The 72,089-nt window shown below is 44.1% G+C and overlaps 1 protein-coding gene across 1 annotated transcript; it reads left to right on the top strand.

Annotated features, from left to right (window-relative positions):
* The first annotated feature begins 8,104 nt into the window (after positions 1-8,104).
* LOC126214890 (uncharacterized) lies at positions 8,105-57,350 on the top strand. The gene is made up of 3 exons (XM_049941534.1): positions 8,105-8,200; positions 41,174-41,349; positions 56,852-57,350. Exons 1-3 carry the CDS (start codon positions 8,105-8,107, stop codon positions 57,348-57,350), a joined length of 771 nt encoding a protein of 256 aa, XP_049797491.1.
* The last annotated feature ends 14,739 nt before the right edge of the window (positions 57,351-72,089 follow it).

The raw sequence follows: 72,089 nt of genomic DNA on the forward strand, positions 1-72,089 counted from the left end.
ATTTCGTGAGATATTTGGCCCGGTCACTATCAATGGACCACCAAAAATGTACGGCCAAACTTTCAGGAAACATGCCTCACACACAAAGAAAGAAAATATGTTATGTGGACATGTGTCCGGAAACGCTTACTTTCCATGTTAGAGCTCATTTTATTACTTCTCTTCAATTCACATTAATCATGGAATGGAAACACACAGCAACAGAACGTACCAGCGTGACTTCAAACACTTTGTTACAGGAAATGTTCAAAATGTCCTCCGTTAGCGAGGATACATGCATCCACCCTCCGTCGCATGGAATCCCTGATGCGCTGATGCAGCCCTGGAGAATGGCGTATTGTATCACAGCCGTCCAAAATACGAGCACGAAGAGTCTCTACATTTGGTACCGGGGTTGCGTAGACAAGAGCTTTCAAATGCCCCCATAAACGAAAGTCAAGAGGGTTGAGGTCAGGGGAGCGTGGAGGCCATGGAATTGGTCCGCCTCTACCAATCCATCGGTCACCGAATCTATTGTTGAGAAGCGTACGAACACTTCGACTGAAATGTGCAGGAACTCCATCGTGCATGAACCACATGATGTGTCGTACTTGTAAAGGCACATGTTCTAGCAGCACAGGTAGAGTATCCCGTATGAAATCATGACAACGTGCTCCATTGAGCGTAGGTGGAAGAACATGGGGCCCAATCGAGACATCACCAACAATGCCTGCCCAAACGTTCACAGAAAATCTGTGTTGATGACGTGATTGCACAACTGCGTGCGGATTCTCTTCAGTCCACACATGTTTATTGTGAAAATTTACAATTTGATCACGTTGGAATGAAGCCTCATCTGTAAAGAGAACATTTGCACTGAAATGAGGATTGACACATTGTTGGATGAACCATTCGCAGAAGTGTACCCGTGGAGGCCAATCAGCTGCTGATAGTGTCTGCACACGCTGTACGTGGTACGGAAACAACTGGTTCTCCTGTAGCACTCTCCATACAGTGACGTGGTCAACGTTACCTTGTACAGCAGCAACTTCTCTGACGCTGACATTATCGTCAACTGCACGAAGAATTGCCTCGTCCATTGCAGGTGTCTTCGTCGTTCTAGGTCTTCCCCAGTCGCGAGTCATAGGCTGGAATGTTTCGTGCTCCCTAAGACGCCGATCAATTGCTTCGAACGTCTTCCTGTCGGGACACCTTCGTTCTGGAAATCTGTCTCGATACAAACGTACCGCGCCACGGCTATTGCCCCGTGCTAATCCATACATCAAATGGGCATCTGCCAATTCGGCATTTGTAAACATTGCACTGACTGCAAAACCACGTTCGTGATGAACACTAACCTGTTGATGCTACGTACTGATGTGCTTGATGCTAGTACTGTACAGCAATGAGTCGCATGTCAACACAAGCACCGAAGTCAACATTACCTTCCTTCAATTGGGCCAACTGGCGGTGAATCGAGGAAGTACAGTACATACTGACGAAACCAAAATGAGCTCTAACATGGAAATTAAGCGTTTCCGGACATATGTCCACATAACATCTTTTCTTTATTTGTGTGTGAGGAATGTTTCCTGAAAGTTTGGCCGTACCTTTTTGTAACACCCTATATGTATAAGCACTGAAGAGCCAACAAAACTGGTACACCTGCCTAATATCGTGTAGGTCCCCGCGAGTACGCAGAAGTGCCACAACAGGACGTGGCATGGACTCAACTAATTTCTGAAGTAGTGGTGGAGGGAACTGACACCATGAATCGTCCACGGCTGGCCTTCAGTCCGTAAGAGTATCAGAGGGTGGAAGTCTCTCCTGAACAGCACGCTGCAAGGCATACCAGATATGGTCAATGGTATTCATGTCTGCGGAGTTTGGTGGTCAGCAGAAGCGTTTTAACTCAGAAGAGTGTTCTTGGAGCCACTCTGTAGCAATTCTGGGCGTGTGGGGTGTCGCATCGTCCTGCTGGAATTGCCCAAGTCCGTCGGAATGCACAATGGACATGAATGGATGTAGATGATCAGAGAGGATGCTTACGTACGTGTCACTTGTCAGAGTAGTATCTAGGCGTATCAGGAGTCGCATATCACTCCAACTGCACACGCCCCATACCATTACAGAGTCTGCACCACCTTGAACCGTTCCTTGCTGACATGCAGGTTCCATACACGTGCACCTCCATCCGCTCGATACAATTTGAAACGAGACTAATCCGACCAGGCAACATGTTTCCAGTCATCAACGGTCCAATGTCGGTGTTGATGGACCGAGGCGAAGCGTAGAGCTTTGTGTCGTGGAATCATCAAGGGTACACGAGTGGGCCTTCGGCTCGGAAGCCCATATCGATGACGGTTTGTCGAATGTTTCGCACGCTGACACTTGTTGATGGCCCAGCATTGAAATCTGCAGCAGTTTGCGGAGGGGTTACACTTCTGTCACGTTGAACGATTCTCTCCAGTCGTCGTTGGTCCTGTTCTTGCAGCATCTTTTTCCGGCTGTAGCGATGCCGGAGATTTGATGCTTTACCGGATTCCCGATATTCATTGTACACTCGTGAAATGTCGTACAGGAAAATCCCCACTTCATCGCTACCTCGGAGATGCTGTGGCCCATCGCTCGTGCGCGGACTATAACACCACGTTAAAACTCACTTAAATCTTGATAAACTGCCATTGTAGCAGCAGTAACTGATCTAACAACTGCGCCAGACACCTGTTGACTTACATAGGCGTTGCCGACCGCAGCGCCGTATTCTGCCTGTTTACATAATATATTTATATTTGAATACGCATGCCTGTACCAGTTTCTTTGGCGCTTCAGTGTAGCTTGGAAAACAGTTTATACTGTTTTACACTTACCTTGCATGATACTAAAAAGTTATTTTTATGCTGGTAGCTTTGCAAAAATACCTTACCCATCTATCCCTGTAGCTTATACTTAGTTTCCCCAACTTGCACAATTATACTTTGTCCAGTGCATTTCCTACGGCGATAAATCATACTACACTGCCTCCAATTTGTTGAGTCTTGCCTCAATTAACCTGCACCTGCCTGAGCAGGAAACACATTCTTTCTGTCACTGCGCTTCGCTAATTCCGTAATATGTACTTGTCGGTAGTGCCACTTCTGCTACGGCTCAACTAGATTACGCAGTGTTTTCATGCCGGATTAAATGCAGCGCTGAAGCGTCCCGATAGTCTAATATGAGCGCGTCTCTTGCCAAACAGTCGGCCTACATTTAGACCGGACGTGGCGTGTCGTGGCAGCTACGAATACACACACACACACACACACACACACACACACACACACACACACACAAGAGCGTGCGTCTCAGAGAGAGGCGTGGGATAGATGGCGGACACCGTGCCGGAACTGGCTGCTGCAAAAATACTCTCTCCCTCCCCGGTAAAGCTACTACGGTACGTCCAAGATGAAAGCGGCCCCGCGTCAGTAACACGGACATGTAGGCGTACAACGTTATTAGGGTTGTGAAGCTACCGTAGTCTACAGTGCACGGTCATAAGTAAGAGTAGACGACGGTAGTTCTAGTAGTAGCTTTGGTCGGTTAAGGTCGTACCCACTCTGTACGTTAGGTATGTTGCATACCTATTGGACTTTATCACATAACAGTCGCTTTCTTTACGTAAGGTATCAGTGCCATACTAGGTTATGCTACAAATCGGAAGCGGTGAACCATATAGAAACCCAGTGAGGATGTACATTGATCAGCCACAACATTATGACAACTTACCTACACTACTAATCATTAAAAACTGCTACACCAAGAAGAAATGCAAATGATAAACGGATATTCATTGAACAAATATATTATACTAGAACTGACATGTGGTTACATTTTCACGCAGTTTGAGTGAATAGATCCTGAGAAATCAGTACCCAGAACAACCACCTCTGGCCGTAATAATGGCCTTGATACGCCTGGGCATTGAGCCCAACAGAGCATGGATGGCGTGTACAGGTACAGCTGCCCATGCAGCTTCAACACGATACCACAGTTCATCACGAGTAGCGACTGGCGTATTGTGACGAGCCAGTTGCTCGGCCACCATTGACCAGACGTTTTCAAGTGGTGAGAGGTCTGGAGAATGTGCTGGCCAGGGCAGCAGTCGAACATTATCTGTATACAGAAAGGCCCGTACAGGACCTGCAACATGCGGTCGTGCATTATCCTGCTGAAATGTAGGGTTTCGATCTAATGAAGGGTAGAGCCACGGGTCGTAACACATCTGAAATGTAACGTCCACTGTTCAAAGTGCCGTCAGTGCGAACAAGAGGTGACAGAGATGTCTAACCATTGGCACCCCATACCATCACGCCGGTGATACGCCAGTATGGCGATGACGAATACACGCGATGTCGCCAAACACGGATGTGACCATCATGATGCTGTAAACAGACCCTGGATTCATTCGAAAAAATGACGCTTTGCCATTCGTGCACCCAGGTTCGTCGTTGAGTACACCATCGCAGGCGCTCCTGTCTGTGATGCAGCGTCAAGGGTAACCGCAGCCACGGTGTCCGAGCTAATAGTCCATGCTGCTGCTAACGTCGTCGAACTGTTCGTGCAAATGGTTGTTGTCTTGCAAAGGTCCCCATCTGTTGACTCAGGGATCGAGACGTGGCTGCACGATCCGTTACAACCATGCGGATAAGATGCCTGTCATCTCGATTGCTAATGATACGAGGCCGTTGGGATCCAGCACGGCGTTCCGTATTACCCTCCTGAACCCACTGATTCCATATTCTGCTAACAGTCACTGGATCTCGACCAACGCGAGCAGCAATGTCGCGATACGATAAACCGCAATCGCGATAGGCTACAATCAGACCTTTATCCAAGTCGGAAACGTGATTGTATGCATTTCTTCTCCTTACACGAGGCATCACAACAACGTTTCGCCAGGCAACGCCGGTCAACTGCTGTTTGTGTATGAGAAATAGGTTGGAAACTTTCCGTATGTCAGCACGTTGTAGGTGTCGCCACTGGCGCCAACCTTGTGTGAATGCTCTGAAAAGCTAATCATTTGCATATCACAACATCTTCTTCCTGTCGGTTAAATTTCGCGTCTGTAGCACGTCATCTTCGTGGTGTAGCAATTTTAATGGCCAGTAGTGTAATAGCCGATATGCCCAACCACCTCTGGCATGGATATTGGTGGCGACGCGTCGTGGCATGCAAGCGTCTGCACACAGAAGTTACCTACTTCCCGTAAATTCCGTGGCGTGGGGAGGGGGGGGGGGGGGCTATGAGCTGTGACACCACGTTGAATCACCTCCAAGATGTTTCCGATCGGGTTCAGATCTGGCGAGTTGAGGGACCGACATATCAATTGGAACTCGCCACTGTATTTCTCGATCCACTCCATCACACTCCTGTCCTTGTGACATGGTGCATTATCTTGCTGAAGAATGCCACTGCCGTCGGGAAACAGGGAAACATGATCGTCTTGAAGGTATGTACGTGGTGTGCAACCAGAGTGCGATACTCCTTGCTCTTGGTGGTGCCTTGCACCAACTCCTCTGGTCTAATGGATGCCCACGTGGATGTTCCCCAGAGCACAATGGAGCCGCCGCCAACTTGTCTCCGTCCCGGTGTTCAGGTGTCAAGGAGCTATTCCCGTGAAATCCGTCGGATTCGGGCCCTCCCATCGGCATGACGAAGAAGGTACCGGGGACGCATCGGACCGTGCAACGCTCTGTCACTGTGCGAACGGTCACGCGCCCATTTCAGTCATACTTGCCGATGTTGTTAACATTGAAACGTGCACGGACGTCGGCTGTGGAGACCGATCGTTGGTAGTGTTCGGTGCACTGTGTGTTTAGACACACTTGTACTCTGCCCAGCATTAAAGTCTGGATGTCAGTTCCAGCAGAGTTCGCCGCCTGTCCTGTTTTACCAGTCTGCCCAGCCTACTAGGTCCGAGATATGCAATGCGGGGTGGCTGCCCAACCCGACGACGCCTGGACGTGGTTTTACCTTGGTTTCACTCTGTGAAGACACTCACCACAGCACTCCTCTAACACCCTACAAGTCGTGCAGTTTCCAAAATTCTCGTGCCGAGCCTCCGAGCTATCGGAATCTGTCCTCGGCGAAACTCAGATTGCGCGCCTTCCCCTTTGTATCTACATCTACATATGTACTCCGCTAGCCACCAAGCAGCGTGTGGCGGAGGGCACTATTCGCACCAGTCATATTTCCCCCCTCAGTTCCGCTCGCGCATCGCGCGAGGGAAAAACGACTGTCTGAACGCCTCAGTACGAGCTCTAATTTCCCTTATCTTTGAATGATGATCATTGCGCGATATGAAAGTTGGTGGTAATAATATATGCTCTACATACTCGGTGAAGATCGGATTTTGGAATTTAGTGAGCAGCCCCTTCCGTTTAGCGCGTCGTTTATCTGCAAGTGTGTCTCACTTCAAACTTTCTATTAGATTTGTAACGCTTTCGCGATGGCTAAATGTACCAGTCACGAATCTTGCCGTTCTTCTTTGGACCTTCTCAATCTCTTGAATCAGACCCAAGTGGTAAGGGTCCCACACAGACGAACAATACTCTAAGACTGGACGAACTAAAGTATTGTAAGCAATTTCCTTTTTTGAAGGACTGCATCGCTTCAGGATTCTACCAATAAACTGCAGTCTAGAATTCGCCTTACCCGTTACTTGTGTAATCTGTTCGTTCCTTTTGAGATCATTTCGAATAGTCACACCCAGATACTTGACGGATGTTACCGCTTCCAAACACTGGGCATTTATTTTGTACTCCTACATTAATGGCTATTTTCGCTTTGTTACACGCAGTAGCTTATACTTACTAATTTTGAGAGATAACTGCCACTCATTACACCTCGCATTTATTTACTACTTTCCTGTAGCCTACAGCACCATCGGCAAACAGTCTAATACCGCTGTCAATACCATCAACAAGATCGTTTATGTAAATCGTAAAAAGCAGAGGACCTAATAAGCTGCCCTGGGGCACACCTCATGTTACGCTTGTTTCTGTTGCAGTCCCCCCGTTCAGGACGACATACTGCTCCCTGTCTGTTAGAAAACTTTCTGTCCAACCGCATATGTCATCGGACAGACCGTAAGCGCGCACTTTTTGGAGCAAGGGACAGTGCGGAACTGAGTCGAACGCCTTTCGAAAGTCGAGGAATATGGCGTCAACCTGGGAGCCGGTATCTAGAGCCTGTTGTATATCATGCAGAAAGAGAGCCAGCTGTAAGACCGCTGTTTCCTAAAACGGTGCTGGTTTCTGCAGATGAGCTTCTCTGACGATTACAGACCGAATAAAAATGACGAGTTTTCTAAAGTGTGACCAATCTTTGGTATAATCAATCAAAAGTATCTTCTATTTGCAATATTTTCATATTATTTGTCTATTGGCGAGGAAATGGTCCCTTATTTTGGGAGACATTCCTGCAAGATGTTCGTCAATGGAAAAATGTCGGATTAGGCTTCAAATTGTGGTGTTTGTGCAATTCAAATGGCTAGCTTTGGATGAACAAGTAGTTATGAATTTGCTTTCAGTTGTTGAAGACCCGTCTCGTCATTCTATATATTTTGATAATTTCTTTTCCTTTTTTTTATTTTAAAACAAAAGGGATTTTTTTGCCATTGGTACAATTCGGAAGAACAGCACTGCAAAGCGCTCAAAAAAAAAAAAAGGCAGGGATGTGTTTGTCTTTCTCTTTGACGATAAGACTGAAATCATGATAGCAAAGCGGAATGGCAATTCCGCTGCGACAGTAGTTACCAACAACGGCACCATCCAACCTTTAGCGAATGCAAAAAGATGCAGTCGGAAAGGAAAGAGAAGTATTTCTCTGCTCCAACCCAGGGTAACAGCTCAGTACAATCAACATATGGATGGCGTTGATTTACACGATAATGCTATTTCCAATTACGGAATTCGAATAAGAGGCAAGAAATGGTGGTGGCCTCTCTTCACCAACGTCACATACAGTGTAATTGTGAATTCACGGAAAATATACAGTCTTGCAAATGAAGAAAATATGTCACAACTTGAATTTCCATCATACTTATACATGACCCTTCTGAAATCAGAAGCTACTGCAGCCGAGAATGAAGGAAACAGAGAAACTCCAACCTCTCAGGAAACAGGAAAATGCACTTATGGGCGTCCCTCCAAATGCTCTCTTCCGAAAGAAAAATGCTGATGTAGGCCACATAATAATAGAGAAGAAAAACAAAGCAAGAAGAAGATGCAGAGTGTGTAAAAGTACAACAATTTACAAATGCAAAAAATATAATGTATGTATCCATTCAAACACTTGTCAAACATTTTACAAGATAACGGAATAAGACTCCTTATAGTTGCAAATTTGCGGAAACGCAACATTTTGCTGTACTTTAATTAGGACCTGTTGTAAGTAGGCTGTTTAGGTTTTTGTATTGGTAACGCCACGTAGCGCTCTGTATGAAAATCACTGGCTGTGCTGTGTGCAGTCTGTGGCTGGTTTACATTGTTGTTGGCTATTGTAGTGTTGGGCTGTTGTCTGTTAACAGCGCGTAGCGTTGCGCAGTTGGAGGTGAGCCGCCAGCAGTGGTGGATGTGGGGAGTGAGATGGCGGATTTTTGAGAATGGATAATCTGGAGGTGTGTCCATCAGAAACAGTACATTTGTAAGAATGGATGTCATGAACTGCTATATATATTATTGCTTTTGAACACTATTAAGGTAAATACATTGTTCGTTCTCTATCAAAATCTTTCATTTGCTAACTATGCCTATCAGTAGTTAGTGCCTTCCGTAGTTTGAATCTTTTATTTAGCTGGCAGTAGTGGCGCTCGCTGTATTGCAGTAGTTCGAGTAACGAAGATTTTTGTGAGGTAAGTGATTTGTGAAAGGTATAGGTTAATGTTAGTCAGGGCCATTCTTTTGTAGGGAGTCTTGAAAGTCAGATTGCGTAGCGCTAAAAAATATTGTGTCAGTTTAAGCACAGTCATGTATAATTTTTCTAAGGGGACGTATGATCTTGACTGTGTAATGAAAGATTTTAATAGAGAACAAACAATGTATTTACCTCAATAGTCATAATATATATAGCAGTTCATGACATCCATTCTTACAAATGTACTGTTTCTGATGGACACACCTCTAGATTATCCATTCTCAAAAATCCGCCATCTCACTTCCCCACATCTACCACTGCTGGCGGCTCACCTCCAACTGCGCAACGCTACGCGCTGTTAACAGCCAACAGCCCAACACTACAATAGCCAACAACAATGCAAACCAGCCACAGACTGCATACAGCACAGCCAGTGATTTTCATACAGAGCGCTACGTGGCGTTACCAATATAAAAACCTAAACAGCCTACTTACACTGTGTGTTTCTTTTTTGTATGTTTATGTCTATATTAGTGTACAATTAGATCAAATATTATTTTCAAAAGAATTTTTGTTATTATTAATGCTTGGTCCCTAATGGGTTTTGCACCATCCTTAACGTTGTACTGAATAACAGATTAATTTTTGAGGTTGTTGGATTGAAGGAAAGCATCGAAACAATTCAGTGGCAGGCTGCCAGATTTATTACCAGTAGGTTCCTACAACATGTAACAGTTATGTAGATGTTTCGGGAACTCAAATGGGAATCCATGGAGGGAAGACGAAGTTCTTTTGTAGAAACAAAGCTGAGAAAAATTAGCATTTGAAGATGACAGCCGAACGACTCTACTGCCGCCAAGAATATAAGATACGAGAAATTAGGGCAGATACGGAGACACAAAGGCAGTCGTTTTTCCCTCTTCACTATTCGCAAGTGGAACAGGAAAGGAAATGAGTAGTAGTGGTACAGGGTACCCTCCGCCACACACCATGCCGTGGCTTGCGGAGTATCTGTGTAGAGGTAGATGTAGTTTAACTATCCACATCGACACCAACGCTCCGCAACCGTCTTAGCAGTTAGCTATTTTGCCTCTGAAGATCTTTCCAGCAGTCTGAGAGGAAACGTTAGGAGAAAGTTTTATACGTCGACCACGGTCTAAGAGCCCGGAAGTTTTAAGTGCTGTCGGTACCATTCGTGAAAATTTACATTGTATAGCCAGTCACTCAGTAAGTTAGCACACTGCCTTTTATATAGCGAGAAAAAGATTAAATCTATTTGAAAGATATTGTTAATTCTTCAGTTACAGAATTTAATGGCGCGTAAAATCGTATATATACTATTTGTATAACGTGTGGACGGTGAAGTTATGCTTCGTCGGTGAAATAGGAGGAGATCTTTTGTCATGGAACATGTGATACTCAGTTTCTTAAACTTCTTAACAGTTTTCACCGTCTTCAAAATGGAAATTTGTGTTAGGTGCCAATAGCTTTCGTTTCAAATTATTACTAGCTTGGAACTCGTTTTTCTTAATACTACTTCTCAGTATGATTTCACTTACTAATTAATGGTGTGCGGTAGTGTAATAATGTGACACATAAACTGTTAAATACAGTACTGTCAATCTTTTCTAGACTACAAGACTTTTAAATAGAATATTTGTTTGTCGGAGATGACCATGCTGAACCTTGGAACAGTTTTTCATATTTGGATGAACCTCAACGCTCCAGAGTAATATTTGTAGTTTCAGGAAAAGGCTGCAGCGCACGTAATGCGAATGCTACCATTTTAAAATAGAATAAGAAAATATATTAAACTTCTATTGCGCGGCTGGCTAGAACTGAAATTCCTGAAAAGTATTCTAAGATGCAACTGTCTCACTTCGACAAAAGCGATGAATCAAGTTTATTTTTATATTATTTGACGCCTTTGGTTTTATATCGCCTTGTAGACTGTTGTGAATATTTTACGATACCTCATTATGGCCTGCGGAACGGAACTGTTTGTATAATACAGAAATTTTTATTGGAATCTCATGGTGGAGAATCACGACTTTTTTTCAAATATTTACGAGCTGTGGGGCGCCACTTTTCAAATATACTGGGCTGTAGTTTATTCCTAGAGTGATCACTTACAGCCGGCCGCTGTGATCGAGCGGTTCTAGGATCTTCAGTCTGGACCCGCGCGAACGCTACGGTCGCAGGATCGAATCCTGCCGCGGGCATGGATGTGTGTGATGTCCTTAGGTTAGTTAGGTTTAAGTAGTTCTAAGTTCTAGGGGACTGATGACCTCAGATGTTAAGTCCCATAGTGCTCAGAGCCATTTGAACCTTTTGAACGTTTAACGCGAGTTGTCTATCTTTACACCAGTTTGAAAGCTCACCAAGATCCGTCTGAATATTTGTGGATCTTTCGTCAGGTAGTACTTCATTACTGGTAACTGCAGCTTCTACAAAAAGCCTTACCTTACTATTGACTGCAGGGTCGTTAATGTATTACATGAACAGCAGGGGTCCCAGCACATTTCCCTGGGGCAGACCCGAAGTTACTTCTACATCTGTCGGTTACTCCCCAACCAAGATAAGATGCTACATCCTCTCTACCAAAAAATCCTCAATCCAATCTCAGATTCCGGGTGATACCCCATACGAACTTGCTTTCGATAATAAGCGTAAACATGGCACTGAGTCCACTGGCCTTTCGAAATCCAGATGTCTTGCATCTACATGTCTGCCTTGATACACAGCTTTCGGGATGTCACGTGAGGGGAGTGCGAATTTATCTCAAGATCGACGTTCGCGGAATATGTTGTGGTTGACATGGACATAGTAAGCAGTCAGTCTCCATCTGACTGGCAATTAATTACATGTGGTGTTCCTCAAGGTTCCATTTTGCATTTTGGGTCCATTGCTTTTTCTTGTGTATATTAATGACCTCTCATCTGTTACATTACCAGATGCTAAGTGTGCTTTGTTTGTAGATGATGCAAACATTGAAATAAGTAGCAAGTCAAGTACAGATTTAGAAATAGCTGCTAATCCAATTTTCACTGACATTAATAAGTGGTTTAAAGCTAATTCTTTGTCATTATACTTTGAGAATACCCACTATATGCTGTTCACAATCTGTAAGGGATTGCCTTCCAGCATGAGTATAACGTATGAAGACATGCAGATCGAAGAGGTTGACAGTGTTAAATTTCTGGGATTACAACTCGATAATAAATTCAGTTGGAAAGAATTGCTTAAGCGCCTAAACAAGTCTCTATTTGCCGTGAGAATGATATCAGATGTAGGAGATACAAATATAAAAAAACTTACATACTTTGCTTACTTTCATTCTATTATGTCGCATGGGATCATATTCTAGGGCAACTCATCAAACCGAGCAAAAGTTTTTACTGTGCAAAAGCGTGTGATAAGAATCATTTGTGGTGTACATCAAGAACGTCTTATAGAAACCTGTTCAAGGAACTTCGTATTCTAACCACTGCTTCTCAGTATATTTATTCCTTAATGAAATTTGTTGCAAGTAATACATCTCTATTTCCAACCAATAGTTCAGTATACAGTATCAATACTAGGAATAAGAAGAATTTACATAAAGGCCTAAAATCACTTACTTTGGTCCAAAAAGGGGTCCAATATTCAGGATCATACATTTTTAATCAATTGCCAGCAGCCATTAAAAAGTTGGTTTCAGACAAAGCACGGTTTAAACAGAGACTTTTTGATAGGCAACTCCTTCTACTCCATAGATGAATATCGTATCAGAGACTGTCAAGTCAGCTTAAGTAAAAATGTTTGTTAGAATTAAGTTTTAACAACACTTGGTCACAACAGTCAAGATTAGGTATTCTGTGTATGATAACTTTATTAATAGTGCATAACAGTGTTTCATTCTGACAGTGTGTTAATTCTGTAAAGTTTAGCTGTCCCAGTTTACTGCACTGTATTAACTTATTTTCGACTATCTCCTGACAAATGGTCAGGGTAGTAAGTATTATATTCAAATGTTTTATTTTTTTATGTTATACTTTCTGACATGTTCCACACCCACGAGAATCATCTTATTTTTTAGGTCTATCGAACGAAAACTGAATCTAATCTAGTCATTCTGTTAGAGATGCTTGATTATGTGAGACCCGAGTTTCTCCTGGCGTATACAACTTTCAAATAACTTCCGGGAATTCAGCCAGGTAACACTTTCAGCAACCGCCGATATTTCGGCGGGAGAACACCCCGCCATTTTCAAGGCAAACTGCAACGGACAGGCGGCGTACATGCAAATTTAATACCTCGGTTCTCCGACAGAAGCAGGAAAGATAACACACACACACACTGAACACTAGTGCCACCAAAGATGACCAAAGTCAGAGCTATCGATAGTGAGACTATGAATTCGCAGGTGAGGCAGCATTGACTCTGTTCCTCTGTTTTTTGACAAGGGAGAGAGCCGGATTCCAAACAGAGTTTAAACTCTGTTTGGAATCCGGCTGAATTCCCGGAAGTTATTTGAATGCTTGATTATGTTTGAGCTCAAAATATGTCCCAACGTCCTTCGACAAATTTCTGTGAAGGACATTGTACGGTAGTTGACGTTGTCCTCGACGGCGAGTGTTCATCAGAGGCAACGGTATCATCAGGAGTGTCCCAGGGAATTGGGATATGACCGCTGTTGTTCTATATACATAAATGATCTGACGGACAATGTGGGCACCAGTCTGCAGCTGTTTGCTGATGATGCAGTGATGTACGGGAAGATGTCGAAGTTGAGTGGCTGCAGGAGGATACAAGACAACTTAGACAAAATTTCTAGTTGGTGTAACGAATGACAGCTAGGCTCTAAATGTAGGAAAATGTAAGTTATGCGGATGAGTAGGAAAAACAAACTCGTAATGTTCGGATACAGCATTAGTTGTCTGCTGCTTGGTACGGTCACGTCGTTTAAATACCTGGAGGTAACGTTGCAAACCGATATGAAATGGCAAACTATTTTATATTCTACGCATCCGCAGCTGTTGAAAGGTATGATGTTGGGAAGAATTTCGCTAACAGCTGGTAAAATTGTTGTTTGTTAAAACACGACCGGTTTCGCGGCCTAAAGCCGCATCATCAGGTGCATCGTCTTCGTTATCTTTCGCTCGCCACAGTATTGACAATATTCACCGAACAGTAACTTTTGACTAGAAACCATAGGTATGGGTGTGATATTTTAATGTTGTGAGTATATTTATACATTCCTTTATTAATTTTAATATGAACAAAATGTGGTGGCACACTATTTTGCTTTTTACTTTCTAGGCTGCACCTGATGATGCGGCTGTAGGCCGTGAAACCGGTTCTCTTTCAATAAACAGCAATTTTACCAGTTGTTAGTGGAATTCTTCCTAACATCGCGATATGAAATGGAATGACCATTAAATGAAACAACAAGTTCACTGTTACCAGTCACCGTTGACTGGTGACTGGTAACAGTGACTGGTAACAGTGAACTTGTTGTTTCATTTAATGTCAGTAACAGTCACGGTAAAGCCTAACCTAAAAATGCTCGCATTTAAACTTGAATGACCATGTCGTGTTGGTAGTAGGGAAGACTTCGTTTTATTGGGAGAATTTTAGGAAAGTGAGGCTTATCTCTAAAGGACACTATTGTGACCGATTCTTGAGTACTGTTAGAGTGTTTGGGATGCCCAGCAGATCGGATTAAAAGAAGACATCGATGCAATTCATTGGCGTGGTGCTAGATTTGTTACCTGTAGGTTCGATCAGCACCCAGGTACTACGGACAAGCTTTGTGAACTCAAATGGAGGAAAGACAAAGCTTTTTTTTTAGCGAGAAACTATTGCGAATTTGACGCTGACCGCAGATCGATACTACTGCCGCCGAAATACATTTCGCGTGAGGACCATGAAGATAAGGTGCGAGAAATTAGGGCTCCTACAGAGGCATGTACCATGTGTACCGGTATGAAATAGGCGTTCTTTTGTGAAAATGAAACAGTAATTTTGAATTGAAAAGTAAAAACATTTTATTCAAAGTACTGACCATTGCTTTCTATACATTTTGACCACCTTTCTGGCAATCTGTGGACACCACGCCAATAGAAATGTTCGTGTTTTGAAGCAAACCAATCATATACCCCATTTTCGACTTCTTCGTAGGAATCGAAGTGTTCCTCAGCCAATGCGTGTCCCATTGATGAAAACAAATGGTAGTCAGAAGGCGCCAAGTCTGGTGAATACGGCGGGTGGGGTAGCAGCTCCAAGCCAAGTGTTTTGATTGTATCCAGAACCAGTTTTGCTTTGTGTGCAGGTGCATTGTTATGTAAAAAATTACTTTGCCATGTCTTCTGGCCCATTTTGGTCTTTTTTCGACCAATGCATAGTTCAAATTGACTATTTGTTGTCAGTAGAGATTAGTATTCACAGTTTCACTGGGTTTTAGAAGCTCATGACACACCACACCTTTCTGATCCCACCAAACACAGAGCATTGTCTTCTTGCCGAATCGATCTGGTTTTGCAGTCGATGTTGATGGTTGTCCCGGATTAACCCATGATTTTTCCCGTTTAGGACTCTTAAAATAAATCTATTTTTCATCGCCAGTAACAATTCGATGCAAAATTGATTTTCTTTCACGTCTTTGAAGCAAAATTTGAAAAATGGTTTTTCGGTTTTCCATCTGTCTTTCATTAAATTCATATGGCACCCGTTTTCCACACTTTTGAATCTTTCCCATAGCTTTCAAACGGTCAGAAATTGTTTGTTGTGCAACATTTAGCATTGCTGCCATTTGCTTCTGACTCAAAGTATCATCTCCACCCATTATTGCTTGCAATTCGGCGTCTTCGAACTTTTTTGGTGGTCTTCCACGTTCTTCATTTCTTACATTAAAATCATTATTTCTGAACCGTTGAAACCATCTTTTGCGTGTTGCTTCTGATAGAGCATGATCACCATATGCCTCAACAAGCATTCAATGCGACTCTGCAGCACTTTTTTTCAAATGAAAACAAAAAAATTAATGCTTTCCGCAAATCATCATTTTCTGGTACAAAATTCGACATTGTTAACACTATGAAAACATATGATGATGTTTGTTCCATGACTTGATGTATACTAAATATCTTTGACAGATGTCATAAAAGCCAAACAAACAAAAAAAATTGAGGCTCGTTCACAACAAATGTTCCCTATCGACACATTTGTATCTTAACGCTCATTTCATACCGGTACACCTGGTAGATAGTCGTTTTCCCCTTCCCCTGTTTGCGGGTATAACAGGAAGGGAAATGACTACAGGGTACCCTCTGCCACGCACCGTACGGTGGCTTGCGGGGTATCTATGTAGGTGTAGGCGCATATCACTTTTGCTACCTTTCTTGTAGACGGGTGTGACGCGGTATGTCGACTCGCTGTGGAAAAGTTTGACTGTACTTTCCACACCGAGTTCCCGCTGTCTGAATTTCGTTGAGATCCGGCCTCTCTCGACCACTTGTCCTGTGTGTTGTGCTGTTCCGTGGGTCACTTTCCCACTGCAAGGCGGTGTTTACTGCGCGTGGAACGGACTCCCCACATTCCAGGTGGACGCCCCCTCCCACCCCCCAAGGCCGCGGCATGCATTCCACGGACAAAACACACTTGGGCAGACCGCTAGCGGCGGATGTCTAGAGTCCAGTTAGCGGACAAAGGGCCCGCCTGCCCGTCTCCTGCTCTGCTTTTCGTCCCCACTACATAGTGCCCCACTGCGAAACAGCGCGGTCTCCAAAAACATCTTTTACGTGAAACCCGATTCTGCTCTCTAGGGAGGATTTTCCGATAACAGTGATTTCTGTGACTATTACTTTTCAGAAAGTGGTCTTCTTTATGTGTGATGTATTACAGTCTTAAATCACATGGGATTACAGCTTGATAATAAATTCAACTGGGAGGAGCACACCACAGAACTGCTGAAGCGTCTTAACAAATCTCTATTTGCGATGCGAATTGTATCCGTCATAGGGGATATAAAAATGAAAAAGCTGGAATACTCTGCTTACTTTCATTCCATAATGTCATATGGGATTTTTTGGGGTAATTCATCAAGCCAAGCTAAAGTTTTCCGGGCACAAAAACGTGCAGTAAGAGTTATATGTGGTTTGAACTCAAGAACATCCTGCAGAGGCCTGTTTACGGAACTGGGGATACTAACTACTGCTTCCTAATATATTTATTCCTTAATGAAATTTGTCATTAAAAATATATCACTTTTTCAAACCAACCGCTCAATTCATGGAATCAAGACTAGAAATAAGAATAATCTTCACAAGGATTTAAAGTCACTTAGTCTTGTACAAAAAGGTGCCCATTATTCAGGAACTCACATTTTCAATAACTTGCCAGCAGCCATAAAAAGCTTAACAACCAATGAAATTCAGTTTAAGGGGAGCCTAAAGGATTTATTGGTGGCATATATATGTTGTTGTTGTTGTGGTCTTCAGTCCTGGGACTGGTTTGATGCAGCTCTCCATGCTACTCTATCCTGTGCAAGCTTCTTCATCTCCCAGTACCTACTGCAACATACATCCTTCTGAATCTGCTTAGTGTATTCATCTCTTGGTCTCCCTCTACGATTTTTACCCTCCACGCTGCCCTCCAATGCTAAATTTGTGAGCCCTTGATGCCTCAAAACATGTCCTACCAACCGATCCCTTCTTCTAGTCAAGTTGTGCCACAAACTTTTCTCCCCAATCCTATTCAATACCTCCTCATTAGTTACGTGATCTACCCATCTAATCTTCAGCATTCTTCTGTAGCACCACATTTCAAAAGCTTCTATTCTCTTCTTATCCAAACTAATTATCGTCCATGTTTCACTTCCATACGTGGCTACACTCCATACAAATACTTTCAGAAACGACTTCCTGACACTTAAATCTATACTCGACGTTAACAAATTTCTCTTCTTCAGAAACGATTTCTTTGCCATTGCCAGTCTACATTTTATATCCCCTCTACTTCGACCATCATCAGTTATTTTACTCCTTTACTACTTTAAGTGTCTCATTTCCTAATCTAATCCCCTCAGCATCACCCGATTTATATATATATATATATATATATATATATATATATATATATATATATATATAAGTACAATATAACTTCTGCACAATTCCAGTAATGTGTTAATTGTAAATATATGTGTGTGTGTACAATCTAACTTCTGCACCATTTCAGTGCAGTAATGTGGTGCTACAGAAGAATGCTGAAGATAAGGTGGGTAGATCACGTAACTAATGAGGAGGTATTGAATAGGATTGGGGAGAAGAGAAGTTTCTGGCACAACTTGACTAGAAGAAGGGATCGGTTGGTAGGACATGTTTTGAGGCATCAAGGGATCACAAATTTAGCATTGGAGGGCAGCGTGGAGGGTAAAAGTCGTAGAGGGAGACCAAGAGATGAATACACCAAGCAGATTCAGAAGGATGTAGGTTGCAGTAGGTACTGGGAGATGAAGGAGCTTGCACAGGATAGAGTAGCATGGAGAGCTGCATCAAACCAGTCTCAGGACTGAAGACCACAACAACAACAACAATGTGTTCATTGTAAATAAGTATTATAGTAGTTGTATTACATCTTTATTACCTTATAAATAAATAAGAAATCTTTATTTTAAATTCAGTGCATTAGTATTTGTAAAATGACTATTTCGTATAGTGTGCATTAAAAAATGAAGATCCTTCCACCTGGGACCTGTGGAATGGTACATTAGCTTATTTGTTTCAGTTGTAAATATTTGTCATGTATTGTTGTTTTTATGACATGTTCTACATCCTGGAGGACCTCCTCACTATGGATCAATTGGAATGAAAGTAAATCTAATCTAATCTAAACACTCCATCAACCTTAAAACGTTCCTGCTGTTACTAATCGCCGTAACTGTAACAACGTGATTAATCACAAGTAACAACTAACAGACACTGTCACCTATCTCTATTACTAACGCAACCAGCTGTCTGCAACCAAGGCCCAGTTGCAGGTTGCCTATCCAAGAGCATCCAGGAGTGACAAAAATTATATTTCCAGTGTTATGCATTACTGTTGACGGAGTTTAAAAAATGCAAAATGCAGCCATAACCGACTAAGAGGTATAATCTTATGTTAAAAGTGTAACACAACAACTCAAGGAGTACATTTTGATTCAGCTGTGGGTTATTGATGAAGCATTGTATATCGGTACAATTTTGTCATATGATAACATGGTTGGAGACTGTGGCTGTTATTTGAAGACAAATCTTGATGGTGTTGAGACAGCAACCACCCACAAATTTATTTCAAGTTCCTTTATTCAAAAGGTACCGTTACTGGTTTCGAATCATTACAATTCATCGTCAGAAGGCTTTCATGCTTTCATTAGAACATGTGGTGCGTTTTTTATTGATTAGTTGTCGTGAAATGTCGGTTTGGAGTACTTCTTTGCATCGACAATTGTATATTGGGTTAACTAAACGAAATTTTTAAGCCTTCTTTCACAAACTTCATTATCTCTTTGTGCCCCGAGATTAGGGTTATAAGCCCATACTCTGATACATAACTGAGCACAAAGATGAGAAAGAAGCAAAGATTAACGTGTCAACTTTTTAAACCTATTGATTCTTGACTTGAACCGTAAATGTCATCCCTCTTGACAATTTTGATAAAATTACGTATGGTTTTACAGAATTCATTAGGACATCATTTACAATAACTATGACTAAATATGTTTACAAAATTAGTCAGGATAGCATTTGCAATAACTTTGCCTTAAAATATTTAACTTTAAATGCGTACATTTTAGGTTAGGCTTTACCGTGACTGTTACTGACATGAAATGAAACAACAATTTTACTGTTACCAGTCACCGTTTTATTTATTTTCACGACGCGTTTCAAAGGTTTAAACCTCCATCATCGGGTGGATTTACATTAGTTAGTACGACATTTGTGTGTGTGTTGTGTTACGATTTTTGGAGGAACTTGTGGCACTGCCTCCAGTGGGCACAGGTTCCTTTCGCTGTCGTAACACAGACGGTATACATGTGATATGTTACGACAGCGAACACTGGAGGCAGTGCCACAAGTTCCTCCAAAAATCGTAACACAACACACACACAAATGTCGTACTAACTAATGTAAATCCACCCGATGATGGAGGTTTAAACCTTTGAAACGCGTCGTGGAAATAAATAAAACGGCGACTGGTAACAGTAAAATTGTTGTTTCATTTTATGCCTTAACAGACATTGGAGTAGAGTTATTAACAGGAATGGATGATCCACTGTCTCCTTTCATCTCAATACAATAAAAACAATAGCCACAAACAATGAATCTGACTTCACCATTGACAAAAGTCTCAATAAAAAACTGAAGAAGGAAGCCAGATCCCTACTGTACCCAGTGAACAACTTAGACCGAAAATGAATCGCTGCAGTTTACCGTTTATAGGTGAATAGAAAAAGCAACATTTTAAAAGCAAAAAGTTTCTCTGTGCTGTTCTATATACCATAAAAATGGCATCCGTCCATCCTTGAGGGATGATGGTGTAGCATGCTTGGCGTCTGCTGTGGCTAAAAAGTCCCACTCGAGAGTGGCAGTCCCTACTGCAGTTTGGACATGTGAAATTTGAGGGACTTCGAACAGAAGCCGCTCTGTCTCTTCGCTTTGTCCTCTTCCTGATTTGTTCCTGTGTGCGTTCGTCCTCTGAGAGCTTGACGCCGTTGCGCACAGTTACTCGACACGGTCATCTGCAATGCTTTCCCAGCGGCTTGGATTGATTCTGGTCTTGGTCAGGTCTCTCTTGCAGACATCCTTGAAACGATGATGCGGTCGTCCCACTGGCCTCACACCTTCCTGAAGTTCGCCGTACAGCAGCTCTTTCGGTATCCGCTCAGGATCCATGCACCTGACATGTCCCAACCATCTTAGACGTCGATGACTCAGGAGTGCAAAGATGCTGGTTGTGCTTGCACGATGAAAGACTTCGGTGTTGGGTACTCTATCTCTCCAAGAGATCTGAAGGATCTTCCGGAGACAGCGGAGATGGAAGCTGTTGAGTCGAGATTCATGCCTAGAAAGAGTTGTCCATGTCTCACAGCTATAGAGAAGGGTGCTTATAACACAAGCGTTGTAGACTTTTAATTTAGTTTTTGTGGTAAGCAGTCCGTTGTTCCATACTCTGTTTTTCAGTCTAGCCATGACAGATGATGCCTTTGCGATTCTGTTAGTAAGTTCAGTGTCCATGGACAAGTTGCTACATATTGTGGATCCCAAGTAGGTAAAGTCATCAACTATCTGAAGAGGATTGCCATCAATGCTAATGGATGGAAGGTTGGTAGTGCTCTGCGCCATGATCTTAGTCTTTTGAAGGCTGATGAGTAGACCAAACTTTTCACAGGCATTTGATAATTTGTTGATTATATACTGCAGCTCATCTTCTGTGTTCGCTACTAGAGCTGCATCGTCCGCATATAACAACTCACGGATAACGACTGTATTTACTTTGGTCTTGGCCTTGAGGCGAGCAATGTTGAAAAGATGTCCATCAGACCTCGTATGTAGATACACTCCCTCCTCACAGTCTTCAAAGGCAAATCTGAGCAGAAGGGAAAAGAAAATCCCAAACAATGTAGGAGCTAACACACACCCCTGTTTCACACCGCTATTAACAGGGAATGCTTCTGATGTTTTACCGTTGAAGCAAATTGTTGCTTGTGTTTTCTCATGGAAAGAGACAATTATCTGCAGTAGTTTAGGTGGGCATCCAATCTTCTGCAACAGTTTGAAAAGCCCATTTCTGCTCACTAAATCTATATACCATAGACAGTAGGTATATGTCTCTCCAGTTAAAAAGATAAACAACCAGAGATCATGAAATGTAGAACTTATAAGACTGAGTCAAGAGCACAGATGCTGGAGATTAAGGAAGCCAGATTCATCCTTGCCGAGCTCTGCACAAATACATCATAGATATAGAAATCCTATGTATGGAGGGAAAGGGAGAAAAACTCACTCAGCGATTTTACAAATTAAGAAACATGTGAGTATCCTCACTTTTCTTGCTGAATCAAAAAATTCATTTCAAATATTCAGTCCTTCTAGACAATATTGCAGCCCCTAAATAGAAGGAAAAGTCTGGTGCATTCTTTCACATAACAAAATTCCGTTCATGTGCATTACTCTACGTGAAAGTATGTTTAGTCACACTCATTGCAAATGTTGACCTAACCCTTTCTGACCTGAAATTTTTTTCTGGAGGAAGGAAATTTTTTGTTTATGTGGTAATGCTCTTAGGTGATTTTTTAATGATTTTAGATGCGAGATCTATAAAAAAATATGTACTCGTTTTCAAAACATACTTTTTACTCTTAGCTTCATTTTATGAAATATTCTCTATTGTAATAAATAATTAAATGATCATCCAATAATTACCATACAAAATAACAATAACAATATTCAATTATACAGTGGAACAGAGAGAACCAACCACATCCGAGTATTCTGGTGCAAACTGCTACGATGACTTGCTGATATTTTCATAGTTATGCCCAACAGTTGGCAGCACTTGCGCTAGATGATGTGGTGGTGGTGGTGGTGTGTTGGGGCTTATGGGCACTCAACATCGAGGTCATCAGCGCCCTGACACACATTAAAAGGAACGAATGTGGACAGACCTAAGAAAACTAAAGCACACACTCAAAGAAAGCAGGAAAAGAAGGAAAGAAAATGCTACGTAAGAAAGTAAAACCTAAGGAAAGGGGAAACATAGCAACAAGAATGTCACAGGAAATTGTTATTGGCTGGCCACTTACATAAAATATGGGCGAGCTTGTCACACAGTGAGCAAATTAAAATCCTCTCCCTAAAATCTTTGTAAAAACATTTGATAGGGCACAGAACTTTAAAACTTTAACCACATTCGTCCGAGTGTTGCCTAAAAGAGATGGCAGGTCCGCTGGCAAGACAGCCGCGACCCGCTGGTCAGAAAATAAAATGCAATCCAATAAAACGTGGCGCACAGTGACCTGGACGCGCTAGATGAAAAGGTTGAACATTCACAAATGTGTACCTCAGGTTGGGAAAAAATACTTCTTCAGTTGCAGCTAAGATACAGTAAAAGCTAATGTACATAATTGTCGCCAGAGGGTCTGAAAGGGTTAATGAATTTTGTAAATCCGTATGTAATTTGGTCAGAATTGTCAACAGAACTCTGTAACAGTGTTAGTGAAGAATCTAAGGTTTAAAAAGTTGTCATGTGTAGCTTTGCTTGTTTCTCATCTTTGGAGATCAGTTATGTGCCAGGAAACGGGCTTACGACCAAAAACCTAGTTCGTACAGTAATAGTAAAGTTTGTGAAACAAGGTTAAAAAAAGTATTTCGTTTGGTCAATACAAGTATTATAACGAGAAACTGAGTGTTTGTCTTCAGGCAGATTGCTACAAATACCCGGACTTTATTTGTCCAATATTTGAGAATGAGGCACTTAGTGAATCCCAACAAATTTCTCGCGTAATTTTACACCTTCACGAAACTATTTCTCGCTGACACCCCTCGCAAAATGATGAAAGGAAAAACTTTATTGCTTACTTGACTTTCGCTGTCCATGGAATAAAACGGCCGCATCAGGCATGACGTTTAATTTTTTACTTCTAACTCAATCCGCAACACATTTTACAGCGTGTGTCACTAAATGTACCTGCAAAGTTATCACTGTAAGGGTGCGTTTACAGCTGTGCGCCTTACGATCTACGAATTCTGAGAAACACTAACAGTCTATACCGACAACTAACAATAGAAGAAAACTACCACATACAAAAGGCTATACTCGAAGGGAAAAATGTAATAAATGAAAACACAACACTCTGCAACAACACACTCTTACCGCTCTGAGAGAAATGACCAAGGACACAGAACAGAAAGCACACACACGCAAAAGAACCACTTCCCCATCACACACAGAGGCATAAATAATGAACAGAAGTCGTCGTAATTCGCGCTACAGTTTTTCATAGCCTTTCTCGCCACATGCGATACGCCTCTCGTGACACGCGCGAACAGCAAGATGGCGTAATATTCCAGATCATAAACAAAGTGCAAAAGTTTTGTTTTTGTGTGTAAAAAGCAACCACATACCATCCAACGAACGTGAGTACACCAATAGCTAAGCAACAGCTCAATACATACTAAAATAACTGGTTTCCACATCACTACCACAACCCAAGTATATACTGCTGACATACGAAGTTCACATTTTAGTGTTTGTTTACTAACAGCCGCTCACATGGTTGCAGATGACATGATGTTCGCTAAGTAAAAAGACGGCAACAGAAAAAAAAGACCGCAGAAAATATGTCACAAACAGCGCCAATAATTGCTTGAAACATGCTGTAACATACAATAAATAAGGTAGTATGAAAGTATCAATATAAAACTATATTTCAAAAGACGATTTGTAAAAATGTAATAATGTTTTACTGTGTTTGTACAACCATACCATTTTCTGCATGTTTTAGATTAAAAATCCCCGCTGATGATGGTGATATTAGTCGCCGAAACTAGTTTGGGATAATAAAGAAATAAACGAATAACAAGGTGTTCCGCATCAAGGCGGACTCCATTTCTGATATTACATCTACGTCAGCATCTACATCCATACTCCGCAAGCCACGTTACAGTGTTTGGCGGAGGGTACCTTGAGTACCTCTATCGGTTCTCTCTTCTATTCCAGTCTCGCATTGTTCTTGGAAAGAAGGATTGTCGGTATGCCTCTGTGTGGGCTCTAATCTCTTTGATCTTATACTCATGGTCTCTTCGCGAGATATACGTAGGAGGGAGCAATATACTGCTTGACTCCTCGGTGAAGGTGTGTTCTCGAAACTTCAACAAAAGCCCGTACCGAGCTACTGAGCGTCTCTCCTGCAGAGTCTTCCACTGGAGTTTATCTATCATCTCCGTAACGCTTTCGCGATTACTAAATGATCCTGTAACGAAGCGCGCTGCTCTCCGTTGAATCTTCTCTATCTTTTCTATCAAACCTATCTGGTATGAATCCCACACCGGTGAGCAGTATTCCAGCAGTGGGCTAACAAGTGTACTGTAACCTACTTCCTTTGTTTTCGGACTTCATGTCATAGGATTCTTCCAATGAATCTCAGTCTGGCATCCGTTTTACCGATGATCAACTTTATGTGATCATTCCATTTCAAATCACTCCTAATGCATACTCCCAGATAATTTATGGAATTAACTGCTTCCACTTGCTGACCTGCTATATTGTAGCTAAATGATAAAGGATCTTTCTTTCTATGTATTCGCAGCACATTACACTTGTCTACATTGAGATTCAATTGCCATTCCCTGCACCATGCGTCAATTCGCTGCAGATCCTCCTGCATTTCAGGACAATTTTCCATTGTTACAACCTCTCGATGTACCACAGCATCATCCGAAAAAAGCCTCAGTGAACTTCCGATGTCACCCACAAGGTCATTTACTGTTTTTCTATGCAAACACGGGCCAAATGGAAGAGTTCCAAGATAATATTATTGTTACGACTAGTCGCCGTGCGACTGTAGCTTGCCCCACACGGAGTAAAGGCGCCTAGTGTGAACAACAGGTGTGAATGGAATCCACTAGCACGCACATGTTGAGGAAGAGGTATCCGCCTATATGCGTGCCTCTATTTTCGTGTGAGTTGCAAGACACAAAGGTGTAAACACGGCTTTAAGATACACAGGCCTGAAAAACTAGCGTTCGCTTAAAACGGAGCGCAAATAATCCAGACTATGTTAATTCGGTGTCGGTAATAAGGGCAGTCAGAGTACTTGCAACGAAGTTAAAACATAAATTCAAACCTTTTCTAAACTTTTTCTCGTTCACATGTTTAAAGTCAAATATTAACACGTTAACTCATTTTTAAGGTAATTAGATGTCTGAAACCGTTTTATACATGGGAGTTAGAGTCTCTGCTCACTGGTATATCTGGCCCGGTGAACTGTGTTAACGCAACGGAAATATATTCTCGCCTGCATATACAGTATACCAATCCCTTAGCCCATTCATCTACATCTGCATATACGTACAGGGATACTCTGCAAATCATATTTAAGTACCTGGCAGAGGGTTCATCGAACCACCTTCACAATTCTCTATTATTCCAATCTCGTATAGCGCGCGGGAAGAATGAACACCTATATCTTTCCGTACGAGTTCTGATTCCCATTATTTTATCTTGGTGATCGTTCCTCCCTATGTAAGTCGGTGTCAACAACATATTTTCGCATTCGGAGCAGAAAGTTGGTGATTGGTTCAAACGGTTCAAATGGCTCTGAGCACTATGCGACTTAACTTCTGAGGTCATCAGTCGCCTAGAACTTAGAACTAATTAAACCTAACTAACCTAAGGACATCACACACATCCATGCCCGAGGCAGGATTCGAACCTGCGACCGTAGCGGTCGCTCGGCTCCAGACTCTAGCACCTAGAACCGCACGGCCACTCCGGCCGGCTTGGTGATTGGAATTTCGTGAGAAGATTCCGTCGCAACGATGTCCATCCCAAATCTTGTATCATTCCTGTGACAGTCTCTCCCATATTTCGCGATAATACAAAACGTGCTGCCTTTCTTTGAACTTTTTCGATGTACTCCGTCAGTCCTATCTGGTAAGAATCCCGCACCGCGCAACAGTATTCTAAAAGTGGACGGACAAGCGTAGTGTAGGCAGTCTCCTTAGTAGGTCTGTTACATCTTCTAAGTGTCCTGCCAATAAAACGCAGTCTTTGGTTAGCCTTCCCCACAACATTTTCTGTGTGTTCCTTTCAATATAAATTGTTCGTAACGGTATTTAGTTGAATTTACGGCTTTTAGATTAGACTGATATATTCAGAAGGATGTAGGTTGCAGTAGGTACTGGGAGATGAAGAAGCTTGCACAGGATAGAATAGCATGGAGAGCTGCATCAAACCAGTCTCAGGACTGAAGACCACAACAACAACAACATCGTGTAACCGAAGTTTAACCCGTTCCTTTTAGCACTCATGTGGATGACCTCACACTTATCGTTATTTAAGGTTAACTAGCATATTTCGCACCATCCGATATTTCTTCAAAATGTTTTGCAGTTTGTTTGGATCTTCTGATGACTTTATTAGTGGATAAACGACAGCGTCATCTACAAACAACCGAAGACGGTTGCTCAGATTGTCTCCCAAATCGTTTATATAGATAAGGAACAGCAAAGGGCCTATAACACTGCCTTGGGGAACGCCAGAAATCACTTCTGTTTTATTCGATGACTTTCTGTCAATTACAACGAACTGTGACCTCTCTGACAGGAAATTACAGATCCAGTCACATAACTGAGACGATATTCCATAAGCACGCAATTTCACTACGAGCCGCTTGTGTGGTACAGTGTCAAAAGCCTTCTGGAAATCCAGAAATGCGGTATCGATCTGAAATCCTTTGTCAATAGCACTCAGCACTTCATGTGAATAAAGAGCTAGTTGTATTTCACAGGAACGATGTTTTCTAAACCCATGTTGACTGTGTGTTCAAAAATGTTCAGATGTGTGTGAAATCTTATGGGACTTAACTGGTAAGGTCATCAGTCCCTAAGCTTACACACCACGTAACCTAAATTATCCGAAGGACACACACACACACCCATGCCCGAGGAAGGACTCGAACCTCCGCCGGGACCAGCCGCACAGTCCATGACTGCAGCGCCCGAGACCGCTCGGCTAATCCCCCGCGGCGACTGTGCGTCAATAGACCATTTTCTTCGAGGTAATTATTCCCTGATATCAGATAATTCTAGGAATCAGCCAGCCTTTGTCACTCGAAGATGGATCGTATCTTACCACGCTACGCCAGTTGTGTCTGCTACAAGCATGTGATTGTGTAGTGTAGGGAGTCTCCTTAGTAGGTCTGTTACATTTTGTAAGTGTCCTCCCTGTCAGTCCAGAGACTGGTTTGATGCAGCTCTCCATGCTACTCTATCCTGCCAATAAAAAGCAGGCTCAGACATGGTAATTGGATGCCTCTATAGGCTCCCTGGCTCAGCAGCTGTTGTGGCTGAGCACCTGAAGGATAATTTGGATAATATTTCGAGATTTCCCCACCATGTTATAGTTCTGGGTGGCGATTTTAACTTGCCGGATATAGACTGGGAGACTCAAACGCTCATAACGGGTGGCAAGGACAAAGAATCCGGTGAAATTTTTTTTAAGTGCTTTATCTGAAAACTACCTTGAGCAGTTAAACAGAGAGCCGACTCGTGGCGATAACATATTAGACCTTCTGGTGACTAACAGACCCGAATTATTTGAAACAGTTAACGCAGAACAGGGAATCAGCGATCATAAAGCGGTTACTGCATCGATGAATTCAGCCGTAAATAGAAATATTAAAAATGGTAGGAAGGTTTTTCTGTTTAGCAAAAGTGACAAAAAGCAGATTACAGAGTACCTGACGGCTCAACACAAAAAAAGTTTTGTCTCAAGTACAGATAGTGTTGAGGATCAGTGGACAAAGTTCAAAACCATCGTACAATATGCGTTAGATATGTGCCAAGCAAGATCGTAAGAGATTGAAAAGAGCCACGTGGTACAACAACCGAGTTAGGAAACTGCTGCGGAAGCAAAGGGAACTTCACAGCAAACATAAACATAGCGAAAGCGTTGCAGACAAACAAAAATTACGCGAAGCGAAATGTAGTGTGAGGAGGGCTATGCGAGAGGCGTTCAATGAATTCGAAAGTAAAGTTCCATGTACTGACTTGGCAGAAAATCCTAAGAAATTTTGGTCTTATGTCAAAGTGGTAGGTGGATCAAAACAAAATGTCTAGACACTCTGTGACCAAAATGGTACTGAATCAGAGGATGACAGACTAAAGGCCGAAATACTAAATGTCTTTTTCCAGAGCTGTTTCACAGAGGAAGACTGCAATGTAGTTCCTTCTCTAAATTGTCGCACACATGACAAAATGGTAGATACTGAAATAGACGACAGAGGGATAGAGAAACAATTAAAATCGCTCAAAAGAGGAAAGGCCGCTGGACCTGATGGGATACCAGTCCGATTTTACACAGAGTACGCGAAGGAACTTGCCCCCCTTCTTGCAGCGGTGTACCGTAGGTCTCTAGAAGAGCGTAGCGTTCCAAAGGATTAGAAAAGGGCACAGGTCATCCCCGTTTTCAAGAAGGGACGTCGAACAGATGTGCAGAACTATAGACCTATATCTCTAACGTCGATCAGTTGTAGAATTTTGGAACACGTATTATGTTCGAGTATAATGACTTTTCTGGAGACTAGAAATCTACTCTGTAGGAATCAGCATGGGTTTCGAAAAAGACGGTCGTGTGAAACCCAGCTCGCGCTATTCGTCCACGAGACTCAGAGAGCCATAGACACGGGTTCCCAGGTAGATGCCGTGTTTCTTGACTTCCGCAAGGCGTTCGATACAGTTACCCACAGTCGTTTAATGAAGAGCATATGGACTATCAGACCAATTGTGTGATTTGATTGAAGAGTTCCGAGATAACAGAACGAAGCATGTCATTCTTAATGGAGAGAAGTCTTCCGAAGTAAGAGTGATTTCAGGTGTTCCGCAGGGGAGTGTCATAGGACCGTTGCTATTCAGAATATACATAAATGACCTTGTGGATGACATCGGATGTTCACTGAGGCTTTTTGCAGATGATGCTGTGGTGTATCGAGAGGTTGTAACAATGGAAAATTGTACTGAAATGCAGGAGGATTTGCAGCGAATTGACGCATGGTGCAGGGAATGGCAATTGAATCTCAATGTAGATAAGTGTAATGAGCTGCGAATACATAGAAAGATAGTTCCCTTATCATTTAGCTACAAAATAGCCGCTCAGCAACTGGAAGCAGTTAATTTCATAAATTATCTGGGAGTATGCATTAGGAGTGATTTAAAATGGAATGATCATATGAAGTTGATCGTCGGTAAAGCAGATGCCAGACTGAGATTCATTGGAAGAATCCTAAGGAAATGCAATCCGAAAACAAAGGAAGTAGGTTACATTACGCTTGTTCGCCCACTGCTTGAATACTGCTCAACAGTGTGGGATCCGTCCCAGATAGGGTTGATAGAAGAGATAGAGAAGATCCAACGGAGAGCAGCGCGCTTCGTTACAGGATCATTTAGTAATCGCGAAAGCGTTACGGAGATGATAGATAAACTCCAGTAGCTCGGTACGGGCTTTTGTTAAAGTTTCGAGAACATACCTTCACCGAAGAGTCAAGCAGTATATTGCTCCCTCCTACGTATATCTCACGAAGAGACCATGAGGATAAAATCAGAGAGATTAGAGCCCACACAGAAGCATACCGACAATCCTTCTTTCCACGAACAATACGAGACTGGAATAGAAGGGAGAACCGATAGAGGTACTCAGGGTACCCTCCGCCACACACCGTCAGGTGGCTTGCGGAGTATGGATGTAGATGTAGATGATTACAAATTTCGGCTGCTGACAGCCAAGGAGTGGATGTTGCCTTACAGGGGTCGCTGTGAAGGGACCAGTTAGCATGAACATGTGTCCCTATTTCGAGGGGTGTTCAATATGTAATGTAACGCACTATATTCTCGGCCAATTTCGGTTGACAAAATGTGGAATTTGTTGCGGGACAGCGTGAAATATCATAATGTTTCGATAAGCGGTGGCGCTATACGTTGTTGTTGTTGTTGTGGTCTTCAGTCCAGAGACTGGTTTGATGCAGCTCTCCATGCTACTCTATCCTGTGCAAGCTTCTTCATCTCCCAGTATCTACTGTAACCTACATCCTTCTGGATCTGCTTGGTGTATTCATCTCTTGGTCTCCCTCTACGATTTTTACCCTCCACGCTGCCCTCCAATACTAAATTTGTGATCCCTTGATGCCTCAGAATATGCCCTACCAACCGAGCCCTTCTTCTAGTCAAGTTGTGCCACAAATTTCTCTTCTCTCCAATTCTGTTCAATACCTCCTCGTTAGTTATGTGGTCTACTCATCTAATCTTCAGCATTCTTCTGTAGCACCACATTTCGAAAGCTTCTCTTCTCTGCCGGCCGAAGTGGCCGTGCGGTTAAAGGCGCTGCAGTCTGGAGCCGCAAGACTGCTACGGTCGCAGGTTCGAATCCTGCCTCGGGCATGGATGTTTGTGATGTCCTTAGGTTAGTTAGGTTTAACTAGTTCTAAGCTCTAGGGGACTAATGACCTCAGCAGTTGAGTCCCATAGTGCTCAGAGCCATTTGAACCATTTTTTTCTATTCTCTTCTTGTCTAATCTACGAGGGCAGTTCAATAAGTAATGCAACACATTTTTTTCTCGGCCAATTTTGGTTGAAAAAACCGGAAATTTCTTGTGGAATATTTTCAAACATTCCCGCTTCGTCTCGTATAGTTTCATTGACTTCCGACAGGTGGCAGCCCTGTACGGAGCTGTTAAAATGGCGTCTGTAACGGATGTGCGTTGCAAACAACGGGCAGTGATCGAGTTTCTTTTGGCGGAAAACCAGGGCATCTCAGATATTCATAGGCGCTTGCAGAATGTCTACGGTGATCTTTAGTGGACAAAAGCACGGTGAGTCGTTGGGCAAAGCGTGTGTCATCATCGCCGCAAGGTCAAGCAAGACTGATGTCCCGCGTGCGGGCCGGCCGTGCACAGCTGTGACTCCTGCAATGGCGGAGTGTGCGAACACACTCGTTCGAGATGATCGACGGATCACCATCAAACAACTCAGTGCTCAACTTGACATCTCTGTTGGTAGTGCTGTCACAATTGTTCACCAGTTGGGATATTCAAAGGTTTGTTCCTGCTGGGTCCCTCGTTGTCTAACCGAACACCATAAAGAGCAAAGGAGAACCATCTGTGCGGAATTGCTTGCTCGTCATGTGGCTGAGGGTGACAATTTCTTGTCAAAGATTGTTACAGGCGATGAAACATGGGTTCATCACTTCGAACCTGAAACAAAACGGCAATCAATGGAGTGGCGCCACACCCACTCCCCTACCAAGAAATAGTTTAAAGCCATACCCTCAGTCTTCTGGGACGCTGAAGGGGTTATTCTGTTCGATGTCCTTCCCCATGGTCAAACGATCAACTCTGAAGTGTATTGTGCTACTCTTCAGAAATTGAAGAAACGACTTCAGCGTGTTCGTAGGCACAAAAATCAGAACGAACTTCTCCTTCTTCATGACAACGCAAGACCTCACACAAGTCTTCGCACCCGAGAGGAGCTCACAAAACTTCAGTGGACTGTTCTTCCTCATGCACCCTACAGCCCCGATCTAGCACCGTTGGATTTCCATGTGTTTGGCCCAATCAAGGACGCAATCCGTGGGACGCACTACGCGGATGATGAAGAAGTTATTGATGCAGTACGACGTTGGCTCCGACATCGACCAGTGGAATGGTACCGTGCAGGCATACAGGCCCTCATTTCAAGGTGGCGTAAGGCCGTAGCATTGAATGGAGATTACGTTGAAAAATAGTGTTGTGTAGCTAAAAGATTGGGGAATAACCTGGTGTATTTCAATGCTGAATAAAACAACCTCTGTTTCAGAAAAAAATGTGTTGCATTACTTATTGAACTGCCCTCGTATTTATCATCCACGTTTCTTTTCCACACATGGCAACACTCCATACAAATACTTTCAGAAGCGACTTCCTGACACTTAAATCTATACTCGATGTTAACAAATTGCTATTCTTCAGAAACGCTTTTCTTGCCGTTGCCAGTATTCATTTTATATCCTCTCTACTTCGACCATCATCAGTTATTTTGCTCCCCAAATAGCAAAACTCCTTTACTACTTTAAGTGTCTCGTATCCTAACCTTATTCCTTCAGCATCGTCCGATTTAATTCGTCTACATACCATTATCCTCGTTTTGTTTTGTTGTTGTTCATCTTATATCTTCCTTTTCAAGACACTGTCCATTCCGTTCAGCTTCTTTTCCAGGTCCTTCGCTGTCTCTGACAAAATTACAATGTCATCGGCGAACCTCAAAGTTTTTACTTCTTCTCCATGGATTTCATTTCCAAATTCGAATTTACGTAGCCCTCAGAATGGTGTCAGTAATGGAGGTGCGTTCCCAGCAGAGAGCTGAGTTTCTCTTGGCGGAAAACCGGGGCACCGCACATATTCATAGGCGCTTGCAGAATATCTGCGGAGACGTGAACAAAAGCGCGGTGAGTGGTTGGGCGAAGCGACTGTTATCATACCAACAAGGTCGAGCAAACCTGTCCGATATCCCGCGTGTCGGTCGGTCGCACATAATTGTGACTCCTGCAATGTTGGAACGTGCGGACACTCTCTTTCGAGGCAATCGACGGATTACTACGAAACACCTCACTGCACAACTGGTTGTTTCTGTCGGTAGTGAACACACGTCCTCCAGTTGGTGAACTCAAAGGGTGTGCCTTCTGGGTTGTTCGCGCCCTAACAGAATACCCTAAACGGCAACGAAGGGCCATTTGTTCGGAAGGGCTTGCGCGGTACGAGGCTTATCGTGACAATTTTTTTGACGAACATCGTCACAGGTTATGAAACATGGGTTCAAAACTTTGAACTACACTGCTGGCCATTAAAATTGCTACACCACGAAGATGACGTGTTAAAGACGCAAAATTTAACCGACAGGAAGAAGATGCTGTGATATGCAAATGATTAGCTTTTCAGAGCATTCACACATGGTTGTTGCCGGTGGCGACACCTACAACGTGCTGACATGAGGAAAGCTTCTAACCGATTTCTCATACACAAACAGCAGTCGACCGGCGTTGCCTGGTGAAACGTTGTTGTGATGCCACGTGTAAGGAGGAGAAATGCGTACCATCACGTTTCCGAGTTTGATAAAGGTCGGATTGTAGCCTATCGCGATTGCGGTTTATCGTATCGCGACATTGCTGCTCGCGTTGGTCGAGATCCAATGACTGTTAGCAGAATATGGAATCGGTGGGTTCAGGAGGGTAATACGGAACGCCGTGCTCGATCCCAACGGCCTCGTATCACTAGCAGTCGAGATGACAGGCACCTTATCTGCATGGCTTAACCGATCGTGCAGCCCCGTCTCGATCCCTGAGCCAACAGATGGGGGCGTTTGCAAGACAACAACCATCTGCACGAACAGTTCGACGAAGTTTGCAGCAGCATGGACTATCAGCTCGGACACCATGGCTGCGGCTACCCTTGACGCTGCATCACAGACAGGAGCGTCTGCGATGGTGTACTCGACGAACCTGGGTTCACGAATGGCAAAACGTCATTTGTTCGGATGAATCCAGGTTCTGTTTACAGCATCATGATGGTCGCATCCGTGTTCGGCGACATCGCGGTGAACCCACATTGGAAGCGTGTATTCGTCGTCGCCATACTGGCGTATCACCCAGCGTTATGGTATAGGGTTCCATTGGTTCCACATCTCGGTCACCTCTTGTTCGCATTGACGGCACTTTGAACAGTAGACGTTACATTTCAGATGTGTTACGACCCGTGGCTCTATCCTTCATTCGATCCCTGTGAAACCCTACATTTAAGCAGGATAATGCACGACTGCATGTTGTAGGTCCTGTACGGGCATTTCTGGATACAGAAAATGTTCGACTGCTGCCCTGGCCAGCACATTCTCCAGATCTGTCACTAATTGAAAACATCTGATCAATGATGGCCGAGCAACTGGCTCGTCACAATACGCCAGTCACTACTCCTGATGAACTGTGGTATCGTGTTGAAGCTGCATGGGCTGCTGTACCTGTACACGCCATCCAAGCTCTGTTTGACTAAATGCCCAGGCGTATCAAGGCCGTTATCACGGCCAGAGGTGGTTGTTCTGGGCACTGATTTCTCAGTATCTATGCAGCGAAATTGCGTGAAAACGTAATTACATGTCAGTTCTAGTATAATATATTTGTCCAATGAATACCCGTTCATCATCTGCATTTCTCCTTTGTGTAGCAATTTTAATGGCTAGTAGTGTAGAAACAAAACAGCATTCAAGGGAGTGGCGGCACACTACCCATCCTCCGAAAAAAAAAAGTTCAAAGCCGCATCCTCAGCTGGTAAACTTATGGTAACAGTCTTCTGGGGTCCTGAAGCGGTTATTTTGTTTGATATCCCTCCTCGCGGTGCAACGATCAACTCGGAAATGTATTGCGTTGCCCTCACAAAACTGAAGAAGCGACTTTTGGGTGTTCGACGACTCAAAAATGCAAACGAACAACGCAAGTCTGCGCACCCGAGAGGAGCTCACTGAACTTCATTGGACAGTTCTTCCTCATCCAACCTACAGCCCAGATTGCGCACTTTCCGATATCCATCTGTGGATGCCCAATGGAGGATGCATTCCTCGGGAAGCAGTGCGCTGGATGATGGGAAGGTTATTGATGCAGCAAGACGTTCGCTCCGACGTCACATAACAGGGTGGTACCATGTGGGCATACAGGCCCTGCCAGTAAGGTGGCCTAAGGCCGTCCCACTGAATGAAGATCGTGTTTAAAAATACGGTTTTTAGCCGAAAGACTAGGGAATAATACGGTGTATTGGAATTCTTAATAAAACCAACCTGATTACAGAACAAAAATGGTGCATTACTTATTGAATGCCCCTCGTACAACTCCTACAGTTCCCCTTAGCAGTCTAACAGTACTGTGCAGACACATGAATTACACCACCCACATGTGTGAACGTTTTCCGCTTCGCTCATATTTCTGGAGTTGGTGTTTCGCTCTCACAGCTCATCATCAGCAGTACAGTTTGCACAATCGTGTTTCGATGAAGCTGTCGGTTACAGCGCCGGCTCAGCTGCGCTCCGGGTGACTGCTGTATGGACTGGCATCGTTCTACCTGTCTCATATACACTGCCTGACAAAGTGATAGAACAGCCTACAGAGTGCACTAGTGTTGTTTGTGTTTAGTGTTGTTACGAGGCCTGGTAGGGTATACAGTGGGCGTGAACAGCGACAGATGTCGGATGACCATATAAAATTAATCGTCGGTAAAGTAGATGCCATACAAATTCATTGGAAGAATCCTAATGAAATGCAGTTCGGAAACAAAGGAAGTAGGTTACAGTGCACTTATTGGCCCACTGCTTGAGTACTGATCACCGGTGTGGGATCCGTACCAGATAGGGTTGATAGAAGAGATAGAGATGATCCAACGGAGGGCAGCGCGCTTCGTTACAGGATCTTTTTTTTTTTTTGTCATCAGTCTACTGACTGGTTTGATGCGGCCCGCCACGAATTCCTTTCCTGTGCTAACCTCTTCATCTCAGAGCAGCACTTGCAACCTACGTCCTCAATCATTTGCTTGACGTGCCGGCCGGAGTGGCCGAGCGGTTCTAGGCGCTACAGTCACGAACCGCGCGACCGCTGCGGTCGCAGGTTCGAATCCTGCCTCGGGCATGGGTGTTTGTGATGTCTTTAGGTTAGTTAGGTTTAAGTAATTCTAAGTTCTAGGGGACTGATGACCACAGCAGTTAAGTCCCATAGTGCTCAGAGCCATTTGCTTGACGTATTCCAATCTCTGTCTTCCTCTACAGTTTATGCCCTCTACAGCTCCCTCTAGTACCATGGAAGTGATTCCCTCACGTCTTAGCAGATGTCCTATCATCCTGTCCCTTCTCCTTATCAGTGTCTCCGATTCTGCGTAGAACCTCCTCATTCCTTACCTTATCAGACCACCTAATTTTCAACATTCGTCTATAGCACCACATCTCAAATGCTTCGATTCTCTTCTGTTCCGGTTTTCCCACAGTCCATGTTTCACTACCATACAATGCTGTACTCCAGACGTACATCCTCAGAAATTTCTTCCTCAAATTAAGGCCGGTATTTGATATTAGTAGACTTCTCTTGGCCAGAAATGCCTTTTTTGCCATAGCGAGTCTGCTTTTGATGTCCTCCTTGCTCCGTCCGTCATTGGTTATTTTACTGCCTAGGTAGCAGAATTTCTTAACTTCATTGACTTCGTGACCATCAATCCTGATGTTAAGTTTCTCGCTGTTCTCATTTCTACTACTTCTCATTACCTTCGTCTTTCTCCGATTTACTCTCAAACCATACTGTGTACTCATTAGACTGTTCATTCCGTTCAGCAGATCATTTAATTCTTCTTCACTTTCACTCAGGATAGCAATGTCATCAGCGAATCGTATCATTGATATCCTTTCACCTTGTATTTTAATTCCACTCCTGAACCCTTCTTTTATTTCCATCATTGCTTCCTCGATGTACAGATTGAAGAGTAGGGGCGAAAGGCTACAGCCTTGTCTGACACCCTTCTTAATACGAGCACTTCGTTCTTGATGGTCCACTCTTATTATTCCCTCTTGGTTTTTGTACATATTGAATGTTACCCCTACTTTTTTCAGAATCTCGAACAGCTTGCACCATTTTATATTGTCGAACGCTTTGACCATGTCGACAAATCCTATGAAAGTGTCTTCATTTTTCTTTAGCCTTGTATCCATTATTAGCCGTTACGTCAGAATTTCCTCTCTCATCTCTTTACTTTTCCTAAAGCCAAACTGATCGTCACCTACCGCATTCTCAATTTTCTTTTCCATTCTTCTGTATATTATTCTTGTAAGCAGCTTCGATGCATGAGCTGTTAAGCTGATTGTGCGATAATTCTCGCACTTGTCAGCTCTTGCCGTCTTCGGAATTGTGTGGATGATGCTTTTCCGAAAGTCAGATGGTATATCGCCAGACTCATATATTCTACACACCAACGTGAATTGTCGTTTTGTTGCCACTTCCCCCAATGATTTTAGAAATTCTGATTTATCTATCCCTTCTGCCTTATTTGACCGTAAGTCCTCCAAAGCTCTTTTAAATTCCGATTCTAATACTGGATTCCCTATCTCTTCTAAATCTGTTTCTACTTCTATCACATCAGACAAATCTTCACCCTCATAGAGGCTTTCAATGTATTCTTTCCACCTATCTGCTCTCTCCTCTGCATTTAACAGTGGAATTCCCGTTGCACTCTTAATGTTACCACCGTTTCTTTTAATGTCACCAAAGGTTATTTTGACTTTCCTGTATGCTGAGTCTGTCCTTCCGACAATCATATCTTTTTCGATGTCTTCACATTTTTCCTGCAGCCATTTCGTCTTAGCTTCCCTGCACTTCCTATTTATTTCATTCCTCAGCGACTTGTATTTCTGTATTCCTGATTTTCCCGGAACATGTTTGAACTTCCTCCTTTCATCAATCAACTGAAATATTTCTTCTGTTACCCATGGTTTCTTCTCAGCTACGTTCTTTGTACCTATGTTTTCCTTCCCAACTTCTGTGATGGCCCTTTTTAGAGATGTCCATTCCTCTTCAACTGTACTGCCTACTGTGCTATTCCTTATTGCTATATCTATAGCGTTAGAGAACTTCAAACGTATCTCGTCATTCCTTAGTACTTCCGTATCCCACTTCTTTGCGTATTGATTCTTCCTGACTAATGTCTTGAGCTTCAGCCTACTCTTCATCACTACTATATTGTGATCTGAGTCTATATCTGCTCCTGGGTACGCCTTACAATCCAGCATCTGATTTCGGAATCTCTGTCTGACCATGATGTAATCTAATTGAAATCTTCCCATATCTCCCGGCCTTTTCCAAGTATACCTCCTCCTCTTGTGATTCTTGAACAGGGTATTCGCTATTACTAGCTGAAACTTGTTACAAAACTCAATTAGTCTTTCTCCTCTTTCATGCCTTGTCCCAAGCCCATATTCTCCTGTAACCTTTTCTTCTACTCCTTCCCCTACAACTGCATTCCAGTCGCCCACGACTATTAGATTTTCGTCCCCCTTTACATACTACATTACCCTTTCAATATCCTCATACACTTTCTGTATCTGTTCATCTTCAGCTTGCGACGTCGGCATGTATACCTGAACTTTCGTTGTCGGTGTTGGTCTGCTGTCGATTATGATTAAAACAACCCGGTCACTGAACTGTTCACAATAACACACCCTCTGCCCAACCTTCCTATTCATAACGAATCCTACACCTGTTATACCATTTTCTGCTGCTGTTGATATTACCCGATGCTCATCTGACCAGAAATCCTTGTCTTCCTTCCACTTCACTTCACTGACCCCTACTATATCTAGATTGAGCCTTTGCATTTCCCTTTTCAGATTTTCTAGTTTCCCTACCACGTTCAAGCTTCTGACATTCCACGCCCCGACTCGTAGAACGTTATCCTTTCGTTGATTATTCAATCTTTTTCTCATGGTAACCTCCCCCTTGGCAGTCCCCTCCCGGAGATCCGAATGGGGGACTATTCCGGAATCTTTTGCCAATGGGGAGATCATCATGACACTTCTTCAATTACAGGCCACATGTCCTGTGGATACACGTTACGTGTCTTTAATGCAGTGGTTTCCATTGCCTTCTGCATCCTCATGTCGTTGATCATTGCTGATTCTTCCGCCTTTAGGGGCAATTTCCCACCCCTAGGACAAGAGAGTGCCCTGAACCTCTATCCGCTCCTCCGCCCTCTTTGACAAGGCCGTTGGCAGAATGAGGCTGACTTCTTATGCCGGAAGTCTTCGGCCGCCAATGCTGATTATTTATCACAATTTAGGCAGTGGCGGGGATCGAACCCGGGACCGAAAACGTTTTGATTATGAATCAAAGACGCTACCCCTAGACCACAGTATCATTTAGTAATCGCGAAAGCGTTACGGAGATGATAGAGAAACTCCAGTGGAAGAGACTCCAAGAGAGACGCTCAGTAGCTCGGTACGAGCTTTTGTTGAAGTTTCGAGAACATACCTTCACCGAGGAGTCAAGCAGTATATTGATCTCTCCTACGTTATCTCGCGAAGAGATCATGAGGATAAAATCAGAGAGATTAGAGCCCACACAGAGGCGTGCCGACAATCCTTTCCACGAACAGTACGAGACTGGAATAGAAGGAGAACCGATAGAGGTACTCAAGGTACCCTCCGCCACACACCGTCAGGTGGCTTGCGGAGTATCGACGTAGATGTAGATCGCTGCGAAGAATGCGGAAATGCTGCTTACTCATGTGAGACAGTCATCAGCACCTGACAGTGTTTTGAAAGAATCTCAATGTGGGACGCCATATGGCCAACTGGTCGAATCGTGCAATATCCAGATTTGTGGGTTATTCTGTGTCATTCTGTACCATCGATCACAGACTAGCAGCAGCCTGAGTAGGGAATTCCTGTCCATGCGTAGGCTGCCTTTACGCCACGCCTTGTGCAGAGTGGTGCTGTGATATGGAAGCGTGGACCGAAATGGTTCAGAGCACTATGGGACATGACATTGAGGTCATCAGTCCCCTAGAACTTAGAACTACTTAAACCTAACTAACCTAAGGACAACACACACATCCATGCCCGAGGCAGGATTCGAACCTACGACCGTAGCGGTCGCGCTCGCGCGAGGACTGCTGATCAGTGATGTCGCACAGTGCCCAGTGGTGAATTAGGGGACTGCACTACATCCTCAGCATGTATGGCAGCAAACTTGGGAGACATGCCATTCTTCCCATGCCTTAGAGAGGAACAACAGTGTTACGCTTGTCATGATGGTGTGGGAAGCCATCGAGTGTGACTTCGGGTCACAGTTGGTAGTGGCTGTAGAAAGTCAGATAGGGAAATGGTTACATCACAGGCATTCAAGTGTTACCTCTCAAGTGACTGTACCATGGTCTCATTTTTCAACAGGACTGTATCCACCCATGCATACATACACGTATCTTTATGAAGCGTCAGCGTGATTATGAGATCCTCTTGTGGCCAACAAGGTCCCCAATGTGCGACCAGCTTGTGCCTGTACCAACTATATCGAGGATCACTTACGATAGTTGTGGGGCTGCTCGCCTCATGAGAGGTTACAATGGTCTTCTGACGTCCTTCCCAACCGAATCAGTCCATGCATCCAGGCCAGAATGGGTGCAGCGCCATACTGCCAATTTCTTTCCAAATTTGACTGGAGTTGGTAGTCACTGAAAGAATATCAAGAATCTTCTCAATGCGTGAAGTTTAATTACTTTTGCTCCTACCTTTCAGGGGGCTTCACTCTTTTTGCTGGTGTTTCTCCCCTATGGCCCATCATTAAGGTCACAGTTCGGGCGCTTCACTTTGAGGGGACGCCACTGTTGCTGTTGTAACTTTGTTCGCGATGGCTGCCACCTGAGCTAGCATCATTGCTACTGTGTCACAGATATTTTGGGGCTGGCGTTTCGGCCGCGTATTTCGTCATCAGGAGTATAGTTTGCACGCTCGTGTTTTAGTGGACGCCGCTGCTGCTGGCGGCGCTGGTACCGCTGTGCTCCGGGTGGCTGATTCCTGGGATCGCGTCGCTGCTGCATGCCAAGGCCTACCTGCTGCGCCAGTTCACAGGCAAGATCTTCCAGAAGCCTGCAGTCCACATCGCCAAGATACACGTCTACCCCGCATACCCCGCCAGGTGAGAAACTGTTTTACATGCGCTACAAATGTTTAATCGATAGAATAATTTATCGATTTTACCAATGAGACTAAACGACACTGGTCCTAGCCCTAGTTGGCCATACCGAAACTGAGTTTCTTATGTCAAAGTGGTAGGTGGATCAAAACAAAATGGTACTGAAACAGAGGATGACAGACTAAAGGCCGAAATACTAAATGTCTTTTTCCAAAGCTGTTTCACAGAGGAAGACTGCACTGTAGTTCCTTCTATAGATTGTCGCACAGCTGACAAAATGGTAGATATCGAAATAGATGAGAGGGATAGAAAAACAAATAAAGTCGCTCAAAAGAGGAAAGGCCGCTGGACCTGATGGGATACCAGTTCAGTTTTACACAGAGTACTCAAAGGAACTTGCCCCCTTCTTGCAGGAGAGGATGAGGAGGAGGATATGAGTGTTTAACGTCCCGTCGACAACGAGGTCATTAGAGACGGAGCGCAAGCTCGGGTGAGGGAAGGATGAGGAAGGAAATCGGCCGTGCCCTCTCAAAGGAAACATCCCGGCATTTGCCTGAAGCGATTTAGGGAAATCACGGAAAACCTAAATCAGGATGGTCGGAGACGGGATTGAACCGTCGTCCTCCCGAATGCGCTTCTTGCAGTGGTGTACCGTACGTCTCTAGAAGAGCGTAGCGTTCCAAAAGATTGGAAAAGGGCACAGGTCATCCCCGTTTTCAAGAAGGGACATCGAACAGACGTGCAGAACTATAGACCTATATCTCTAACGTCGATCAGTTGTAGAATTTTGGAACACGTATTATGTTCGAGTATAATAACATTTCTGGAGACTAGAAATCTACTCCGTAGGAATCAGCATGGGTTTCGAAAAAGACGGTCGTGTGAAACCCAGCTCGCGCTATTCGTCCACGAGACTCAGAGAGCCATAGACACGGGTTCCCAGGTAGATGCCGTGTTTCTTGACTTCCGCAAGGCGTTTGATACAGTTCGCCATAGTTGTTTAATGAACAAAGTAAGAGCATATGGACTATCAGACCAATTGTGTGATTTGATTGAAGAGTTCCTAGATAACAGAACGCAGCATGTCATTCTCAATGGAGAGAAGTCATCCGAAGTAAGAGTGATTTCAGGGGTGCCGCAGGGGAGTGTCGTAGGTTCACAATATATATATATATATATATATATATATATATATATATATATATAAATGACCTTGTGGATAACATCGGAAGTTCACTGAGGCTTTTGGCGGATGATTAGTATATCGAGAGGTTGTAACAATGGAAAATTGTACTGAAATGCAGGAGGATCTGCAACGAATTGACACATGGTGCAGGGAATGGCAATTGAATCTCAATGTAGATAAGTGTAATGTGCTGTGAGTACATAGAAGGGAAGATCCTTTGTCATTTAGCTACAATATAGCAGGTCAGCAACTGGAAGCAGTTAATTCCATAAATTATCTGGGAGTACGCATTAGGAGTGATTTAAAATGGAATGATCATATAAAGTTGATCGTTGGTAAAGCAGATGCCAGACTGAGATTAATTGGAAGAATCCTAAGGAAATGCAATCCGAAAACAAAGGAAGTAGGTTACAGTACGCTTGTTCGCCCACTGCTTGAATACAGCTCATCAGTGTGTGATCCGTACCAGATAGGGTTGATAGAAGAGATAGAAAAGATCCAACGGAGAGCAGCTTGCTTCGTTACAGGATCATTCAGTAATCGCGAATGCGTTACGGAAATGATAGATAAACTCCAGTGGAAGACTCTGCAAGAGAGACGCTCAATAGTTCAGTAAGGGCTTTTGTTAAATTTTCGGAACATATCTTCACCGAGTATATTGCTCCCTCCTACGTATATCTCGCGAAGAGACCATGAGGATAAAATCAAAGATATTAGAGCCCACACAGAGGCATACCGACAATCTTTCTTTCCACGAACAATACGAGACTGGAATAGAAGGGAGGACCGATAGAGTTACTCAAAGTACCCTCTGCCACACACTGTCAGGTGGCTTGCGGAGTATGGATGTAGATGTAGATGCCAAGCACACATTTATCGCAGTTTTTCCATATTTTTGTACAACCCTGTACCCTCTTCGTTTCTGCATTATGTATAGCTTGTTCTGAAAGCACCAGTCACATCCTTTCTCGAGCTATCATTCGTCGTTACGTTCTTTCGAAGATATCTGTAAGGAACTGGTAATGTGAACACTCTACTCGTTTCTTCTTCTCTCTGTTAGCTTCTAAATGACCTTAGCCAATTCCTTGCAGCACATCTTACCTGGGGGCTCTATCTATGCGCTTTATATTTAAATATACCTATTTTAGAAAGCAGATACAAATTTATTTGACGCCTTCCTAAGAGACAAACTCTATTCCTTCCAGTTTGACTGTATAAGCGTACATCAGATGAGGTTCAGATTCAAAGAAATAGTGTCAGTTGTAATTGAGAGATATAGAGTATATAAACTAATTAGAGACAGTACTGGTCTCCCACGATACACAAAACAGTTCAGACCGCTTTTGCAGAAGCAACGGAAAAAGCGTGCCAAATTCAAAAGAGCGCGTAAAAGATTGGTCAAGTTTTACTGAAACTTCGAAATTTAGTGCGATCTTGTGCGAGATGCTTTTAATATTGTCCATAACGAAACTAGGCCTCGCAATCTGGCAAAAAACCCAAGGAGATTCTGGTCGTATGTAAAGTACGCAAGCAGCAAGACATATCTTCACTGCGCAGTAGCAATGGTAATGTTATTGATGACATTGCTACTAAAGCTGAATTACTAAATGCTGTTTTCCGGAATTCCTTCACGAAAGAAGACGAAGTAAATATTGCAGAATTCGAATCAAGAACTGGTTCCAACATGAGTAATTTGGAAGTAGTTATCCTCGGTGTTAAGGCAACTTTTCTGGTTCAAATGGCTCTGAGGACTATGCGACTTAACTTCTGAGGTCATCAGTCGCCTAGAACTTAGAACTAATTAAACCTAACTAACCTAAAGACATCACACACAACCATGCCCGCGGCAGGATTCGAACCTGCGACCGTAGCCGTCGCTCGGCTCCAGACTGTAGCGCCTAGAACCGCCATGCCACTCCGGCCGACAACTTTTCTGGACGAGAGTGTATATCAGTTCGGTTCCTTTCAGAATATGACGATACAATACCTCCATACTTAGCAATCATATACAACCGCACGCACCAGTGCCCAAGAAAGTGAATAAGAGTAATCCACTGAATTACAGGCCTTAATGACTAACGTCGATTTGCAGGTGGATTGTGGAACATATGCTGTGTTCGAACTTCATGAATTACCTCGGTTCGATGAGCCCTCTACCAGACATAAGGCACAGTAGTCATGGAGATGTAGATGTAAAATGGCTTGGTTCAAATGGCTCTGAGCACTATGGGACTCAACTGCTGTGGTCATAAGTCCCCTAGAACTTAGAACTACTTAAACCTAACCTAAGGACAGCACACAACACCCAGCCATCACGAGGCAGAGAAAATCCCTGACCCCGCCGGGAGATGTAGATGTAGAACGTGTCTCGAGCACCATACCTCAGATACTTCAACACATTTCCTCTCTTTGCCGTTCTGTGACTTAGTAACAGGAAACACTAGCCGGCTCCTGAAGAGGCATAAAATCAATTCGCTCTTCACGGATCCAACAAAAATTCGGCATCTCATGAGGTCTGTGAAAGGCGATGTAGGCCACAGAACGCCAGGAGCATAGAAAATACCGTGCGGGTGTTGGCAGTTTCATTTCGGACAGACTGTGCGTATGCCAGCTATTGAACAGCGCTGCGTAGAACACGTTAGACCCACACTACCTCTACATCTACATTTACATGGATACTCCGCAAATTACACTTAAGTGCCGGGCAGATGATTTCGCCTTCGGTACCCTGAGAAATCTGCGGTATCAGAGCATGCTCTATAAGACATCGTACTGAATCCGAAGACACATCTGTTGTTTGTTGTTGTTGTTGTGGTCTTCAGTCCTGAGACTGGTTTGATGCAGCTCTCCATGTTACTCTATCCTGTGCAAGCTTCTTCATCTCCCAGTACCTACTGTAAGCTACATCCTTCTGAATCTGCTTGCTGTATTCATCTCTTGGTCTCCCTCTACGATTTTTACCCTCCACGCTGCCCTCCAATACTAAATTGATGATCCCTTGATGCCTCAGAACATGTCCTACCAACCGATCCCTTCTTCTAGTCAAGTTGTGCCACAAACTTCTCTTCTCCCCAATCCTATTCAATACCTCCTCATTAGTTACGTGATCTACCCATCTAATCTTCAGCATTCTTCTGTAGCACCACATTTCGAAAGCTTCTGTTCTCTTCTTGTCTAAAGTATTTATCGTCCATGTTTCACTGCCATACATGACTACACTCCATACAAATACTTTCAGAAACGACTTCCTGACACTTAAATCTATACTCGATGTTAACAAATTTCTCTTCTTCAGAAACGCTTTCCTTGCCGTTGCCAGTTTACATTTTATATCCTCTCTACTTCGACCATCATCAGTTATTTTGCTCCCCAAATAGCAAAACTCCTTTACTACCTTAAGTGTCTCATTTCCTAATCTAATTCCCTCAGCATCACCAGATTTAATTTGACTACATTCCATTATCCTCGTTTTGCTTTTGCTGAGTTCATCTTATATCCTCCTTTCAAGACCATATCTATTCCATTCAACTGCTCTTCCAAGTCCTTTGCTGTCTCTGACAGAATTACAATGCCATCGGCGAACCTCAAAGTTTTTATTTCTTCTCCATGGATTTTAATACCTACTCCGAACTTTTCTTTTGTGTCCTTTACTGCTTGTTCAATATACAGATTTAATAGCGTCGGGGAAAGGCTACAACCCTGTCTCATTCCCTTCCCAACCACTGCTTCCCTTTCATGTCCCTCGGCTCTTATAACTGCCATCTGGTTTCTGTACAAATTGTAAATAGCCTTTCGCTCCCTGTGTTTTACCCCTGCAACCTTCAGAATTTAAAAGGGAGTATTCCAGTCAACATTGTCAAAAGCTTTCTCTAAGTATACAAATGCTAGAAACGTAGGTTTGCCTTTCCTGAATGTTTCTTCTAAAATAAGTCGTAGGGTCAGTATTGCCTCATGTGTTCCAACATTTCTACGGAATCCAAACTGATCTTCCCCAAGGTCGTCTTCTACCATTTTTTCCATTCGTCTGTAAAGAATTCGCGTTAGTATTTTGCATATGTGACTTATTAAACTGATAGTTCGGTAATTTTCACATCTGTCAACACCTGCTTTCTTTGGGATTGGAATTATTACATTCTTCTTGATGTCTGTGGGAATTTCGCCTGTCTCATACATCTTGCGCACCAGATGGTAGAGTTTTGTCAGGACTGGCTCTCCCAAGGCCATCAGTAGTTCTAATGGAATGTTGTCTACTCCCGCAGCCTTGTTTCGACTTAGGTCTTTCAGTGCTCTGTCAAACTCTTCACGCAGTATCATATCTCCCATTTCATCTTCGTCTACCTCCTCTTCCATTTCCATAGTTTCTGGGATAAGGTAATAAAAGAAGCAGTCTAGATAAAAATTTGTGACAACATTCTCAAGAAAAGCGGTGACCTGCCGTTAAGCAAGGGTTCGGACCTGGCCATCAGAAGGTTGAAGTGGGTGCGAAACGAAAACAGGCCTTATACGGCACTAGAGCGAGCATCAGTGACGTCACCGAAGGTGGCGCGGTTGTATCGGCTATACAGGGTGAGTCACTAACTATTGCCAACTAGAATAACTCCGACAGTATGATAAGAGCTGAAAAGTTTGTGGGACAGATGTTGCATGGGACAGCGGGAGCCATAACATGATGTTCATTGTTTGTTGCTAGGTGGGGTCGCGTCAGAGATATGAAGATCAATTTTGTTTTTTGAAATGGGATGCTATAGTTTGGTACTTATTTTCTGATAGCGGCTATCGAGACGAATCCAGTGATGTGTAACAGTAAGGTCTTTGAAGCTCAACGAAGGTCAAGAAGGTCCATTTACAGAAGGTGTTCAAAGTGCTGACCATTGGTATCGGTGCAGTGCTGCAATATTCTTATCATGGATTGAGTGGTATTCCTTATCACTTCGGCACTTATCGAAGCACATGCTCTGACAATTCTTGTTGTGTCGATTCCCTAAGGTCTCGACACAATGAGTGGCTAGGTGCACGCGAAACTAACGCAGACGGGCGTAAATTCTGAAACAGGAGACTGGATGAAAACTATAAAGAAAAGAAGAGAGATTTTAATATACTTAACTTTAATGTAGTCTTGTTCTTGTTGAAATACATCTCTTGCATAGTAGTAGGCAATTAGCAATGATACACATGGCGCCTTGCTAGATAGTAGCGATGGACTAGCTGAAGGCTATTTAATCTGTCTCTCGGCAAATGAGAGGAAGACGTGATACTTGGTAGGTCTAGTCGCAAGCTATGTCGTCCGTACAACTGGGGCGAGGTCAAGTCCGTGTCTTGTGACCTGCCCTGTGGTGGCGCTACGTTTGCGAATACACAGTGGCGACACGCGGGTCCGACATGTACTACAGGACCGCGGCCGATTTAAGTTACCACCTAGCAAGTGTGGTGTCTAGCGGTGACACCACATTCCTCCCCCGCAAATCGGCGAACGGTCGTGAGATAAGGCTTCCGCCCGCCGTGGGGAGGACCCCATGTTGACGTATGCGATGAGGTGGGGAGCCTAACAACAGGCGAGGCTGTGCCACCCGCACCCGGCCATTCGGTCCGAGGGGAGCTAGGAAACGCCTGCAAACCTAGTCCAGGGTGCACGTCAACATGAGGTGTATGCGCACGTAATGAGACAGAAGGGTCGACCTCCATGTGGTCGGAGCACCCGACGGGCGAAGACGACATCTGGTCCGGAGCGGGCAAGAAGTCCATGGCGGAGGACGGCTGCAGCGAAGCGTCCGCTGCTGGCGGCGCCGGCGGCGGCTGCGGCGGCGCGACGCCATGAGGCAAAATGGAAGGCATCGTCGGTAACACCTGGGGATGAGGCGAGCCAGTAGATGGGTCCCCAGGGCGCTGACCCGACGGCTCCGTCGCTGAAAGCAGACGGGGAGCGGCAGAACCCAGGCGACGACAGAGGCGCAGCTGATTGAGATGCCGACGCACCTCACCAGAGGCCCCCAAAACCAAATACATCGCGCGGCCGAGGCAGCGAAGAATGCGCCCTGCGAGCCAACGCTGTGAACCGCGATAGTTGCGATAATAGACAACGTCGCCAGGAGCAAAAGCAGGAGTCTGCCGCTGCACAGGAACCTGATGTGGCGGATGCAACAAAGACATCAGAGTTCGATGAGGACGACCATGGAGCAATTCAGCCGGCGAGCGACCATCGCGAGGCTGAGAGCGATATGAGGACAAAAAGAGCAACAAAGCGTCCTCCCGAGAATGCGACTCTTTCAACTTCAACATCTGCGACTTGAAAGTCCGGACCAATCGTTCCGCGGCACCGTTTGACTGAGGCGAAAACGGCGCGGATGTCAGATGTTGAATACCATTGGCCTTGCAGAACGACTGAAATTCTGCGGACATGAATTGTGGGCCATTGTCGGAAACAATAGTCTGCGGAAGACCCTCAATGCAAAAGATAGCAGACAAGGCTTGGATTGTGGCAGAAGACGTCGTGGAAGACATCCGGACAACAAAAGGAAAATTACTGAAAGCATCGACCACAACCAACCATCGAGCATTCCAGAATGGACCAGCAAAATCTATGTGCAAGCGTTGCCAAGGGGAAGTGGCTTTCGGCCATGCAAAGAATTTCCGCGGCGGTGCGGATTGTTGTTCGGCACACGCCACGCAAGAGGAGCACAGAGTCGTAATCGCAGCATCGATTCCGAACCAAGTACAGTGCTGACGAGCAAGCTGTTTCGTTCGCACTATACCCCAATGTCCTTGGTGAAGAAGCTTTAAGACAGAGGACTGTAACGAACGTGGGACCACGACTCGGGATTGATCATTATCGGAACGCAACAACAAAACACCACGTCGGACAAAAAGTCTCTCCTTGTGAGCAAAAAAACGGCGAACCAAAGGATCCTCGATCCGTGACTTTGACAAGGGCCATTGCGTAGCAACAAAACGCAAAACAGTAGCAAGGACAGGGTCAGCAGCTGTGGCTGTAGCTACACGACGAAAATCAATCGGAAACGATGCGACCACGTCATCGGCTTCCGAATCAATGAACATGCAAGCAAGTTCGGAAGAATCGAATGCTTTATCCTCAGCAACAGGCAAACGGGACAACGCATCAGCGTTTCCGTGCTTAGCAGTGGACCGATACAAGATATCGTAGCGGTACTGCGAGAGAAAAAGAGACCAGCGAATGAATTTCTGCGCTGTACGTGGAGGTACAGGTTTGTTCGGATGAAAAAGCGATGTCAAAGGTTTGTGGTCCGTGATGATTGTAAAGTGACGACCATACAAGAAGTCATGGAACTTGGTAACACCAAACACTAGAGCTAAAGCTTCTTTCTCTATTTGTGAATAATTTCTTTGCGCAGATGAGAGCAATTTTGACGCAAAGGCAATAGGGCGATCATGCGAGCCATCCTTGTGCGCAAGCACAGCACCGATCCCGAAATCCGATGCATCTACCATCAACAAAAGGGGTTTTCGGGGATCGAATGGCGTCAGGCAAGTATTGGAAAGTAACGCCGATTTCAACTGGCGAAAGGCGCGTTCGCATTCCGTCGTCCAGACGAACGGAACACCTTTACGGCGTAAGCGATGAAGCGGAGCTGAAATGGAAGAAGCATTGCGCACAAACTTTGCATAATAATTTACCTTACCCAGCACACTCTGTAGCTGTTTTAAGTTCTGCGGTGACGGCAAGTCCTGAATGGCACGAAGGTGCTCTGGACTCGGATGTATACCGTGGGCGTTAAGGACATGGCCCAGGTACGGTAAGTCACGAGCAAAAAACACACATTTGTCCTTCCTCAAGCGAAGACCATTCTGACGCAAGACCTGAAATAAGGTCCGGAGATTCTGCAAATGTTCGGCTTCTGTCTTTCCTGAGATCACAATATCGTCCAGATAGTTCGCAGCTGTAGGGACCGACGCACAAATAGTTTGTAAATATTGCTGAAATAAAGCAGGGGCGGATGCACACCCGAATGGCAGTCTTTTGAAGCGATACAAGCCAAGATGCGTGTTTACCACCAAGACGCGCTGGGATTCTTCGTCCACAGGTATCTGCAAGTACGCATCTGCTAGGTCCAATTTTGAAAAATATTTTCCCGGGCACAGTTTGTCAAAAAGATCTTCCGGGCGGGGCAAAGGATAAGTAGCAGTCACAAGTTGCGGATTCACAGTTGCCTTGAAGTCCACACAAAGTCTCAGTTTTCCGGAAGGTTTTGGCAAAATGACTAAGGGTGAGGCCCAGAGAGAAGCCTGCACACGTTCAATGACACCTTGAGATTCTAATTCGGCTAATGTTCTTGCGACCTCATCACGCAATGCGTGGGGAACATTGCGCGCTCTGAAAAATTTCGGTTGCGCGTTGTCTTTCAGTTCCAAATGCGCTTCATAGTTCTTAGCGCAACCAAGGCCCGGTGCAAAAATGTCTGCAAATTCTTCACAAAGACTAGAAACACTGGCGGAAGGCACAGTCTGATTCACTGATAGGACCTGATTGACAATAGACATATTAAACAATTGAAACAAATCTAAACCAAACAAGTTCACTGCACTAGAGGAACGAAGAACATAAAATGACACAAGTTTTGTCTGTCCCTTGTATGTGGCAAGAAGGCTGCACTGTCCTAACACAGGTATATGCGGTCCTGAGTAACTAGTTAACGTAACATTTGCGGCACGCAATGGCGGTTTGCCCAGTTGTTTGTACGTGTCGTGATTGAGCAATGAAACAGCAGCTCCGGTATCGAGCTGGAATGGTATCACTTTTCCTGCAAAGTCTAAGTCCACAAAAAGTTTATTGTCTTGTTGACGACAAGAGCGACTGTCTCGTGCAAATTGAACTGATACAGGTCCAGAAGCACTTGCAACTTTACGGGATTTCCGGCGACGTCGACGCACACTTTGGGTGGGACGAACACAGTCACTGTTAGCTAAAGTGTCACTGGACGGGAGGGCATGAACTACATGAATGTCCATGGGCGAAGGTCCACGAGCCTGATTGTCCTGGGTTCGATTCCTGCGCGAAGCAAAGGGCCTGGAATTTGTGTTATTGTCTGATCTTAACTTTTTCTGGCAAACACTTTGTACATGTCCTTTCTTGTGACAGTAAAAGCAAATAGCTTGGCGTGACGGGCAATTTTCACGCGAATGTCTAGTAGCACACCGCGGGCATGATTTCACTGCATTTGCTGGCTTACGCGGCGCACGTGGTTGCACGCTAGGCGGCCGCTGCGAAGTCGGGCGCGAGGGCCGCTTAGCGTCCCGTGCAGCGGGCCCGGCGGGCCGATTAATGTGACACACTGCTGGCGAAGTTTCAAATGATTCCTGAGCAAAGTCAAGTGTGTCTTGCCTGTCCAAAATGTCTATCACTTGTTGCAGGGAGGGATTAACTAGCTTCAAAATCTGTTCCCTTATGCGAACATCAGAAACGTTCTGTGCAATTGCATCACGCACCATAGTATCTGAATATGGGAGGCCACATTCACAGGCAAACGCGCAGTCTCTAGTAAGTCCTTGCAAAGTTGCTACCCACTCCCTATTAGTCTGACCGGCCGTACGTTTTGTACGAAAAAACGTATACCGTTTGGCAACTACATTTACTGTTTCTTTGAAATAGGCATCTAAAGCCGACAAAATTTCCTCGTAGGACAGAGTTGCTACGTCGCGTCGGGGAAACAATTTCACTATCACACGGTAGGTAGCCACACCGACACAAGAAAGCAAAAACGGCTGCCGCTCTTTACCTTGAATTCCATAAGCAGTGAGGTGGAAGTTGAACTGATCGGCCCACTCAGTCCAGCTTTCGGTTGTGGCTTCAAAGGGCCGAAATGGCGGTGCGACAGCGTTGTGTGGCTGCGGTAGCGATGAAGCGGCGGGTGCCGCATCGGTTTGCAGCGCACGTTGACCCTGGACGAGCTGTCCAAGGGCTTCCAATAACGCCTGCGTCTGCTGATTCTGCAAGCGAAAAAATTCGGACAGTACATCTGGAGATTGCGGCGAAGCCATGACACAAGCAAATTAGAGCAAGTATAACACAAAGACTGCAACGTGGGCGCGGCACCACTCCTCGGCGCCAAAATATTGTTGTGTCGATTCCCTAAGGTCTCGACACAATGAGTGGCTAGGTGCACACGAAACTAACGCAGACGGGCGTAAATTCTGAAACAGGAGACTGGATGAAAACTATAAAGAAAAGAAGAGAGATTTTAATATACTTAACTTTAATGTAGTCTTGTTCTTGTTGAAATACATCTCTTGCATAGTAGTAGGCAATTAGCAATGATACACATGGCGCCTTGCTAGATAGTAGCGATGGACTAGCTGAAGGCTATTTAATCTGTCTCTCGGCAAATGAGAGGAAGACGTGATACTTGGTAGGTCTAGTCGCAAGCTATGTCGTCCGTACAACTGGGGCGAGGTCAAGTCCGTGTCTTGTGACCTGCCCTGTGGTGGCGCTACGTTTGCGAATACACAGTGGCGACACGCGGGTCCGACATGTACTACAGGACCGCGGCCGATTTAAGTTACCACCTAGCAAGTGTGGTGTCTAGCGGTGACACCACAATTCTCTTTCGCATATCGAGTCGTGCAAATAGTAAATATTCTCCGAATACGGCGTATCCATCTAACGTGCCATAGACATGTAAACCACATTCGACGGTTTCGCAATACAACACTAATAGGAACGGTAAGGCTAGTTGTGGTGTCACCGCCAGACACCACACTTGCTAGGCGGTAGCCTTTAAATCGGCCGCGGTCCGTTAGTATACGTCGGACTCGCGTGTCGCCACTGTCAGTGTTTGCAGACCGAGCGCCGCCACACGGCAGGTCTAGAGAGACTCAATAGCACTCGCCCCAGTTGTACAGCCGACTTTGCTAGCGATGGTTCACTGGCTACATACGCTCTCATTTGCCGAGACGACAATTTAGCATAGCCTTCAGCTACGTCATTTGCTACGACCTAGCAAGGCGCCATATTCTTCAAGAATGTATTCTGAACAGATAATATTGTGAATCATGTACCGTCAAGAACGACTTTCATCATTAATGGATTAAAGTTAAGTATCAAACTAATTACGTCCGCTTTCTGAATTTTCATTCCTTGTCATGTTCCAGACCACACGTCAGTATAGCTCTTCCCTCCTCACGCCAGCCTGCGTGAGCTAAAATGCGTGCACTTCGGCCTCCACTCGTAACACGGTGTTGGCTCTTCTGCTAACACAAAACTAGTATCGTCGAGTGAAGTGAATCTGAATGATGTATTACTTCGAAGAAAAGGCGATATGCTTCTCATTTACGGAGAATGCCAAGGAAATTCAGTGAGAGCTAGAGACTTATACGCTGAAAGATATCCTCAACGTACCCTACACGTCGTACATTTAAATATGTGTATGATGGATTGAGAGCCACTGGATCTTTAACGCATCGGAAACATAGCCGGAAAAGGAAAGTTACTAACAAGGAAACGGAAATTGGTACTCTTGCCACTGTGAGTCGAGATCCTTGTGTTAGTTCGCGTCAAATCGCAAGGGAATCTGGCTTGAGCCAGTGTTGTTCGTGTTCTGCATCGTCATAAATATCATCCTTACCATATCAGTCTCCAGCAAGAATTAACTGGTACAGATTGTACGCGTCGGATTGACTTCTGCCGGTGGGCTCAACTTCAGATTCAGAGGAACGACGCATTTATTACTTTGATTTGATTTACTGACGAGGCTACATTCACGAACCACGGAAATGTTAATTTTCATAACATGCATTATTGGGCAACTGAAAATCCATGTTGGCTGCGGCAAGTTGTACACCAAAAGCCGTGGTCGGTGTGGGATTCTGGAGGACAGAATTATAAGCCCCTGTTTCATCGAAGGAAATCTTAATCGGCACATTTTTCGCTGAGGGATATCAATGAGTTACAGAGACAATTCCCAAATCGTTGGATTGGACGCGGAGGAGATCTGTCATGGCCGGCTCGTTCGGAAGAATTGACGCCTCTGGATTTTTTTCTTGTGGAGATTCGTAAAAGACCATTGTTTATAAAGACGTTCCAGCTACACCTGAAGAAATGCGAGCGAGAATTGTCAGAGCATGTGCTGCGGTAAGTGCCGACGTGATAAGGAATACCACTCAGTCCATGATAAGAAGGTTGCAGCTCTGCATTGATACCAATATTCATCACTTCGAACACCTTCTGTAAATGCACGTTGTCGCCACCCTTTTGACCTTTGTTGATTTTCGAAGACCTTACTGTTACACGTCATTGGATTCGTCTCGACAGCCGCTATCAGAAAATAAGTACCAAACTATAGCATCCCATTTAGAAAAACAAAGTTGACCTTCATATCTCTGACGCGACCCCACGATGCAACAAACAACGAACATCATGTTACGGCTCCCGTTGTCCCACGCAAGATTTGTCCCACGAACTTTTTAGCTCCTGTCATATTGTCGGAGCTATTCTAGGTGGCAATAGTTAATGACTCACACTGTATAGGGACGGCAACGGCAATCAAAAGACAGTCACCACTTGACAATAACCAAGGAGTCCTCGACCGAAAACTCGTGGATTTTGAACCATTCAATGCCGCTGGAAGTTCGAGAGAATTCTATCACTATTTTTTTTATTTATCAACATTTCTTTTAAGTCTGTTTTTTATGTCTTCTTTGATGCTTCCGTCTTCAGTATCCTTATTTGCTAAATATCTGTATGACCTAGTTTCTTTTATCTCTATTTTCTCTGATTTTGAAGTTGAGTTCCTCTCATTCCTTGGAGGACACGAGTATTTGTTTTTCGAGTTAATTTCCGTTTTATGCTCATACCTCAATGCTATGTCCTTAGCTTGTAAGATTCTTTGGCGTTTTCTTTCATCTGGAACTATCTATATTTTTCCTCTATATACACTACTGGCCATTAAAATTGCTATACCACGAAGATGACGTGCTACAGACGCGAAATTTAACCGACAGGGCGAAGATGCTGTGATATGCAAATAATTAGCTTTTCAGAGCATTCACACAAGGTTGGCGCCGGTGGCGACGCCTAGAACGTGCTGACATGACGAAAGTTTCCAACCGATGCCTGGTGAAACGTTGTTGTGAAGCCTCGTGTAGGGGGGAGAAATGCGTACCATCACGTTTCCGACTTTGATAAAGGTCGGATTGTAGCCTATCGCGATTGCTGTTTATCGTATCGCGACATTGCTGCTCGCGTTGTTCGAGATCCAATGACTGTTAGCAGAATATGGAATCGGTGGGTTCAGGAGGGCCGGCCGCGGTGGTCTCGCGGTTCTAGACGCGGAGTCTGGAACCGTGCGACTGCTACGGTCGCAGGTTCGAAACCTGCCTCGGGCATGGATGTGTGTGATATCCTTAGGTTAGTTCGGTTTAAGTAGTTCTAAGTTCTAGGGGACTGATGGCCACAGCAGTTGAGTCCCATAGTGCTCAGAACCATTTGAACCATTTTTTTGGTTCAGGAGGGTAACACGAAACGCCGTGCTGGATCCCAACGGCCTCGTATCACTAGCAGTCGAGATGACAGGCATCTTATCCGCATGGCTGTAACGCATCGTGCAGCCACGTCTCGATCAATGAGACAACAGATGGGGAACGTTTGCAAGACAACAACCATCTGCACGAACAGTTCGACGACGTTTGCAGCAGCATGGACTATCAGCTCGGAGACCATGGCTGCGGTTACCCTTGACGCTGCATCACAGACAGGAGCGCGTGTGATGGTGTACTCAACGACGAACTTGGGTGCACGAATGGCAAAACTTTTTCGGATGAATCCAGGTTCTGTTTACAGCATCATGACGGTCGCATCCGTGTATGGCAACATCGCGGTGAACGCACATTGGAAGCGTGTATTCGTCATCACCATACTGCCGTATAACCCGCGTGGTGGCATGTTGCAGGTACTGTACGTCTGGTCAGTGGTGGCCGAGCAACTGGCTCGTCACAACACCCCAGTCACTACTCTTGATGAACTGTGGTATCATGTTGAAGCTGCATGGGCAGCTGTACCTGTACACGCCATCCAAGCTCTGACTCAATGCCCAGGCGTATCAAGGCCGTTATTACGCCCAGAGTTGGTTGTTCTGGTTACTGATTTCTCAGGATCTATGCGCCCAAATTGCGTGAAAATGTAATCACATGTGAGTTCTAGTATATTTGTCCAATGAATGCCCGTTTATCATCTGCATTTCTTCTTGATGTAGCAATTTCAGTGGCCAGTACTGTAGTAAATTTCAGAGTGGTCATAGCTGTGTATCGAAACACAGGATGCTGTATATACGAGTGCTTTCGTCTGTCACACAGGACGATATACTACCCTCCGAGGCCGGTCTACCGACCGCCGCCGCCGGTCTACGGCCCACCCCCGGCTTACGGCCCACCGCCTGTCTACGGGCCGCCTCCGTCGTACGGGCCTCCCGCAACGACCACGACGACGACTTCGCCGCCAGAGACATTACCTCCGGAGACTGAAGCTCCGCCTCTCCCGGAGGCGCCTTATGCACCGCCACCGCCACCGGAGTCGTCGTACGGGCCTCCACCGCACGAAGAGGGGTTCACGGAACCACCTCCACCGTCGTATGGCCCGCCCCCGGCATCCTACGGCCCACCACCAGTGACGCACGGGCCGCCTCCATCGTCTTACGGACCACCCCCTTCGTCTTACGGACCACCCCCTTCGTCTTACGGACCACCCCATTCGTCTTACGGTCCGCCTCCAACAACGTATGCGCCACCGCCGTCGTCTTACGGGCCGCCTCCCTCGTCATACGGCCCACCCCCAGCGTATGGAGTTCCCAGATGATAGCGAGGTAAGTCGAGGCTGCATCCGCCTGCTCTGAATGCTACAGTGCGTTACACGCCTCAGTGTCTGGTGACAGCTGCATAAACGCTCGTCCTCTTGGGCGTGACCGAGCGAGGTGGCGCAGTGTTTAGCACACTGGACTCGCGTTCGGGAGGACGACGGTTCAATCCCGCGACCGGTCATCCTGATTTATGTTTTCCGTGATTTCCCTAAATCGCTCCAGGCAAATGTCGGGGTGGCTCCTTTGAAACGGCATGGCCGACTTCCTTCCCCATCCTTCCCTAATCCGATGAGACAGATGACCTCGCTGCCTGGTTTCCTCCCCCAAACAATCCAACCCAACCTCTCTGGAGTGCCAGAGGGTGCAGTCTTAGCCCCACTACTGTGCTCCACGTGTTTTGGAAGTAGACGTTCCACAGCTGCACTTTGCTTTTTCTTTTGTCTATTGTACATGGGCACAGGGTCAAATGGTTGAAAAGGCTCTGAGCACTGAACATCTAATGTCATCAGTCCCCTAGAACTACTTAAACCTAACTAACCGAAGGACATCAGACACATCCATGCTCAAGGCAGGATTCGAACCTCCGACCGTAGCGGTCGCTTCGTTCCAGACTGAAGCTCCTAGAACCGCTCGGCCACTGCGGCCAACATGGGCACAGGGAAGGGGGAGGAAGCTTGTAACATCTGGCTTGCGACGATAATGTACAGGAGGTCGAGCGGTCAGGACTTGTGAGTGGGCATCCGGGGCTGCCGTTAAGTGACAGAACAGAAAATTAGCTACAGTAAAGAGAATATACAGGGCGAGTCAAAAGTCCTTGGACACTTTCATAAGTTGGAAGATTAAAGGGAAAATTGAAATGTGATGATGGGAACATAGGTTTGACGTGGGGCCGCAACTTTTGGAGTGAATGTCATTCATGGTCGCCATTTTGGATTCAAGTTATTTTTTTTTTTCAATTGGAAGGGGGGGTGTATGACACATCAAATAACACTCGCTTGAGCTCTGGAAGTGAGTGGTGTAATTTGTTTTTGTCTATCTCGTATAGTTAAGAAGTTATTAATGTTGAGAGTTACCTTGATACCGACACATGTCTCTCTTTGTTCCAGCTGATCTAAAATGGTATGAAGGTAATTTCCCATCTTTGAACATTAATAACCTCTGAACTGTACAAGATGGACAAAAACAAATTACACCACTCAGTTCCAGAGCTCAAGCGAGTGTTATCTGATGTGTCATACACCCCCCTTCCCTTAAAAAAAAAAATGACTTGAATCCAAAATGGCGGATTTCAAGATGACGGCCATGGATGACATTCACTCCAAAAGTTGCGGCCCCCTCATCAAACCTATGTTCCCATCATCATATTTCAATTTTCCCTTTAATCTTCCAACTTATGAAGGTTGTAACATCATGTGATTGCCTCATCATTTTAAATCATTCACTAATCGAGCAGTCGCTCGGCAACAGCTACAGTTAGCAAATAATGTTGCGATAATGTAAAAGGTGAACGAACTGTGTCGTAACTTGTTTATTGTCGAAGCGCCGTCAGAGATGCAGTGAGTTATTGACTTTCAAAATCGCGGCGCGAAAAACGGACAGAAGAAGAACACTTTTACACATTCTTTTGATGTACGAGATATTCTCGATGAACAGTTACTTAGTTACTCTTCTTTTTTTCTCTTGTCTCTTGTAACTTGTGTCGGACGCGCATGTCTTGCCGCCGTATTATTATTGTTAAAAATAATATTATTTTAGTGTAAAGTAAAAGTGCAATACTAAAAGTGTAATACTGCATAGCAGTAGATTTATTGTGTGACGTGTATGTGAAAACGTCAAAGGAATTATTTTCATTACGAGAAGTGCTAGTCAAAACGGCATCCATGTTAAATCCTTCATTGCAGTGTAAGTTCATCTATTAATTGCCATAAATTCAGAGTTAAATGGAACTGGTGTATGGACTATTTATTTAGTATAGAATCTATGTCTCACTCCTTCATGAAGTTATTTAATTTTCTTTATGTTTCTGCCAAATAGAGAGTTCACAGTTACGAATTCTTTCGTCGAAATCGGACAGAGGTTGCATGCGGCGAAATATTTTCTCCGCGCCATATTCTACTGGTAAATGCATGATAAACTACGGTCCCTTAGGAACTTCATGTTGAGCTATACAAAAATAATTATATTTTGAATAGGCATTCACTCTCCTCTGCAATGCAACTTCCGACTGATCAGACGATCCAACAAGAAACAGCCGCACCCGGTCGGCGTTCGCAAATATATTTCCACCGTTGATTATAGCTATATGTTACAGCACAAAAGTAAACATATTCTTATAATTAGCGACTACGAACGGGGACATTTATAACTGTATGTTTATATATACACATTACGTAAAGATAGCGTTATAAGGTCTCCAAGGACTTTTGACTCGCCCTGTATTTCAGTGTACGGTATACAAGGGGCGCGGCTAGGGTCGGAAGTTACCAGGTTTAGACCAGTCTAAGAGGTCGAACAACTAAGTAAAGTGGGAGCCGGTTCATGTTAATTGATGTCGGTGGCCAGTCATGGAACGCACAGCCGGTGGCTGTGCCTCCCAGGAAAGACGTCTGTTCTGCTGGAATCTGGCTCACAAGAGAGAGAGAGAGAGAGGCAACTGTGTTATGCTCTGCAGAATGCTGCAGCGTCCACACATGTGACCTGTATCCCACGCATGCTATTGGCTAGCCAGTCGGAGTGGCCGAGCGGTTCTAGGCGCTACAGTCTGGAACCGCGCGACCGCGCTACGGTCGCAGGTTCCAATCCTGCCTCGGGCATGGATGTGTATGATGTCCTTAGGTTAGTTAGGTTTAAGTAGTTCTGAGTTCTTGGGGACTGATGACCTCAGATGTTAAGTCCCATAGTGCTCAGAGCCATTTGAACCATTTTGCCATTGGCTAAAACCGATGACGTGAATTCACTAGCAGTTTCAGCAGAAGGCTCAAGCGGGCTCTTGTCAGCAGCTTTAAGTGGACAGAACTGCCTCGGTTCTGAAAAACAGCCAACTTGTGTCACATAGGCACATCAAAAGTTGCTCTGGGAGAAGTAAAGATTTCACTGGGACTTTGCAATAATTTTTTTTACACCAATTTCCTAAAATATTCCTTGACTGGCTGTCACCCTGTACATTGTGTTGGTAGCACTGAAACATGAGGTACCAGGTATCACCTTTGACCTGTGACGTCATTAAGAATATGGAAAACCGTGTCCATTACTAGCTGCGTTCCGCCGTGTTACCGGCGGTTAAACTGTTGTTCATGAAGAAATATTAACGCCGAAACTCACTATCTACGCGTATGCGCCATCACAAAAGTTCTATCGAGGTACGGAGGTGCGACCCACTTGCGGCCCAGCAAACCGCGTGACATCGGAAAAACACACACACACACACACACAAATACCAAACTTTGAGACAGTTGGACAAAGTGACAGAAAACATGTCGACGCTCACAACTCGCTCGTTTGTGTGAAGAAAAAATATTTATGCGACCCAGCAGCGAATTACAAAATGCACCAGGAAACAGAGTAAATAATTTCACGACTGTTGCGACATGTCGGTACAGAAAAGACAAGAAAGATGTAATTGTCTCTGTGTGTACGAAGAACCAGAATCTACTGCAGTCCTCTCTGTTCAGAGACTTGTTTTTCTCTGCCTGCATGTAGAGATTTCTGGATCGCGATACAAGTGGGCAGCCAACGTGATTCCCTATCTGCGAAAAACATAGTGTGCTCAGATGAATTCCTGCTACTTTCAACGTTTGTCCTTTAGTCTCGTTTATAGTGATCAATAATCTCCCTGCTGTCCTAGATTTATGTTCGTACTGATTTCATTTGTTAAAACAGTTAGAAACTAATCTCTGCGCTATTCATTTGACATTTTTCTTTCATGGATGACTTTTCAGTCACGTTATGCATCCCACGTGAACAGTAGTCACATAATCAAAATGTCCACGGGTGTACTGCCGGTCTACAGTGTCCAACGGGCACAATATTTCGGCGATCATACATGTCGCCATCATCAGGTGAACTGACGGACTGAGCTCCTGTGAACGTGCCGGAACGGAGATCCGTACGCTGTGGCTGTTCAGAGGGAACTGGGTTGGGTCGCGGCGGCGGCCGATTTAAGTACCCTCCGCCCGCGGCGCGCTCCCTACGCCGTCCGCGCCCCGCGCCACGGTCGCGCGGTGGAACAGATTGCGACGGCGTCTGAGATGACGTCGGTGTGATGGCTCTGTCCGCCGTGGTCGTCACAAATATACGTTTGCTCGATTTACTCTCGATTGACCCAATCGCTGGTTCCCATCACACGGGAGCAGTGATTTTCTTTTGGGGATAAAAGGCCCTATGCGTTGATTCAGCGTATAGGCTATCTCTATTCCAAAGTACATCTAAATCCGTCCACCTGCTTCAGCGTGAAGGAGTAACAAACATCTTAACTCGACGAAGAAGACAGTAAGCAATTTCTAGTTCGGTGCAGCTCAAATCTTCTAATATTTGTACGTGCAACGTCATCTGCCCTCACGTGTGTGCCTGTTGGCAGCGGATTCGCTTGCATATCACAATCGAAAACAGCCTCACTAAAAGCCTACCACGTCCTCCTACATATAAAGGCACGACGTCTCCCTACTGTACACCATTTAAATGACACCGTCGACGTGAGCCTACCAGCGTATCAGAAGTATACGCGCGCCTGACGCTCAGCGGCTAAAAGGAAGCGTGTCTGTATGGAATTCGGTATTAAACACTTCCAGGATTGTATAAGCATCGCATTCATTACGTTGAATCGTATTATTTAGCACCTATTAAACAGTAAAAGCATTTTGACAACTACGATACGGTTCAGAAGTGGAAACGTAAATAGCTTTCTCTAAGAGTAATTATTGTTGTACATTTCGCGTTATATTCTTCAAATCAATAAATATCTTGTACTACACATTTTTAAAAAGCAGCCTGTGTGTTAATTCGGAGTATAATTTAATTCTAAATTTCTTCGAAGTCCGTCCGTCCAGCCGTTTAAGCATGAAGGAGTAACAAACATACTCACACACAAACTTTCTCATTTATGACGTATATGGGATGGCGTTCATGATGTGACAGATTCAGTGGTTAAGCAAACCAAAACAGTTCCATAACACAACACGTAGTTACAGGGTGTTTCAAAAATGACCGGTATATTTGAAACGGCAATAAAAACTAAACGAGCAGCGATAGAAATACACCGTTTGTTGCAATATGCTTGGGACAACAGTACATTTTCAGGCGGACAAACTTTCGAAATTACAGTAGTTACAATTTTCAACAACAGATGGCGCTGCAAGTGATGTGAAAGATATAGAAGACAACGCAGTCTGTGGGTGCGCCATTCTGTACGTCGTCTTTCTGCTGTAAGCGTGTGCTGTTCACAACGTGCAAGTGTGCTGTAGGCAACATGGTTTATTCCTTAGAACAGAGGATTTTTCTGGTGTTGGAATTCCACCGCCTAGAACACAGTGTTGTTGCAACAAGACGAAGTTTTCAACGGAGGTTTAATGTAACCAAAGGACCGAAAAGCGATACAATAAAGGATCTGTTTGAAAAATTTCAACGGACTGGGAACGTGACGGATGAACGTGCTGGAAAGGTAGGGCGACCACGTACGGCAACCACAGAGGGCAACGCGCAGCTAGTGCAGCAGGTGATCCAACAGCGGCCTCGGGTTTCCGTTCGCCGTGTTGCAGCTGCGGTCCAAATGACGCCAACGTCCACGTATCGTCTCATGCGCCAGAGTTTACACCTCTATCCATACAAAATTCAAACGCGGCAACCCCTCAGCGCCGCTACCATTGCTGCACGAGAGACATTCGCTAACGATATAGTGCACAGGATTGATGACGGCGATATGCATGTGGGCAGCATTTGGTTTACTGACGAAGCTTATTTTTACCTGGACGGCTTCGTCAATAAACAGAACTGGCGCATATGGGGAACCGAAAAGCCCCATGTTGCAGTCCCATCGTCCCTGCATCCTCAGAAAGTACTGGTCTGGGCCGCCATTTCTTCCAAAGGAATCATTGGCCCATTTTTCAGATCCGAAACGATTACTGCATCACGCTATCTGGACATTCTTCGTGAATTTGTGGCGGTACAAACTGCCTTAGACGACACTGCGAACACCTCGTGGTTTATGCAAGATGGTGCCCGGCCACATCGCACGGCCGACGTCTTTAATTTCCTGAATGAATATTTCGATGATCGTGTGATTGCTTTGGGCTATCCGAAACATACAGGAGGCGGCGTGGATTGGCCTCCCTATTCGCCAGACATGAACCCCTGTGACTTCATTCTGTGGGGACACTTGAAAGACCAGGTGTACCGCCAGAATCCAGAAACAATTGAACATCTGAAGCAGTACATCTCATCTGCATGTGAAGCCATTCCGCCAGACACGTTGTCAAAGGTTTCGGGTAATTTCATTCAGAGACTACGCCATATTATTGCTACGCATGGTGGATATGTGGAAAATATCGTACTATAGAATTTCCCAGACCGCAGCGCCATCTGTTGTTGACAATTGTAACTACTGTAATTTCGAAAGTTTGTCCGCCTGAAAATGTACTGTTGTCCCAAGCATATTGCAACAAACGGTGTATTTCTATCGCTGCTCGTTTAGTTTGTATTGCCGTTTCAAATATACCGATCATTTTTGAAACACCCTGTAAAATAATTTGAAGAAGAAAATGAAATTAACGGGACACTCACGAGAATTGGAGGGTTTTAAGTGGGGACTAGCAAAATAATCGGCATTCCTACCTTAATATACAAACCCAAACAAAAAATTGCTCCTAAATCCAGTAGGCCAACATTACACAAACCCCACGAAAAAAATATATATATATACAAAGTGAGTATCATCATTGGTTTAAAAAAATGTTCAAATGTGTGTGAAATCTTATGGGACTTAACTGCCAAGGTCATCAGTCCCTAAGCTTACACACTACTTAACCTAAATCAACCGAAGGACAAACACACACACCCATGCCCGAGGGAGGACTCGAACCTCCGCCGGGACCAGCCGCACAGTCCATGACTGCAGCGCCCTGAGACCGCTCGGCTAATCCCGCGCTGCTCATCATTGGTAAACTGAACTTAACGATACCGAAGAAAGAATGAAACTGGTATCGAACATATCATTTGACCTATTATCTAGAATGAACACACGATACCAAGACGCCAAAATTCTCTGCTTAAATATTTGGGAAACACCACGTGACCTACAATGTGTGTGAGAAAAGTATTGAGACAGAGTTTTTCAAACAACACTATCGTCCCCTTCAAAGTAGGTCGCTTCAGTAGCTATTCACTGGCGGAGTCGTTGTTTCCATTGTTGGCAGCAGCGCTGAAACGCTTCAACTTGTAGGGCCTCTAAAATGTTGGTCATATTCTTTTGAATGTTCCCCAGAGTTCCAAAATGATGTCCTTTTAAGATGTTTTTTCAATTTTGCGAAAAGAAAAAATGCACGACGACGCAGACCAGGAGGTTAGCTGGGCAACAACAGGTGTGACTTCTGAGGTCAAACATTCCGTGATGGAAGTGACTGTGTGACAGGGGGCGTTGTCTTGATGCAGCACCCATTTGTCGGCAATGTCCGGTCTCAATCGATTCATCCTTTCCCTGAGATCTTCAAAGATACATTTGTAAGACACTTCGTTGACAGTATGTCCTGGATAAACAAATTCTTTATGCACGACACCCCTACTGTCGAAAAAGGAAATCAGTATTGTTTTGCCCATTCGAGCTTTTTTCTGTCGAGGAGATGACTCAGTGAGCCACTCCTCTCTTTGCCGCTTTGTCTCCGGATCGTACGCAAAAATCCAGGATTCATCGCCTGTGGTCACACAGCCGAACCATTCACGGTCATTGGCCATCCTCTTAAGATGATCAACGCACGCGTTTCTTCCGTTGTCCTTCTGATCAGTTGTGAGGTTTTTCCTTAGCATTTTGGCGCAAACCTTTGCATGTGCAAAACTTCCGTCAAAATTTGATGTGAAAGTGTTTATCGGGTCGCCCATTATTCTTATTGTTAAACGTCAGTCTGATCTCATAAGAGCACGCACATGTTGGAGGTTTTCTTCGAATTTTGAAACTGAAGATCTCCATTAGCGAGGTTCATCTTCAACGTGTTCTGGGCCTTCCAAATATGACTTGTGATAGCGAAAAACTTGTGTCGTTGATATCGAATATTTCCGATAGGTCTGTTGCAACTTTTCAAAGGTCACACCCACGGACTCCCCAAGTTTAACATAAAAATTTATGGCATAACGTTGATCTCAATTCCGCTCATTTTCGTTACACACAACAAAAACTCTATTTCTCTTACGGCGCTCTCAAAAATCGTGTGATGACTGAACGGAGTTGAAACTCGGACTGAGCATCTGGAAGGAATGAACACACCGGTCTACTCAAGTAGGACAACACAGTGTTGCCAGACCACTCGCACTGTTGCCAGTCTCATTATTTTTCTCACACACCCCTATGTAGCTCGAACAATGTCCAGGATAGCAAGATGAAATAACAGGTCAACAAAACTGTATCCTGGATTGTGTGGCGAAATAAATAAAAATAAATAAATTTATTGATTTTTTTGAAAAGAGAAAAAATTATGGATATGGAACTTTAACTTTAGAATTTTTGAAAGGCTTTTTTACAGACTGTATTGACCACCTTGAATGCGGACAAATTCAGTGCTGCGTGAAATCTGCCTGTAATATAATTTACAATTCCGATTAATAACATTTTTGAATTCTACGTCATTGCTGATTTAATCAGAGTTCTCACCTTAAACGTAGAATTAGTCCTTCTGCCACAATATTGATTCATTAGTCGCCATCGATGTTCTTCTCTTTGTTGACAGTGTGTATCTTCGTAAGTCGGCATCGGTTTCCTTCACGAAGACGGTAGAAACAAAGGAATACAATGCTACGTCGCTTTAAATAATTCTCGTAAAACTTAGATACCTTTCACTATTTTTTATTCACAAGAGAATAAGACTTGCTCTGCTCGTCGCACAAACCATAAATACTAACAAGATGGCTGCCTTTCAGCACACGCCAAAAATTACGTCCATCCCCTACAAGGTAACAATCGAAAGTGTATCTTAACTTCATCTTGGAGTATGAAGCAAAAGAGAATTCACTATGAACACTACAGAGATTATATTATACATTCGTCTCAATTTAATCTTCGGCGCAGACTTCAAAGTATTGTATGTCTCTGTGTCAGAATGTGTCATTACAATTGCCATTGCAGATTTCTCGAATCAGCAACCGCGACGAATCGATCGCCGACAGTTATCCTCTCGACACCGCCAAATATACTCGTCGCTGCTCCAAGAGGAAGCAATTTCATGTCGTTGCTACACACTTGGCACTTTTGACACTTTAAAAATTCGGACCACTCTGCTGCATAGACTTAATGATGCTAGCCACGTCATCGCCCACAGTATACGTGACTACTACGAATAATTCCAATCAAGAAAACGAAGCACTCAACGCTGTCTGCCGTTAGTACTCAGCAATAAGAACACGAGGCATTGAATTCAACGCTCAAGAGCGCCACTATATACTATCAAATGCCATTCTCTAGCACGCCATATTTCAAATACGCCGCCCAGCCATGACGTCACATAGCAGAACGTCATAATGTGACGAATCATAGGCGAGGCCTGGTATCGTACGTTTCCTTCCACTCTTTACCTTTGGTTGTTTGCAACTAATGTCATCGTCAAACTCCCATTCTCATCTACCTGCCACCAACAGAGCCGTCTGGCTGGAATTAGACATTATCACTGGACACGGCCAAACTAAACTCTCAAGGCACTCTTTGTCTTCTAACATTATTGCTATCTCTTTGGTCTTCAACATACTGTTACTCGTCTTTCCTCGTAGTTTATACCAATTCTTCTAGCAACAACAAAAATTTTGCAACAATTTCATGTTGTCGAATGCTTTTTCTAGTTAAATACGTATTACGAGGAGGCGCGGGTCGTATACTAAAATACTTTTTCGATAATGTAGCACAGAATTTAAGTTATCAGTGATTAAGCATACAGCGAAGCTGATACGCTGAGTTTTCTACATCTACATCTACATTTATACTCCGCAAGCCACCCAACGGTGTGTGGCGGAGGGCACTTTACGTGCCACTGTCATTACCTCCCTTTCCTGTTCCACTCGCGTATGGTTCGCGGGAAGAACGACTGCCGGAACGCCTCCGTGCGCGCTGGAATCTCTCTAATTTTACACTCATGATCTCCTTGGGAGGTATAAGTAGGGGGAAGCAATATATTCGATACCTCATCCAGAAACACACCCTCTCGAAACCTGGACAGCAAGCTACACCGCGATGCAGAACGCCTCTCTTGCAGAGTCTGCCACTTGAGTTTGCTAAACATCTCCGTAACGCTATCACGCTTACCAAATAACCCTATGACGAAACGCGCCGCTCTTCTTTGGATCTTCTCTATCTCCTCCGTCAACCAGATGTGGTACGGATCCCACACTGATGATCAATACTCAAGTATAGGTCGAACGAGTGTTCTGTAAGCCACCTCCTTTGTTGATGGACTACATTTTCTAAGGACTCTCCCAATGAAACTGAACCTGGTACCCGCCTTACCAACAATTAATTTTATATGATCATTCCATTTCAAATCGTTCCGCACCCATACTCCCAGATATTTTACAGAAGTAACTGTTACCAGTGTTTGTTCCGCTATCATATAATCATATAATAATGGATGTTTTAAAATTTATACGTGTGTATTACGAAAAGAATCAGTTTAAATGATACACCGCATTGATGATCGCCCCAATGCACGTCATTTTTAGTGGAGTTGTTGTGATAAAGTGTCGGGAAATGTTACATCTTGATTTTGTTGTCTTGCTGCCATTATCAAGTGCAATATCAGAACTGCCTCCGTGATGCCTTTACCTTGACGAAAGCCAAACTAATCGTCGTCTAACAGGAACTCCATTTTTGAGAAAGGACATCACGTTGTGCACTACGTACTGCACTTGAAAAATATTTATCTGCCAGATCAGTATTTGGGCGTGCAGTCCCTCCATTTGTTACAGAGGAAAAAAAGCTTATATGTGCCTGTAATATAAGAACATTTGATATACACTAAAGTAGAATCATAAGATTACTAGCACACTGTGCACGTGTCCATCAAACGATGTGTCTGTTTGGTATAAAACCTTTACGATGGTTAAAAATTATATGGATCTAGAAAACATAGAACACCGTGAATATTTAAAATCTAATTATAACGCAGTACATAACGACGCCAACATTATCAGGGTAGGATTCGTTACTTTGGCAGTACACAGATGAGCGTGTGTACTTGTTATAACTGTTTAACGACAAATGGCCACACATACTGGTCGTATGTGACACTGCTATTGGAGTTATAAAACCTGGAACAGCTGCTCAGGGAAGAGTGTCTCATAGTACCTGTCTCTGAGACAATACCTGGATATATCTGTGGCACTCAGTCCCTATGTACTTTGTATGTTTCCTTGATCCACACCGCTTTTAATCGTCATAAAGATCTGCCACGACTGTCACATATCACTATGCGATACTGTATTTTTCTGCCACAACTTCGTGGTTGTTTTATTGAGCGTAGTGGACATGTGTCTGGTAGCAAATCTTCGCATTTTTTAGTCTAGGAAGGTGCGTCCCCAGTGCGACGTTGCCCGACGGTTTTCTGCTGAGATGTAGCTCCTCCTGCCAGAATCCCATATCAGCAAACAAGTTGCGACTTCACCTAATGTTGCTCATACCTTACGTAACTGGGCTGTGCATGGTTCTGTTTAAAAGGATATAGCTTGTTAATGACGTAGCGTCGAGCGGCACACGTGTGCTTTCATGCACAGGAGCTAAAGTAGCTGTGATCCTGCAGCCAAATAGCTTATGCATAGGCTAGAATTGCGAGTTAACGAAATAAACAGACATAATAAATAAAAGATAACTGAATAATTAGAAAATGAGTTCTATTCTAACATCTGTAATTGATGTAGACGACAGAGAATTATGTCGAAAAATGTTTATTCGAGAAAATACATCTCAAATAAACGGAAAGAGGTCCAACGATAGCTAAATACGATACATAGAAATAATCTTGTTAAATGAGTACAGTTTCAGTGAGAGCATTACGAGAACAGTAGCTGAATCTACAAGCTGAATAGTCGTTGAAGATGAACGAAAAAATAAGCTCATTTCGAGCACACATTAACGAAATGTTTGTCAGCACAAACTAATTCAAAGTTTTCACTTAAAACTTCCGGGCTGATAGGCCGTGGTCGATGTATAAAACTCTCCCCTGAGTAAATAACGACACAATATCAAAACTGACGAGGATATCATCCGCGCCCACGGTCATTTCCTTTAACTTGTCAATGAAATGAGCAGAATTTTAAATATGAATGTCCGTCCCACCAATACAAGGTTGCAGCAATGAGGCAAGGTGTCTAGCTAACTCGTGTGTTGGTCCGCCTATAGCACTAACAGTTGCCCTAAACGGAACCTCAGGTTTTATGCACTTCGGGTAACCATAAAGTCCAAGTGTGTACGCTTCTGTTTTACAAAGCAGCTTCTTATCATCGGGGCTAATGAAGACGCTTTCACCAGTCGACTGGTCATTCTTAAAATCTTCATAGTCGGATCCTTCTGGAGGAGAGGTGTAATGAAAACTTTGGTAGAGAAGGCCTACGTAATTTGTGAACCTGTTTATTTAACAGATGAGATTGAACATCTACGGCCAACTTTCGTGAAGAATGGCTATTCTAGCAAGGATATAGATCGAGCACTTCGCTCTATGCAGAGAATCAGGAGCAACGACGTACAACAGTCGCCCAAGGGCAAGGTTTTTCTTCCGTTCATTAGTAAGGTCACAGATCGCATTGGGAAAATTTTAAGCAAGTATGGGGTGGAAACTATTTTCAGACCCACCAGGAAAATAAAAGAATATTTAATATCGGCAAAAGATGCACGACAGCCTTTGGATACACCGGGTATATATGAAATTCCTTGTAGTTGTGGACAGGTTTATTTCAGTATCACAAAGAGAAGTGTGAACACCCGCCATGTTCAACATAAGAGGAATTACCGCCTTGGTCACACGGATAAATCGGCCATAGCGGAACATGTTTACCAGGAAGGTGATCATGAAATAAAATTCAGCGAGACGAGCGTCATATCTAAAACGTCGCATTATTATGCACGTATGTATAGACAGGCTATAGAGATTGATAAACAGCGTAGTAATTTTAACAGGAAAGACGATGGTGTTAAACTGGATAAAATTTGGATGTCAGCATTGCACTGCAAGCGTGACGATCGATTACTTTCAATCGAGAATGTTGGCATTACCAGAGACAATCTCATAGCCGATGCCACGTGATCGACAGTGGCGCCCTCTGTACTGCCTATATAATCAGCGCTTCCTCGAGTCTTCTTCACAGTTCGCCGGTTTACCTCTGAGGATGTCTCCCGCTGTCAGGGGAGAGTTTTATACATCGACCACTGCCTATCAGCCCGGAAGTTTTAAGTGAAGATAATACTGGCCGTGAAAGCCTACTCTTAATTCCGTAATGCAGTCGGAAAATTTCTACACAGGAGCTATTTAGACCTATTAAGAGGTGAAGTATTTTAGTTGAAGTAGTGTAGCGGTAGGAGCCTACTTAGACTTCTCGAGAGATGAAGCACTACCAGGAATCAATCACCTATATGACTGACTCGCACATATTACCAGAGGAAGATGTGCCTTCTTCAAGAACAAAAGTGAAAGTGTCCAGAATCGCTGTCCTGAGCTCTTCACTCCAAAAGTCCCACTCTCCACTTGACTCCAGCAGTGTTCTGCCGCTGTCTGCTTCTCCATTGGCTGAAGGCCGTCCCCACCTTGTGGTATAGAGACATATTTGACTCAATTTGATCACTTTTCCCTCTAGACAAATATATTACAATCCCATTTAAATAGAATAAACGTTGTAAACATTCGCTCACACTCAGACCATTCGCAATAAATATAAATAAGGTTTGATCTTAAGCAAATAAGCCAGCAGTTTTGAGCGAGAGCGCTCACATTAAATGACAACAAATATGTCGTTGAATATTGTTTAAACAATTACTTATGTCGGCTTGATAGAAGCGTCTTTCGGTTCTCTTTTCAGTGGTGCTATAGATAACAGATGTGACTAACTGCCTTTAAATTACCATTGTTTTATAAATAGCAGTTCTAATCAACATTTAGACGATGCTATTTACAAAATACTAGCAGATTCCTTAAGACCGGTAGGACGTCCAACGGGCCGACTTGGAGCAGGAGAGGCACCACAGGACATTTTAATTTCCACTGACTATACTTTTACAAATAAATTCATAAAACTTTGTCAGCATCACCAGGAAGGATTCAGAATTCACACTCATAGCAGTGGAAGTTCGAAAACATAACGAAGTAATTTTTTTTACGTGTAAAATTTCATCATTTTTTTTCACTTACTGATGGCAGCATTTGTTGCTATCGGTACACTTTTCTTCATAAGTAAGAGAGATGGTTCGATGAATTTTGCAGAGCATACAAACCATACTTAAAGGTATATGAAACTCTAGAATTTTCCAAATCTATTAAAAACTGTGGTAAAAATTGAGGTAATTAACTACA

This window comes from Schistocerca nitens, chromosome 12, assembly GCF_023898315.1.
Source record: "Schistocerca nitens isolate TAMUIC-IGC-003100 chromosome 12, iqSchNite1.1, whole genome shotgun sequence".
Classification (NCBI taxonomy): domain Eukaryota; kingdom Metazoa; phylum Arthropoda; class Insecta; order Orthoptera; family Acrididae; genus Schistocerca; species Schistocerca nitens.

Excerpts from the sequence above, each read along its gene's own strand:
- LOC126214890 (XM_049941534.1), top strand. The coding sequence starts at position 8,105 with ATGAAGGAAACAGAGAAACTCCAACCTCTCAGGAAACAGGAAAATGCA. Across the intron at positions 8,201-41,173 it reads TCCGAAAGAAAAATGCTGAT|TGGACGCCGCTGCTGCTGGC; the intron begins GTAGGCCACATA and ends CTCGTGTTTTAG. Across the intron at positions 41,350-56,851 it reads TACCCCGCATACCCCGCCAG|GACGATATACTACCCTCCGA; the intron begins GTGAGAAACTGT and ends TCTGTCACACAG.